The sequence below is a fragment of the Lithobates pipiens genome, unplaced genomic scaffold, assembly GCF_037356315.1.
Source record: "Lithobates pipiens isolate NorthernLeopardFrog02 unplaced genomic scaffold, aLitPip1_a1.2 Scaffold_19, whole genome shotgun sequence".
Lineage (NCBI taxonomy): Eukaryota > Metazoa > Chordata > Amphibia > Anura > Ranidae > Lithobates > Lithobates pipiens.
The window spans coordinates 324,052,904-324,124,992 of NW_027507764.1; positions in this window are offsets into that span (position 1 = coordinate 324,052,904).

Below are 72,089 nucleotides of genomic sequence, written 5' to 3' on the forward strand. Positions count from 1 at the left end.
TTTTGCAACAGTATTTTTTTTTAAGAGAAAATAAAAACAGGGCAGTTCCTTTGAGTAATAGTAAATATTCTCCAATGAATGCCTAAATTGATGAAATAGCTGCCATTTTCATTATCTACCACATTCGTTTTCAAACTTAATGGAAATTACCCATTTGTAGTGACCCAAATTCACTCTTCATCAGTGCTAGAGAACATATTAGAAAAATGCAGGTCAAATTAGGATTTATAACTATTGGGATTAATGACAACAACAGATCTATAGAGCATTCAGCACAAAAATTAACCAGGCACCATAAACGTGTAGTTTTGAGGCTATTCATATATAATTCTATGTGGTTGGTGTGCTGGATGGTTTTTATATATAATGATAGTTTTCTGCAAGACATAATCATTTCCTTAACTATACAGAGATATAGACCTGAATGAGAATGAGATTACTGCATGTCACATATCATACTCACCATACCACAAATACAGTGCTGAGAATAATACACAGCTCATTGAATTCATTCTAACACACAATTAGTTCACTTTTTATAATGACATTTATCTTCAGTGAATGTGTGCTGCTATGGAGAGTAAGATGGCATAACAACACACTAACTTAAGATGTATGTTACCTCAAAATGTCATATTACTGATATGTGTCTGTGTTACTCTGTACTTGTATTAAAAAGTATCCTTTTTTGTTTACTTTGTGTACAATATCTGGTGATCCTGCAAGTCCCCCTGCTTTCCTAATTGAACCTGACCATGTTAGACATTTATGCACAACTGCCCTAGTGAGTTCAGCTTGCTTCTTGGCATTCTACTGCACAGCCTGCTTTTATTGTAATAGTCAGACTTGTGCCGACTCACCCATGCACAGCTCTTCACTGGGAAGATCAGTGAACTTATGTTTCTTTGCCTTCTGCTGAATGAAATGCCTCCCAACAATCTCCACCTCCATCTCTCTAAGCCCCTTATGCAACTGAGAACTGAGGTCAAGTAATCACTTATAAAAAATTGATGAAACTAATAATGGAGTCTTCAAGCACATATGTGAACTTCCTAGATACCACAATAACCATATGGTATAACAAACTGCACACTTTAATATACAGGAAATCCACTGATTACTTCTTATCTCCACAGTTACAACTTCAACTCCCAAAACACCAAAGAGCCATTGTGCATGATCAGGTCACTGTTCACCAACATGTTTACCCTGTCCCAGAAAACAGCAATAAACATATCAGAATACTAGCAGAATATTTCCACAAGAGAGGTTACATAAACAAAACCATTTGCACAAGTATAATAGATGCCTTAAAAACCCAAACAGAAAATCACTTACCATTAAAAGAGAAAATGTGTACCTTTGGTAAACACATACACTCTAGCACTAGAAGGGATACGAATGACAATCAAAGAGCTGTAACAGATTATAACAAAGATATCTACCAACAGCCTTCATTGCTGGTCTTTAGGAAAACTCCCACTTTCAGACATAAATCAATCAACAGAAAATGTCATTCTAACTACAGTGGCACAAACAAGGGTACACATCTTATAAACAACAAATTCTGAAACAGTGCAACCACAACAATCCATAAAACATGTCACACACAAAAAGAACCTTCAGTATAAATGTATCAAATAACAGAATCCCCAATAATGTGATGTATACCATTCAGTACAAGTGCAGCCAAGGCTGTTACTTTAGTAACAGGACAGAAATGACAAGAATATAAAATCTACAAAGCTACCATTGAAAGTGTGTACTGAAAAAGTAACTGTTAATACAAATAAAAAAAAAAAAAATCACAAACAGTTCAACTGTGTTGTTGCAAGTCCACTTATGTATGGGGTCACTAGAGAAGACTATGGACTAATATAATAAGGAACCATACCACAAAATATACATAAAATAAAACTTGACAGGATTTTCTTTTAGGTACAAAAATAAATAAATGTGTACATAAAAATAAACTTTGTGATACTATATTTGAAAAAGTACAAATATCACCAACATGGTAAAATAGAATAAAAGCAGAGAAGTAACATTGTGATCACTATAGCCCGCTATTCACAAATTTTACCCATCCAGCATCCATTAGCGATAATGAAATATTAGCATTGTAATTCTATATATCAAGCAACAATGCCTTAAGAGAGCTATGTTGTACATGTGGGTAGATGAGTGGGTGATGGAGAGGTGGTTTGCTCATGACATATTTTGTAGAAAAGATAACTCTTCTTTAGGATAAGTGGCATTTCCACAGCTAGAATTTATGGGAAAGAAAGAGAAAATAATATAAGTACATGCAATCAAAAAAACATCTTATGCATAGGGTAGAATATACATACAGTATATTTTTATTCTGATAGTTGTATGTGTATATTCCTATGTACAGAATATACTGTATGCCCATATACTGTATATAGGACAGATTTCCCACCATATATATGCTTTTACAAAAATACAATTATTCATATGTTCAATATCTTACAATATAAAAGTGTATATAATATACATATAAACACAAAACATGTGCACTTAGTGCAAAAGGAGGTAATGCAGCAGCCTATAGTACAGGCACAATTGAATTACAAAAATAATTACTTTAAAAGGTGCGCAAAACCAAAAGTGATTAATGCAAAAATACAGCATGTGTGTGAAAAAAAAAAAAAAAAAAAAAAAAACATGGTTTAACCCATATTAAACCATATTAAAAGCAATGTGCATCAAATAATAGGCAAAATAGCCCAGATTAGGGATTTTCTAGCACAATACTGTCCTAAACCCATCTCCTCAAAGCAGGCGGAAGCTCTGGAGACCCCACTATCTATGGAAGAATTAAAGCTAGCAATAAAACAAATGAAAGTTGGCAAAAGCCCAGGCCCGATGGCCTCTCCTTGTAATACTATAAGTGCTTTCTAGAGGAGCTTGCACCCAAGATGCTACAAACATTTAACTCCTTCTCAGACCCCCATACTTCCTTAGGCAGAATGTTAGAAGCCCATATAGTGGTGATCCCAAAAGATGGCAAAGACCCCTTCCAAGTGTCCAATTATAGACCAATTTCACTACTTAACGTGGATATAAAGCTTTATGCAAAGATGTTAGCAAATAGGTTATTCCCCCTGATTCCTGGCCTCATATTGCCGGACCAGGTGGGATTTGTTCCGGGGAGGGAGGCCAGGGATAATACGATCCACACTTTAAACCTACACCATCACCTTACCTCGACGGAGACCAGGGGGTTTCTTCTTTCCCTTGATGCAGAGAAGGCGTTCGACAGGGTGGCATGGGACTATATGCAGGAAGTCCTGAAGGGAATAGGCCTTCTGCTCCGCATGTTCGTGCACATTAACGCCCTATACACTATACCCTCTGCTAGGGTAAGGGCTAACGGCCTACTGTTGAGCGCCTTCTCTATTAGCAATGGTACCCGTCAGGGTTGCCCGCTATCCCCCTTGATCTTTGTTTTGTCCTTAGAACCCCTCTTGAATAGGCTACGAAGCAATGCCAAAACATCAAAGGAATCTTCTCTGAACATAGGGAGTTCAAAGTGGAGGCGTTTGCCGATGATATACTGCTATGCCTGCAAACGCCCCATCTCTCCCTGCCTAACCTGTTGAAAGACATAAAGCATTTTGGAGAGCTTTCAAATCTTAAAATTAATTATTCTAAATCTCATGCCCTAAACATAACATTGACCCCACAAGAAGTCTCCCACTGCCAAGAATCCTTCCCCTTCCACTGGAGGAGAGAAGCCATTACCTACCTCGGCATCCAAATCACCAGACCACTTCCAGACATGTTCAGTCAAAACTTTCTACCCTCCCTCACGAACAAAAATCCAAGCGGACCTGAAGGAATGGACTAACTTAAACATGCTGAAATGTAGCAATCACAGTGCAAATGAAAAAAAAGAGGACAACCTCAGACTAAATTTAGCTTAGCTTAGAAAGGTGAACTAGCCACTATATTTCAGACCTAACCTACCATGAAAGAAAACCCAAGGTTCAGTAGGGAATATTTTAACCAGGTTTTAGAAAAGGGGTATAACTAATAAAATTGATAAGCCCAGGTGGTCTTGTTGCCCCCAATCTATAATTCCAATTAGTTTTGACTTGTAAAATCCTCTTTTCAAATATTTTCAAATTCACCTCCTTTAGATGGGGGTGTACCCTGGCAAGAGCCAGGAACCTTAATGAGTCTACCTTATATTAATGATAGTGAGCAAAATGCCTTGGTTAATGTGCTTTTCAAAATTTGCATCTCTGTTTTTACTAACCTAAAAGGATCCACATCATCAGATCAATAAACAGACCCCACCTGTGGTCTCACAATTAACAAAATGCATGGCTTGAATCTATTTAGGTTTTCTTCTATTAATAACTTTACGTTAAGGGTATTTGCAACATCTGAAGGTACCCCAGGACACAGAACCCTTATTGAACGATTATTAAATAATTATTTAACTATTTGACAGATTATTTCCCTATTGCTACATTATTTAAAATTGGGGTTATCACCTCAGAAGGGCCCTTATAGTGGTTGTACTTAAGTATGGCATGTTTGTTATTTTTAACTAAAAATAGATGAGATTTTAGTATCACTTTAAGGCCCCTTTCACACAGAGCGGATCCGCTTGGTGGACTCCACTAGCTCAGGAGGAGATTGCTCTGTTGATCCCCACTGAGCTAGAAGATGACAGATATGGACCTGTCAGAGCTCCGCTATCCTCTAAGGGAGATCACATAACAGATATGCCTCTGTTCTCATCCAAACCCATTAGACTGCTGGATGGATGGCGAGCGTATCGCCATCTATCTGTTTTCAGCAGATTTTGTCAGATTGGATCGCAAGGGGGTGTCAGCGGACACATCTCCTCTGACATCTGCCTGCCCATACAAGTCAATAGGTGGCCCGCTCGGATCCACCTGAAACACAGATAGGTGGATCCAAGCATGCCTATCACGTGAAAGGGGCCTGTCAGTTGCTCATAGTTCTGTATCATGCCCCTTGCAGCAAATTTATTTTCTTTTGTACAAATACAAAAAAAAAACTATGTTATTTAAATAAAATACTTTGAAAGACTTAAAGAAAGAATTAAATTACTGAACATTTAGCAAATGCTCATTTTTTTTCTTTTTTAGTTAATTGGGACAGTCGAAAATGTAATTATTTTAAAAAAGGCACACTTTTATTTGCAGCATATTTTTATTGTGTGTTACACTGTTTTCATTTTGCACTGTTGTGGTGTTTAGTAAGCAAATTAAGAGCTTTAAATGATGACCCAAAGTATAATCTGTAAAAATAAACAGCCAGAAGCCACATACAGTAATCAGGATTTCAGTATATCATACAACAATTGCAAACCAGTTTTTTTGCAGAAATGTATTGCTTTACTTCATCAATTACAGTATCTCACAAAAGTGAGTACCCCTCACATTTTTGTAAATATTTTATTGTATCTTTTTATGTGACAACACTGAAGAAATTACACTTTGCTACTATGTAAAGTAGTAAGTGTATAACAGTGTAAATTTGCTGTCCCCTCAAAATAACTCAACACACAGCCATTAATGTCTAAACCGCTGGCAAAAAAAAGTGAGTACACCCCTGTCTGAATTGGGCCCAATTAGCCATTTGCCCTCCCCGATGTCATGTGACTCATTAGTGTTACAAGGTCTCAGGTGTGAATGGGGAGCAGGTATGTTAAATTTGGTGTTATCGCTCTCACGCTCCCATATCGGTCACTGGAGGTTCAACATGGCACCTCATGGCAAAGAACTCCCTGAGGATCTGAAAAATATATATGGTTGCTCTACATAAAGATGGCCTAGGCTATAAGAAGTTGTCTAAGACCCTGAAACCGAGCTGCAGCATGGTGGCCAAGACCATACAGGGGTTTAACAGGACAGGTTGAACTCAGAACAGGCCTCGCTATGGTCAACCAAGAAGCTGAGTGCACGCGCCCAGCGTCATATCCAGTGGTTGTCTTTTGGAGGGTCAGCCTATCAGTGCTCAGGCCATACGCCGCACACTGCATCAAATTGGTCAGCATGGCTGTCATCTCAGAAGGAGGCCTCTACTAAAGATGATGCACAAGAAAGCCCACAAACAGTTTGCTGAAGACAAGCAGACTACTGGAACCATGTCCTGTGGTCTGATGAGACCAATGTTGTGAATTCATGAAGAAATACATTTAATATTCGCTGGCAGAGATGAGGGATTTCAGTAGGCCTAAAAAAAAGGTGGATGAACTATAATGTTGATCTTATTGAACTGTGACCTCTTGGAGACCTTTAAAGCAAAGTACAAGATCTCACAGGTTTTTCCAAATGTTAAAAGGATTAGTTCTTTTTAAACTTTTACAAAACCTGTGTTGAAACAAGAGACTGAAACAATGGTATTTTCTGTCACCAAACAAAAAGCTGTTTACTTATTTTGTTGGTTAGAGTGAGAAGACCAAACTTGCATAAGTATTTATCAAATGGAAATAACCCTTAACTAGAAAACCCCATTATGCATAAGAAAAAAGACTGTTTGGACAATATACAACCATGCAAATAGCTGACACCTTATCCAACAAAACCTATTGAAGGACACAACTAAACCATTTAATCATTTATTGGAAGCTCAGAGTTCATCTCAAAACATGCTGTAAGATTCATATACCAGTATCATCCATATTTTTCTAAGCCATTCAAATTATACATAGGTCGCAACAGAGATATTATAATGTTAGTATCTAATGATCTAAAGAACTTTGTCATAAAGAAATTATATATGAAAGTGTGATTATAAATAGAAGTGTTTTAGCAACGAATTAGCATGATAAAAAACATATAATCGTGATTATAACTGTATAAGAACTATGTTTAGATAAACAAATATTGATTGGATACCCGAATTATACATGTATCCATATAGATAATAATTGTATGTGATATTGTTTGATATATATCTAACCTGTGTCCTTTAGAAATGGACTAAAGATTAACAGATATACATTGATATGCATATATATCACCATTTTATGCAAGTGATTTATCAAAATTATGTTAAGCTTATTTTATATATACTATCATTCCTGAACACTCGAGATATATTCGTTAGAACACATATAAACAACGCACGCATATTATAGAGATAAAAATATTAACTTAAAGAAATAAAACAGCAAACACATGTGAGACACCTGGTGGTTGAAGGTGCTATTACCTTAAAATCACGAGACAACTGGGAAAGGTGATCATTAAGTCTGCTTGCCAATAGGAAAGGGACACATACCCTCTGGTCAGAACTTAGTATAATTTTATGATATTTTTGTTTAAGAGGATATTTAAGAAAAGAAAGAAAAAAAAAGCTCAGAGGAGAGCTAAGGGAGAGCTCAGGGGGAAGCTTAGGGACCCCCCCCTTAGAAGAGACACTGGAAGACTCCCAGAGACTGACCCTCATGCACCATGCATGAATACATTTTTACATTCATGAAGATCCCTGCTCCTTGGAACTCGGAGGTAACACAAAGTAATTCCTCTGTAAAAGAATCCATGTTGAAGCCACGGCAGCCATCTTAACATTCCTGGTAACCAACACTCCACACTAATAGCCATATTGGAAATGGGTAAATATATGTTTATCATCTATTCTATGTTCTCTTAAATATTGATTTTTTTGAATATTCTATTATTGAAAATATTTCTCCCGAATCAATAACCGCCTTTTAGATTTTTCTCTAAATTTAATTTTTGCATAGATGCCAATTTTATTGACAAACAAATGTCTAATTTATTTCACATTGTTAACCACTTACTTACCTGCAGTATAGTAACGGTTGGACGTGTGAAATACAGACATTCTGTTTAATTGTCAATTATCAAAAGGTTATTGATTCTACCAAGAAGTGATAATGGTGATAATTGTGTCCAAGGTACTACTACGCCCAGTCTGAGGGTGTTTCTATTAATTGTCAAAATGATCAAGTAATGCAATCTGTATTTTAATATTTCATGTAAATATTTGTCTTTTGTCAACCAATAAATGTAACTATTTTGTATGATCACTCGTCTCCGTGAATACGTTTCACATATATAGACTGTGTCATATAGACTGATTCTGTATCTTAAAAATATCTTCGTTAAAAATTACTTAGTAAATATTGTGCGGGAAATTGTCCTTAAAAAGCACAACACCAAGATAAACTTATTTGGTTCAGATGGTGTCAAGCGTGTGTCGCAGAAACCAGGTGAGGAGTACAAAGACAAGTGTGTCTTGCCTACAGTCAAGCATGGTGGTGGGAGTGCCATGATCTGGGGATGCATGAGTGCTGCCAGCAATGGGGAGCTACTGTTCATTGAGAGAACCATGAATGCCAACATGTACTGTAATATAATGGAGCAGAGCATGATCCCCTCCCTTCGAGACTGGGCCACAGGTCAGTATTCCAAAATGATAATGGCCCCAAACACACCTCCAAGACTACCACTGCTTTGCTATAGAAGCTGGAAAGTAGAGGAGCACACAGTCTTTAACATCCACTAGCTCTGTGATATCGTCATGGAGGCGTGGAAGAGGACTCCAGTGGCAACCTGGGACACTCCGGTGACCTCCATGGCCAAGACGGTTAAGGCAGTGCTGGAAAAGAGTGGTGGCCACACAAAATATTGACACTTTGGGCCCAATTTTGAAATTTTTACTTATGGCTGTACTCACTTTTGTTACTAGTGGTTTAGACATCAATGACTGTGTGTTGATTTATTTTGAAGGGACAACATATTCACACTGTTATACAAGCTGTACACTCACTACTTTACAATGTAGCAAAGTGTAATTTCTTCATTATTGTCACACAAAAAGATATAATAAAATATTTACAAAAATGTGAGGGGTGTCCTCACTTTTGTGAGATACTGTATGTATCAATTTGATATTTTTTATCCTATGCACTGTAATGTTATTGCTTGTTTTACTAATACTGCTGTGAATGTACAATATGTAAAGTGCTATGTAAATGTCAGTTCTATATAAATATGAGTAAATAATAATAATTAAATAATAATAATAATAATAATAATAATAATAATAATAATAATAACAAAACAAATATCAAACACAGGTTTAGGCCTTTTGATTTGGAACTATTAATTAATAGCAAACTCGCACAATTTAAATGAATGATATGTTTACTCAACTTATTTACAGATAATGGATTACAGAAGTAGCAGTCTTGGGTTTAGTCCAATCCTCAGAAGGACCTGACCTATTGTCATCTCTCATACTACAGTTTGCTGTGTTTCAATGCTTGTGAAGGTATTTATTTAGTCTCAGAACCCCAAGAATCATTACCATCAGGCTGGTTATACTAACCAAAACAATGACGCAGAAGCTTGTCAGTGTTCTATAACTTTTACATTTAGGAGGGACGCCAAAAGCTCAATATAACAAAGTAGATCAGAAGACTGATCATCTGTTTCTTCATTAGTACAAGCTCATTAATGTACTATTCATCATTATTTTGATAGAGCTTATGTTTTTTTTTGTGTGTGAACCCAGACTGAGGCGGCGTACACGCGGGCGGACTGTCTGCCCAAACTAAGTTCGTCAGACAGTCCGCTCAAACTTTTGAATGAACGAACTTGCCCACACACGGCACTTTTTGAGCGGACTAATACGGCAGACTAAGTTCGTCGTACTAAGTCCGCGCAACTTTTGAAATGAACGGACTCGCCCACACACGCGGAGGAAAGTCCGCTCATTTAGAGCGCGTGTCAAGGTAGACGGGGCCCGCGAAGGAGACGTCGCGGGCCCCCCGCCGCCTGGAATGGACTTAAAGGGGAACCCCAACGCCGAAAAAAATCGGCGTGGGGGTCCCCCCAAAGTCCACAACAGACCCTTGTCCGAGCACGCTACCCGGCCGGCCAGGAAAGGGGGGCGAGCGAGCGCCCCCCCCCCCTCCTGAGCCGTACCAGGCCGCGTGCCCTCAACATGGGGGGGTGCCTTGGGGAAGGGGGGGCCGCGCGGCCCCCCCACCCCAAAGCACCTTGTCCCCATGTTGATGAGGACAAGGGCCTCTTCCCGACAACCCTGGCCGTTGGTTGTCGGGGTCTGCGGGCGGGGGGCTTATCGGAATCCGGGAGCCCCCTTTAATAAGGGGGCCCCCGGATACCGCCCCCCACCCTATGTGAATGAGTATGGGGTACAATGTACCCCTACCCATTCACCTGTGAAAAAAAGTAAAAAAAAACAACACAACACAGGGTTAAAATATTTTATTGCACAGCTCCGGGGGTCTTCCGTCTTCGGGGGTCTTCTCACCGTACTCCTCCGCTATCTTCTTGTAGCTCTTTTGCTAGTGGAGGAGTCCGGCTTTCTTCCTCCCCGCCGCCGGCCTCTTCTCCCGACTTCGGGGGTCTTGTCCCCCTCTTCAGTTCTTCTGCCGGGCCACCGCGCCTTCTTATAGCTCTTTTAGAGGCGGTGGCCCGGTCTTCTGTCGCCGCCTTCCATTCTTCTGCCGGGCCACCGCGCCTTCTTATAGCTCTTTTAGAGGCGGTGGCCCGGTCTTCTGTCGCCGCTGTCGCCGCCGTCGCCGCCTTCCGTTCTTCTTCTTCTTCTTCTTCTTCTCCAGGAGATGTTGACACGACGCTCTCTCCGGCCGGAATGCCAGAGCCGCGCTTCGCTGCCACTTATATAGTGACAATGGGGCGGTGTCACATGGTATATGTCACATGGGTTGGTCACATGGTGACCCCGCCCCCTTACGATGTCATAGTCCCCATGTGACATCAACCCATGTGACCAACCCATGTGACACCGCCCCATTGTCACTATATAAGTGGCCGCGCAGCGCGGCTCTGGCATTCCGGCCGGAGAGAGCGTCATGTCAACATCTCCTGGAGAAGAAGAAGAAGAAGAAGAAGAAGAAGAAGAAGAAGAAGAACGGAAGGCGGCGACGGCGGCGACAGCGGCGACAGAAGACCGGCTCTAAAAGAGCTATAAGAAGGCGCGGTGGCCCGGCAGAAGAACCGAAGAGGGGGACAAGACCCCCGAAGTCGGGAGAAGAGGCCGGCGGCGGGGAGGAAGAAAGCCGGACTCCTCCGCTAGCAAAAGAGCTACAAGAAGATAGCGGAGGAGTGCGGCGAGAAGACCCCCGAAGACGGAAGACCCCCGGAGCTGTGCAATAAAATATTTTAACCCTGTGTTGTGTTTTTTTTTGCACTTTTTTTCACAGGTGAATGGGTAGGGGTACATTGTACCCCATACTCATTCACATAGGGTGGGGGGCCGGTATCCGGGGGCCCCCTTATTAAAGGGGGCTCCCGGATTCCGATAAGCCCCCCGCCCGCAGACCCCGACAACCAACGGCCAGGGTTGTCGGGAAGAGGCCCTTGTCCTCATCAACATGGGGACAATGTGCTTTGGGGTGGGGGGGCCGCGCGGCCTCCCCTTCCCCAAGGCACCCCCCATGTTGAGGGCACGCGGCCTGGTACGGCTCAGGAGGAGGGGCGCGCTCGCTCGCCCCCCTTTCCTGGCCGGCCGGGTAGCGTGCTCGGACAAGGGTCTGTTGTGGACTTTGGGGGGACCCCCACGCCGATTTTTTTCGGCGTTGGGGTTCCCCTTTAAGTCCATACCAGGCGGCGGGGCCCGTGACGTCTCCTTCGCGGGCCCCGCCTACCTGGAGACGCGCTCGAAATGAGCGGACTTTTCTCCGGGCGGGAACAGTTCGCTCATTTCGAAAGTACAGCGGACTGGCACACACACGGGCGGACTGTCCGCTCAAACCAAGTTTCAGCGGACATTTTTACGGAAATTCCGTAAGACTTTGTTCGTCAGTCCGCTGAAACTGTCCGCTGAAGCCCACATACGAGCGGACTGTCCGCTGAAACACTGTTCAGCGGACAAAGTTGGGCGAACAGTCCGCCCGTGTGTACGCGGCCTAAGTGTATTGCATCAAACGCTATGAGCTATTTTACAGCTGATCTTTGAGTGGTAGATACCATTTTGTGAATGGAGCTCAAGGTGAGATATAATCAATGTTTGCTAGTTCATATACCTAAAATATGGTATATCATTATATTATCATCGAGGGTATTTGATGGAAAGGGTTTAAGGGGGAACAATATACTTGAGTTATACGGTATGTGTGTCTTTTTTTTATGAATATAATAATAAATGGATTTATAAAAAACTGCTGATCATTCATGCAGATATATTTTAAAGCATAACTCAATTTTTGTGGAGAAAAAAAAATTCCCCTCTGGGTGATCGATGTACATTGCAAGGATTATACCAACCTTTGTTGCAGATTCCTACCTTTTGTAATGCTGAAGAAATCCATGTGTATTTCTCTTTGCCTGTGTTCTGAGTAGGTCTAATGAGAGTGGTTTCATAATTAACTGTCAGGTGTGGAGCTGTCAGATGTGAGGGCACCAATGAGGAACTCTTCTTGGACTGCATCCCTTTAACGGGTTTCTATTGAAAGTATCTCTCAAAAATGTACATTTTTGTTGCAAGGGATGCCTGAAATCTGACCTTTACCTTAGGCAGACTTCTGGGAAAATTGGTGAGGCAATCACACAAGCGGGACATGATGTTTCTGGGGAGTGGTCAGTACACATTCTGTGTACAAAAAACTCCAGGTAGCCATATTGCAATGTATTCTTAGAAAATTTGATTGGCTGCAGATCGAAAAGGAAAGGTAATTTTTAATAACATTCAATTACAAAATGATTAGTGTCACAATCATATGTGTTATATTATTTCTTCTTTATTTGCTATTTTTTTCCCTACGAAAGTAGAGTTACCCTTTAAATGTTGTTTGTTCATAGCATTTTTCAAAAATATATGTTAAAAGAGAAGTAAGGGATTTTTTTTCAGTATCATACTTGAATAAATGATGGTTAACAATAAAACAAAGTAACAATACAGTATAACAGTAAGCCCTTCTACACACGGTTGGAAATTCAGACGGAAATGGTCAGATCGGATTATATTGTCGGAAAATCCGATCGTGTGTGGGCTCTATCAGACTTTTTCCGTCTGTAATTCTGACGGAAAACATTTGAGAGTAGGATCTCAAATTTTCCGACAACAAAATCCAATCAGACTTTTTTCGATCGTATGCAGAGAATTCCGATCGCACAAAGTGCCACGGATGCTCAGGTCAAAGTACGAGAGCAAATCTATTGGCTACTAGGCTGAACGTAGTCCCGTCGGAACGAACAAACGTCATCACGTTCCGAACGATCGGATTTTCCGACAACTTTGTCCAACCATGTGTATGCAACACCAGTTTCAGACAAAATCCATCAGAAAAAATCAGACAGATTTTGTGGTCGGAATTTCCAACCGTGTGTACAAGGGCTAAGACATACCATACCTGCAAAGAAAATACAAAAAACCATAGGAAAAATAAAAACATTTTCATGAAATCTGTGCCTAAAAAATATTTAAACAAAATCTATGCTTAAAAAATATATGACAAAGCACTCCTCCACCCCTGCCCCCATGCTTCAGGGTATATGCTCTTTTTTTTAACTGTGGTGGTGAAATCACCTCCGACAGCGCTGGAGTCATGGCTTTATGTATCGTGGGAGCAAACCCTGTTACTGTCAGAATAAATAAACCTGTGCCGCAGCTGAATAGCGTACCTGCTAAGCAAATGATGGTTAACAATAAAATAAAGTAACATTACAGTATAACAGTAAGCCCTTGTACACACGGTCGGAGATTCTGACAACCAAATCCGTCGGAATTCCGGAAGAGGTCTGGAAGTGATGTTGCATACACACTGTCGGACTAAGTTGTCGGAAAATCCGATTGTACATAACGTGATGACGTTATTTAGTTAGGACGGGACTACATTCAGGCTAGTAGCCAATAGCTTTAGTCTAGGAATTTGATCTGAGCATGCGTGGCACTTTGTCCGTCGGAGTAAGCTACACATGATCGCAGTATGTCCGATTGGAGCATTTTGTCGGAAAATTTTACCGGCAAGTTGGAAAAGTTGGTCCGTCGGATATTCTGACGGAAACAGTCCGATGCAGACCACACACAGTCGGAATATCTGACAAAACGGTCCGATAGGAAACATTCCGTCGGAATCTCCGACCGTGTGTACAAGGGCTAAGACATACCATACTTGCAAAACAAATACAACAAAACAGTAAAAATAAAACATTTTAAATAATTTGGAAGAACCAAAAGAGAGGAGGGATTTTTTCGGTGCAAAATATTCAGATTAAAGCAAGAGAGGAAAAAGAGCAATACATAAGAAATATAAAAACAAATATTGTATTTTCATGCGTTAAAAAATAACACATAACAATGTGTTACGTAGATATCCACATATACAAAAGTTACATATAGTGACTGGTCCATATAACAAACGGGTTGAAGTGCTTGTAATCGATTACCCCGACATGTTTCGCAATAGCTTCCTCAGGAGATATACAAGCTAATAACGAATAACATCAAAAACAGAAATTAGTTACAATCATTACATTGCTAATAAAGTACATGTATTGCACAATTTAGTTATATAACACATTAATATAACCTCCACGCCTGGAGCTTCTAAGAGACACTTACGATCCCTTCATATCCACTGCCCCATGCAAAAGCACCAGTCTCGATGTATAGGGGAGTGTGCAAGACCCTGTGTTCAACAGTTGGACAAACGGCACGAGAGGGCATAGACGGGAGCCAGTCTGGACAGTAAAAAAAGCACAAAGTACACTAACAGGATACAATATATAGTATATTATTATAAGAGCTGAATACATGAATTTTATTATTATAAATATCTTCTAACATGAAGAAAGGGCAGGGGGCCTCCATAAATAAAAATAATTATAATTATAAAATTTAAACCATATAGGTTATTTAAGGTATAGCAATGAGCCATATACGCACAGACTTATGTATAGGAAAAAGTGATATCATAATGAAATGAATTTTTGTCATTAATAATTACTGATGCAAAATGTAGTATATAGCTGGAACCATGGTGGTAAGCCAGTATGCTGTTGCAAAACTAAATGCGACTGGATTGAAATGTACCACTGCAACAGTGCACATTTGCACCCACAAGCTGAAAGCTCGTTCACTAGGTGCCTAAGAATATGTAAAAATAGTCCTAGTTAATGTCTCAAAAATAATAATGGAATAAGGTATTTGGCAAGTAATATCTATGAATTTAAACGTACTCTCAGTGTTCTGTGGCCTCTAGGACAAACACGGCGTCTCCACCAATAAATCCAGCTAAATAGAGCTAGCCTTATATGCTTACGTCCATCGAGCCGGCATCTGACATCACCGGCTCGATGCGGACACTAACAACAGCACTGTGCATGCCCAGGGGGAAGGGGGAAAGAATTGGACTACGTTACCCATAAGGCCACTATGATGGCAGTCAGCCTTACGCAATCCAGTGATTGCTAATCACTGGATGCTTGGAGAGCATCCGGCTGAGATGTAACAAGCCTATGTCATACAATCTGACCCCCGTTCAGTCCCCTTCATAAGGCAACCACTATAGCGCTGTCGTAACAACGGGCGTCCAGGTGGGAATATACCCAACTAGGAACGCCCTGGGTGTCCGTATGACCTCTTAAACAAGCGCCAGAATTAACCCCCTGAAGAACAGAGGAAAAAATGCACACAAACTAGGGCTGCAAAATGGGGTGGAAGGAGAGGCAGGCATCATATCTAGGGGCAATAGACCAACACCCCAAACATGGACTTAAATGGCTAAGATTTAAGGACAATATGCAAAGAACTCAAGGTGTGGCGGATTGAAATAAATAAGAATGTAATTCAAAACAGAATAAACTTAATTGAATTTAAATTAATTACATTTTAATAAATAAACAGAAAAAAAAAAAAAGAGGAGAGACCCACAATCACACTTCAACCCTCCCACACCCCCCAAAAACAATCAACTGCATCCGACCTACCTTCCCTCCCTCCTTTATCAACACTGCCTCCTCTCGAGGTCAATGGAACATGGTCTAAGGCCAGGAACAACATCAGGGTCAAAGGCATGATAAATGCCAACATATCTGCTGACAGCTGTAACCATCTTTTTATTTAATATTGGTTTAATGTGATCCCTCATACGAACAGAGAACGGCCTTTTGTTTTACCCACGTAGAATCACCCACAGAGGCATTGTACCAAGTAGACAACGCCTGGTGTGGAGCAGATCACGTGGGATTTGGACAAATGCCACTTACCATTGGGCAGCCTATATTTGGATAGATTCATCATATATGGGCACATATCACAATGTCTGCATGGATAAGTTCCAAATCTTTTCAAATTAGTAGTGGTTTCAGGATTAGAGAAGTGGCTACGAACTAAACTGTCCTTTAGTGATGGTGCTCGTCTATAGGTTATTTCAGGATGATTTTTGATGTATTTGTTGGCTATGGGATCTGCCAATAAAAGAGGCCAGAATCTATGCAGAATGTCCCTAAAAATGTTATGTTGATTGGAATATCTTGTTATTAATTTAACATTATTACTGCTTTCATGTGATTTAGACGAAAAAAATGAAGGTGTTCCTATTTTTGGCCTTCACTTTATTGTATGCTCTCTTTAGGCAGGTATGGCTGTATCCTCAGGCCTTAAGTCTATTCTATAATTCCCTGGCTGTTGTCCGATAATCGGTTTCCTGACTACAATTACGTTTTAATCTTAGGTATTGACTGTACGGAATGCTTTGTATTAACGGTTCAGGATGAAAACTTTTGGCATGCAATATTGTATTGCCTGCCATTGGTTTTCTAAAAAGTGAGGAGACAAGAGTACCATCCGAGTTGATTTTTATCTTTTGGTCCAGAAACTCTACTTCTTCTCTGCTATATTTCAACGTAAAATGAAGATTAAAGTCATTAATAAAGATCAAATGAAAAAATTGTTTAAGTTCATGTTCAGTTCCAGACCAAAAAATCAAAACGTTGTCTAAATATCTGTACCATGCTACAATACAGTCAAGAAATGGGGCCAGGTCATCACATGCAAAGGTGTCCTTTTCCCACCCCCCCCAGGTACAGGTTGGCATACGATGGGGCACATTTGGTCCCCATCGCAACCCCATGCACCTGGAGGTAGTGGGTCTGGTTAAACTGAAAGACATTATGTCTTAGAACGTAATCTAAAAGTTCAATCACAAATTCACTGTATTTAGTGAAGAGCGGACCTCTTTGGTTTAGATATGTTCGCACAACCTCAACCCCTATATGTCTAACTAAAAACTATTGAAGACATATCCTTACCACCTAACTCTTGGCTTGTATCAATTGATGTTGAATGCTTGTACAACGCAATCCCACATCACAAAGGGGTTGAGGTTGTGTGAACATATCTAAACCAAAGAGGTTTCAGCGTCTGGCCTTGCGGCAATTAGGTACAGCGCCATTGAGGCCCACCCCTCCCATGTTAAGGATGTATTCGTGGACACATAGGGGGTTTCTCCACAACAACAGTCGCCATAGGAATTTGTCTTATCTGCATGAAGGGAGGACAGATGAAAACATTCAGGGTGACTTCCTCTTCACTGTTATGCCCTGTACACGCGGTCGGACATTCCGACGGAAAATTACGATTGTGTGTGGGCTCCATCTGACTTTTCCCGTTGGAATTTCCAACACACAAAGTTTGAGATCAGGATCTAAAATTTTCCGACAACAAAATCCAATAGTTTAAATTCCAATCATGTGTAGACAATTCCGACGCACAAAGTGCCACGAACGCTCAGAATAGATTACGAGTTGAAAGCTATTGGCTACTGGCCTCTTTATAGTCCTGTCATACGTGTCCTACGTCACCTCATTCCGAACAATCAGATTTTCCGACAACTTTGTGCCACCAGGTGTATTCAAGACTGGAGTCATCTAGGTTAGTGGAAATGGGACTATGGTCTGAGACAACCATGTCATGTATGTACATAGCATGCACATAGCACAAAAAAAAAGATTGCACAAAAGCCCGTCTGGCACCAACAACCATGCCACGTTCAAAATCACTTAAAACCCCTTTCTTCCCCATTCTGATGCTCAGTTTGAACTTTAGCACATCATCTTCACCATATCTAGATGCTTAAATTAATTGAGTTGCTGCCATGTGATTAGCTTATTAGCAATTTGTGCTAACAAGCAATTGAACAGGGGTACCTAATAAAGTGAACGGTGAGTGTTTATTTGTGATTTGAAGGTCTCATTGGGGAATAATAGGAGAACAGTGACTAGGCTTCCCGAGTCATCACTGTCTACAGATACCAGGTCACAGGTAAATTTTTTATGGAGCAAGGTCAATACCCCTTCTTTATGGCCTAATGCTGCTAAACCGATCACCTGTCTAATACACAACTTCTGCATTTGAGGGAAATCAGCTGCCGACAAGTGTGTCTCATGTAGGAGGGCTATGTCCATTTTTAGCTTTTTTAGATGCCTCAGGACTTGCATCCATTTAGCAGGTGAGCATAACCCCTTAATATTCCATGAGACTACTTTCATAGAGCAACAAGTATAAAATGGCTTGGCTTCAAAATGAATCCGAAGTGTGGGCAGGGAGGGTATAGCTTGGTGTGTTTCAAATAGTCAAAGAATACAGCTATGTCTGGGCCACCAAATGGGCTAATAAGGAGTGGATATCCCATTTGTGGCTGGATCTCCTAGATCAAGTTCTCAGACTCCCTCTCACAGTCAGCTCAATGGGTAAGGCATGTAAATTTCAAAAGTCAAGTGAAAATCAAATTGTAGCATCACCACATATCAGCAAGTGTGGATAGCAAGTGGAGAAAAAGTCTCAAACCCAAACATAGTACGTGTCAAGGTAGCCTAGATGGAGCAGAATTATTGGAATATCTGGGCTTCTTAGGGGGTTCTTTTCTGGGCCTGTGCTGTTTCTTAGGACCAGGTGGGGACTTATCCAAGGCCACATCGGTACCATTGTGCAAAAGGTCAGGCAGCGACTGAAGAAAGGCTTCTGCTTCCACAGGTGAGGCAAACAAGGTATCGCCATGATTATTAGAGCGAGAACAATAATTATAGCAAAATAACTCCTCTTTAATTCGGTAACATTTTTTAACATACCATAGTGGAGATTTTTAAGTACCATAGTTTGTCGCCATTCCACAAGTGTGTGCAATTTTAAAGTATGACATGTTGGGTATATATTTACTTTGCATAACATCATCCTTCACATTAGACAAAAAATTGGCTTACTTTAATATTCAGTTTTTTTTATTCAGTGAAGTGTATTTTTTTAACAAAATTGCGTTTGAAAGACCGTTGCACAAATACCGTGTGACATAAAATATTGCAACAAATGCCATTTTATTCTCCAGAGTCTCTGAAAAAAAAAAAAAAAATATATATATATATATATATATATATATATGATTGTTTTTTTAAATAACAAACATGTTATACTTACCTCCTCTGTGCAAAGGTTTTGCACTTAGCGGCCCTAATTCTCCTCTTCTGGGGTCCCACAGAGGCGCTCCTGGCTCCTCCTCTTCTCAAGTGCCCCCATGGAGAGCTGCATTCCATGGGGGTACCTGTGCGGGTGCGCTCCTGAGTCCTGCTGCTGCGTCCATTGACATAGATAGCAGGACTCGGCCCTGCCCCCCAGCTCCCATGTCACTGAATTTGATTGACAGCAGCAGGAGCCTATGGCTCCTGCTGCTATCAATCTATCCAATAAGGACCCGTGACAGCAGCTGGAGCTGCTATGCTCATCACTGGAATGATCTAGTTTAGGTTAGCAAAAGGGGGGCTCGGGGGGGGGGGGGGGGGGGCTGCTGCAGCACAGAAGGTTTTTCACCTTAGTGAAAAACACTGAGCCTTTACAACCCCTTTAAGTGGTTAAGGATATAACTCAAATCAAAAATAGAAGACATTCTTTGTAAGAAAGCTATTAATAGAACTGTGTTTGGCAGTACATAACTGACACAGAGATTCTTCCTTTTGTGTTACCTATGCTTGGTCATGTGAAAGCACAGAATCCCCATCAGATAGCATGTCTCCCATCTCCGCTAATGTCATCTGCATAATATCATTTTAACTTTGCATAGTAAAGGGTGGAGTCTGGGAACTAGCCCTGGCTCACCCTGGAACTGCAACAACTTTTTTTCTGGAGAAGACTTTTTGTATTATTGATGTTAACTGCAAGCCTGTATATTCAAACTTTTTCAAGTTCAAATTAATTTTACTAGTTTTTAGTTGTTCTGTCTTCATTTTCTTTTAAGTTCCATCACAGCTTTAGCACAGGTGTTACATGTATGCTTGAAAAATAGCAGTATGAATGCAACTCAGTGATCTGAAGAAAATGCACAGAAAAAAAGTAGAAGGGGGGCATTGGATAAAAGAAAGGACTTGCATATCAAACATTTTAAATATTTTTGCTTTCTGTAATGAGATCTATCCATATGTTTATTTTGGTATGCTTAATTACCTTCTTACAATAACAATATAGAGCTACGCACACAAATCATTGTTTGCTGCTGTTTTAAATGAAGTTATTCTATTCCGTCGAAAATAGAATGTTTTGCAGAAACACAGTTCTATATTTGATCCAAACAGGTTTGGATAAATAAATAAGCAGATCTAGTCACATCAGGCCCCATGCCTTTGAAGGCTACTGCCTCTGCCAAAAGGGTCCACATCACCCAGGCAGTGACATGGGTACCCAAAAATGACCCTCCTTCTTCAGGGAAGAAGACAAAAGACCCAGGACTATTATGTGAAAACAAATTTAGGTAAGTAAAATATATATTTTTTATCCTAGGAGATTTCTTAGCTAAAATTGGAGATTTTTAAGATAAAATTGTGATTAGTAAGCGAGGTGATGGGCCAAATGTAGGGGATTAATTTAGCGCACCTTGATTGAATTGTATGTTATCATTTTAAACATTTGTTTTATCAATTCAATAACTTAACATAAAGTAAATATATAACTATTTGGTATATATGAAAACGTAGCTTGAACTTTGAACATAAGAACGTTTCTAATTTCAGTATTAGAAGTGAGCTAAACTACTATATAAAACTGACAACAGAGAACAATACCTGTCAGTAAAAGCAAATACACTTTCATAGGCCTTAAATACATCGAGACACATTCAAAAGTTGAAGGAGAAGAAAAATGTGCCAGGACTTTTATCAATTTTTGGATAACCAATTTGAAAGGCTTAGAGACTTACTTAGAAGTCATTTTTCTTTTTGGAGTGAAATGCAAATTGCATAATAAGAAAAATTATTATTTGTAATGTAACTTAAGAAACCATAAGAAATGTAATTTAGATTAGACTGAAATTATACATTAATAGCACTACGGGGAACAGATGTGGCATTCAACATACATTTTTAATTTTTCAATCTATTAAAGTTAAAGCATTCCCAGCATCCAACTAACTGCAGGGCTATTTGGTTTCCAGGTTGGGGTATTTTATGAGAATGCTGGAGTCATTACTACAGTGGAAAATATACAGACAGCAAATGATGGAAAATATTTTCCAAATGGAAGTTACCCTCATTTCTCTAATTGTAAAAGTTCACACTATTTTTTTTTTTAATGAAGAAAAAATATTAACATACCTGTAGATAATTTATTTGAATTGAGGTTTTAATTTTTTATAATTAAAACTATAGAGAAGTAATAAAAACCATATCAAACCTTACCCATTATTATGTTCTCCTCTCTTGTAAATGTTTTTAATTAGAAATGGAAAAATCTACTTCAAGTTCTTTATAACATCTAAATAATTAATCAGTTAAAAGTAATCTTTAGGCATGGCCCAAATGTACCATTAAAACGCCCGCTCCTCCACTAAAGAATTTCTCAATGCTATTATTATTATTTTTTTTTCTTTCTTCAAAAATTTGTCTCAAAGGACTTATTGAATTGCCCCATTATGTGGGCTTACCCTTGGATGTCAATTCAGCAACATGTGGGTAAGTGGAGAAAGACAGTGAGGGGGGGGGGGGGGGGTGACATTCTGTTCTCATTGCTATTAACACCATTTAGTATTTTTGGTGCAGCAGAGGCAGTATTGTCAGCCTACAATAGGAAGTTAGAAGCTCACTGGATTTCTGTCAGATTACAGCTATTTTTCTGTAGTTGCATGTGTTTAACCACTTCTTTACCAGTGTATAGTAATATGACACCAGCAGGAACATCTCCTTCCTCCGGGCGGGCGTCATTTGACATCCGCTCGTTCTCACCGCTCGATTGGGGATGAGGCATGTCACTCGGACACAGCCCATCTCCAAACAGGGTAAAGAGCGAATGAGAATGGCTCTTTACCACATGAGCGGCTGTGTCCAATCAAAGCCGGTCATGTTTGATGTATGTGTTCACGCTGGTCGTGCGCTCCCCTGGGCAGCACGGTGATCGAGGCGAGACTTGTCCTTCAGACAAAACTCATACCCAATCAGGGTAGAGAGCCAATGAAATTGGACCTGCTTGGACAAGCTCATAGAGTGGCTGACAGACATACAGTATATCTATTCTCCCAGTCTCATGAAGGTTGATGAGCTGCTCAAACATGCATTTTCTTTTTAATAACCTGCTTACCTGCTAACTCTTTCAAACCCAGCAACATACATCAGCTTTTATTTTGGTACTTCTGTACTCCGCCACAATCAGCTTCAATATTTGCCTGCTAACTCCTGAAAATACTGTTAAATAAGGATGAGTCGAACACCCCCCTGTTCGGTTCACACCTGTGTTACATCAGAAGGGAGCGGGGTCACCCATACGTCACTGGGGAACCCCATGGCTTCCCTCACCACCAGCATCATAGGGGGCCGGGTCAGGTGACGGGTGGCCCCGCCCTCCTAACATAAGAAACGTCAGCGCTGGGATCCCCGCAGTGTCTCCGCAGTGGACACAGAAGACGGATGCATGTATAGACAGCGCTGGACTGAGAGATCCCCCGTCGCTGGATCAGATCAGCCATCGCTGGACCCCGGAGAGATGATCATCCGTCGTTGGATAGTAAGAATGGCTTAGCACCGCTGAAATTTTTTTAAATTTATTTTTTTTAATAAAGGAATTTTTCAAAAGTGTGTTTGTCTTATTTAACCATTTTTACACTTTCTTTGTGAAATGGTAGGGGTACTTTTGTACCCCCTTACCATTTCAAACAGGGGGGGCGGGATCTGGGGTCCCCTTGTTAAAGGGGGCTTCCAGATTCTGATAAGCCCCCCCCGGAAGACCCCCACAACCACTGGCCAGGGTTGTGGGGATGAGGCCCTTGTCCACATCAATATGGGGACATGGTGCTTTGAGGGGTCACAGACCCCCAAAGCATCCTCCCAATGTTGAGGGCATGTGGCCTGGTACAGTTCAGGAGGGGGGGGGGCTCTCTCGTCCCCCCTCTTTTCCTGTGGCCTGCCAGGTTGCGTGCTCGGATAAAGGGTCTGGTATGGATTTTTAGGGGGACCCCCACGTCAAATTTTTTTTAAATTTGATGCGGGGTTCCCCTTAATATCCATACCAGACCTGAAGGGCCTGGTAATTGAATTTAGGGGAAACCCTACGCTTTTTATTTTTTAATTTTTTATCAATGAATGAATTGTCGGCTAATACAGAGAACACTCATTGAGTGTTCTCTGTATTACGGGAGCCGACAATGGAAAGTAATTTTAAAATACTTTTTTTCCTTGCGAAATGACACTTTGTGCAGGGACCGTTCTAAGCACGGGAAACATGCGCCCCTTCACAGGCATACTATAGACACCCCCCAGGTACGAAATTTAAAGGAATATTACACTTTTATTGTTTCATTTTAATCATTATTAAAATCACTGCTGCTGAAAAAACTGCCATTTTTTAAACTTTTTTTTGCATTGATCCATGTCCCCTGGGGCAGGACCCGGGTCCCCAAACACTTTTTAGGACAGTAACTTGCATATTAGCCTTTAAAATTAGCACTTTAGATTTCTCCCATAGACTTGTACAGGGTGTTCCAGCTTTTCGAATTTGCCACGAACAGCCCAAATTGTTCACTGTTCGCTGAACAGGCAATGTTCGAGTCGAACATGAGTTCAACTCGAACTCGAAGCTCATCCCTACTGTTAAATAAAACAGAGCTTGCACTTATTGCTTGCACCTCTGCATATTTCTGCAATTGCCTTATCTCTGTGATCTACAGTATATGACAGAATGTGCTAATAATGCTCTATATAACATATATGTCCCATCAGTCTTCAGTGAATAAACTTCATGACATCTTCAGTTTAAGTTGGTTATTAACCACTTGACCACTGGGCACTTAAACACCCTTAATAACCAGACCAATTTTCAGCTTTCGGTGCTCTCACATTTTGAATGACAATTACTCAGTCATGCAACACTGGACCTATATGAAATTTTTGTCCTTTTTTTTCACACACATGGAGCTTTCTTTTGGTGGTATTTAATCACCGCTCGTTTTTTATTTTTTGTTCTATAAAAGAAAAAATACAGAAAATTCTGTAAAAAATGAAGTTTTCTTTGTTTCTATTATAAAATTTAGCAGATTAGTAATTTTTTCTTCATAAATTTTGGCCAAAATTTATACTACTACATATCTTTGGTAAAAATAAGTACAAATTGGTAGAAATGATTTGGTCTTTGTGAAAGTTATAGAGTCCACAAGCTATGGTGCCAATATCTGAAAATTGATCACACCTGAAGTACTGACGGCCTATTTCAATTCTTGAGACCCTAACATGTCATAAAATTACAAATACCCCCCAAATGACCCCTTTTTGGAAAGAAGACATTCCAAGGTATTTAGTAAGAGGCATGATGAGTTTTTTGAAGTTGTCATTTTTTCCCACAATTCTTTGCAAAATCAAGTTTTTTTTTACTTTTTTTTTTTTTTTTTTTACACAAAATTGTCATATTATCAGTTGATTTCTCACACACAGCATATGCATACCACAAATTACACCCCAAAACACATTCTGCTATTACTCCCGAGTACGGCGATACCACATGTGTGAGACTTTTACACAGCATGGCCACATACAGAGGCCCAACATGCAGGGAGCGCCATCAGGCGTTCTGGAGCACCCAGGACAATTCTGACTTTTCTCTCCTACATGTAAAAATCATCATTTATTTGCTAGAAAATGACATAGAATCCCAAAACATTATATATCTTTTTTTAGCAAACACCCTGGAGAATACAATGGTGGTCGTTACAACTTTTTATCTCGCACGGTATTTGCGCAGCAATTTTTCGAATGCTTTTTTTTGGAAAAAAAAGTTTTGTGCTTAAAAAAAACACAGTAAAGTTAGCCCAATTTTTGCATAATGTGAAAGATGAAGTTACGCTGAGTAAATCGATACCTAACATGTCACTCTTCAAAATTGCACACGCTCGTGGAATGGCTCCAAACGTCGCTACTTAAAAATCCCCATAGGCGACAATTTAATTTTTTTTTACTGGTTACATGTTTTGAGTTACAGAGGAGGTCTAGGGCTAGAATTATTGCTCTCGCTCTAATGTTCGCAGCGATACCTCACATGTGTGGTTTGGACACCGTTTTCATTTGTGGGCGGGACTTACGTATGCATTCGCTTCTGCATGCGAGCACATGGGTCAGGGGCGCTTTAAAAAAAAAAAAAAATATTGTTCATTTTACTTTATTTTAGTTTGACTTTTTTTTCCCCAAAAATAAATTTTTTGATCACTTTTATTCCTTTTACATCCCTTGTAATAGGAATATGGCATGACAGGTCCTCTTTACAGTGAGAGATGGGGTCAATAAGACCCCACATCTCACCTCTAAGCTGGGAAGCCTGAAAAAAAAAAGATTCTGGCTTTGATCGTATTGGCGAGTTGGTAGAAGCATTGGAGGGCGGCGGGAGGGGGGATGTCTATGGCTGGGTATTGCAGGGTATCACCGACTATGGCTGGGTATGGCTGGGTATCTCAGAGTATGGCGTTGCAGAGCATTGCAGGATATTGACGGGTGTTGCAGAACATTGCAGAGTGTTGCAGAGTATTGGCGGGTGTTGCAGAGCATTGCAGGGTATTGGTGGGTGTTGCAGAGCATTGCGGAGTGTTGCAGGGTATTGGCGGGTGTTGCAGAGCATTGCAGAGTGTTGCAGGGTATTGACGGGTGTTGCAGGGTATTGGCGGGTGTTGCAGAGTGTTGCAGGGTATTGGCGGTGCTGCAGAGCATTGCAGAGTGTTGCAGGGTATTGGCAGGTGTTGCAGAGTGTTGCAGGGTATTGGCGGGTGTTGCAGAGTGTTGCAGGGTATTGGCGGGTGTTGCAGAGCGTTGCAGGGTGTTGCAGGGTATTGGCGGGTGTTGCAGAGCATTGCAGAGTGTTGCAGGGTATTGGTGGGTGTTGCAGAGCATTGCAGAGTGTTGCAGGGTATTGGCGGGTGTTGCAGAGCATTGCAGAGTGTTGCAGGGTATTGGTGAGTGTTGCAGGGTATTGGCGGGTGTTGCAGAGCGTTGCAGGGTGTTGCAGGGTATTGGCGGGTGTTGCAGAGCATTGCAGAGTGTTGCAGGGTATTGGTGGGTGTTGCAGAGCATTGCAGAGTGTTGCAGGGTATTGGCGGGTGTTGTAGAGCATTGCAGGGTATTGGTGGGTGTTGCAGGGTATTGGCGGGTGTTGCAGAGCATTGCAGAGTGTTGCAGAGTGTTTCAGGGTATTGGCGGGTGTTGCAGAGTGTTGCAGGGTATTGGCGGGTGTTGCAGAGCGTTGCAGGGTATTGGCGAGTGTTGCAGGGTATTGGCGGGTGTTGCAGAGCATTGCAGAGTGTTGCAGTGTTGCAGGGTATTGCAGAGTGTTGCAGGGTATTGCAGAGTAATGCAGAGTATTGCTCTGTAATGCAGAGTATTGCACAGTAATGCAGAGTATTGCACAGCACAGTATTGCAGAGTAATGCACAGTAATGCAGAGTAATACAGAGTATTGCAGAGTATTGGCAGGGAATTGAGGGGTTAAATTTTGGTGAGCAGCGATGTGGGCACTGCAGATGCAGCCCACATCGCTGCTGACACCGATCTCTTCCCCCTCCGCTGTTCCGATCGGTACAGAGAGGGGGAGGGAGGAACCGGCGTCATAACATGACGCCGGTTTGTTTACAAGTGATCACTCCGTCATTTGACAGAGCGATCACGTGGTAAACGGCCGCGATGAGCGGCCATTTACCGTGATCGGTGATGACCCGTCGGTCACGGATGCTCTCGAGTGCGCTCCCCAGGGGGCGCGTGAGAGCGGAATTCTGGGAGGTCGTCATATGACGGCCTCCCAGAGTTAAACAACCGCCCTGTAGCCGTCATTCGGCTATGGGCCGGTTGTTAAGTGGTTAAATACATTCAAATAGTATTCCTATAGGCGCACTGTTATCAGGGAGCATTTGGTGCATAAATATTCTGGAGAAATAAGAAGGAAATCCCTCTTCTGTTATCCATGCAGTAATTCTCCATGATATGCATTGGTATATCTGGTTACAGCGACCACACATACATTTTGAGTTGGTGCTTAAAGTTAATATTTGAATGGTACTTACTGTATTATTATTATTATTATTATTTTTGTGTATGTATCCTCCTGTAGGGGGTCCAGGCACACAAGGGTGCCCAGACAGCAAGGGAATCAGTGCAGCAGACAAGTGAGAGCCAATTACAGTACGATGCCCTGTGCAGCTTTCTGCAGCAGCTAAAAGTAAGCTTTTCACCCTCTCCCTCCTCTCAGCTGATGCAGGGAGAGACACATATTTAGGACATTGTTCCTGTAACTGCCCTCACCCCCCCTCACCACACTGATTCCTCTCTTTTTCCTTCCCACATCTCATTCCACCTGCTGTATACTCCCCTGTGTGCCCTGGCTCATTTCCCTTTCCTGCAGGCTTCCCTGCCCCGCTGGCTGCTGCAGGTAACATGAGGATGTTTAGGGCGGAGAGCAGTGAAAGGGGGCAGAAAATATGTCATTTACCAGCCTCTTCCTTTTCTGAATGGACACAGTGAGTGATCTGTACACACTCATACACATTCTTGGACTATATAACATATGCCTTGGCCTTTTTCCAATGTGGCAGATATACTGCAACTATAATCAGTAAGATCCAGCTGCTTGGACCTCTGCTGTTATTCCTGTATACCTGATGTCTCATAAGAGCGTTAAAGTGATACTAAGAGGCTCTTATTTTCCAATAAAATAAAGAAGAGGTTAATATTTTCCTGCTCTGTACTAGGATAATGCATAGAACAGCCCTTTATCTTTTGTTCTGGAGTCCCTTTCTGGCATTGTCCACTCCTCTTCTCCTGCATGTGCCTCCATAACAAACCGCTTGATATAGGGGCACATGTGCAGGCGCGCTCCTGAGTGGGGCTGTGTACCCCTGCTCCCTCCTGCTTCCGCTGCTCTCAGTCTGTCCTGTAACAGCAGGAAGGGAGACCAGCACTGCTAAAGATGGGCACAGCAATGGATCAAAAGAGAACTCCAGTAAGTATTTGGGGTAGGGGGACAGCAAGTGGAAGTTTCTTTTAACTTAATGCAGGTAATGGCATTGGGGTAAAAACTTTACCTTAGAATCAATTTAAAGTCTCATAAAATGTCCTTATATTTGGGAAGTTTATATCAGTAATATAGATATTTTTTTATATATACTGCATATATATATATATATTGTAACCTGGGGGACAGGTAGCAGGTATAAAGCTCCCTGGGATGAGCCGTTTCTCAGGCACAGATACCAAGTCCAGAAATTAAGTGACCAACAGTGCTGTGTTTATTTGTGATATATACAAGTCCTTATACAGGTGCTGTACAGTGCTCAAAAGAACAAAATAAAGGGCAAAGTAACAAAACACAAAACCTAGCCATGTCACGGCTCTAGCTATACCGTCTGCAGGCCCTCACTACCAGGCTGAACAAGACTACTGCTTGTCAGTCTCCACAAGAAAACGGCTTAAGAGGTTTTACCAACCTTACTTCTCTTCACAGACCAACTGTGTGTGAATGTCCCAGGCAGAGAGCAAAGGCTGTCTGCTCAGGTGAGCCTAAATTAGCCTGGGGAGGAGGACCAAGACCCGAACTGGATCACAGATTCCTGAACGTATATGAGAGGAGCCTGGGAGAGGTATAAACCCGAACAGGACTTTCCCAGGCTCTCTCTGGGATGCTCTGCTACATATCCTCCCCCCTTGTTTCAACCCCAGGGTTGGAACACCTGTGGCCCAACAGGAGTGCACACGGGACAGGGCATCTACATTTCCCATCTCTACACCTGGCCTTTGTTTTACGGTGAAGGAGTAATCCTGTAGAGCCAAAAACCACCTGTTCACCCGTCTATTAGTCTCCTTCTTTTGGGCCATCCACTTCAGGGGAGCATGGTCAGTTACTAACTCAAACTGGCGGCCTAACAAATAGTATCTGAGCGCATCCAGGCCCACTTTATGGCTAAACATTCCTTTTCAATGACTGCATACTTTTTCTCATGGTCATTGAGCTTTCTGCTTAGGTATACCACAGGGTGTTCTTCCCCATTGTGTACCTGCGATAGTACTTCCCCGATACCAACATCAGACGCATCCGTCTGAACCAAAAAATCTTTAGAGAAATGGGGGGAGTACAGTACTGGCTGTGCACAAAGAGCCTTCTTCAGGACCTGGAAAGACTCCTCTGCTAGTGAAGACCATTTCACCATTACAGAGTCTTTACCTTTCGTCAGGTCTGTCAGAGGGGCAGCTATAGTTGCAAAATTTGGAATAAACCTTCTATAATACCCCGCAATGCCAAGAAAGGCCCTGACCTGCTTCTTGTTTGCAGGACGTGGCCACTCCTGGATGGCTTCTATTTTACTCACTTGAGGTTTTATGACACCACGGCCAATAGTGTAGCCCAAATACTTGGCTTCCTCTAGACCAGTGATGGCGAACCCCGGCACTCTAGATGTTTTGGAACTACATTTCCCATGATGCTCAACTACACTGCAGAGTGCATGAGCATCATGGGAAATGTAGTTCCAAAACATCTGGGGTGCCAAGGTTCGCCATCACTGCTCTAGACCAATGGCACATTTTTTTGGATTTGCCGTAAAACCGTCTTTGAAGAGGGAATCAAGGACAGCCTGGACACGAGGCAAGTGAGACTCCCAGTCAGCGCTATATACCACTATGTCATCTAAATAGGCTGCTGCATATCGTCCGTGGGGTCTTAGGGTCCTGTCCATGGCCCTCTGAAATGTCGCGGGGGCATTTTGCAACCCAAAAGGCATTTTTTTATATTGAAATGAACGCTCCGGGGTCACAAATGCAATCTTCTCTTTGGCGCTATAAGTCAGGGGTATTTGCTAATACCCTTTTGTTAAGTCCAAAGTGGTAATATAGCGAGCTTTGCCAAGTTGGTCTATAAGTTTGTCTACTCTGGGCATTGGGTATGTGTCAAACTTTGTCACTGCATTAAGCTTCCTACAGAACCTCCAAGTGCCATCCGGTTTTGGGACTAACACAATGGGGCTAGACCAATCACTATTGGATTCCTCAATAACACCCAGTTCCAACATTCTTTTAACTTCATTGCTGATGTCTTTTCTCCTCGCTTCAGGGATTCTGTATGGTTTGAGCTTGATACGTACCCCAGGATCAGTAACAATATCATGTTGAACTGCTAAAGTCATGCCAGGTAACTCAGAAAATGTCTCCCTATTCCTTATCAGGAACTCTCTAGCTTCCTGTTTTTGGGAACATGACAAGGTATCAGGGATTGTGACCTCAGGGATCAGAGGGGACTCAGTGCCCTTAGGCATTACCGGGAGGGATCTCGCAGTTAACGCCAGTCTATCCTTCCAGGGCTTTAACAGGTTTACATGGTAAACCTGCTCGGGCTTCCTTTTTCCTGGTTGATACACCTTGTAGTTGACTTCCCCAGCTCTTTCAATTACTTCAAAGGGACCCTGCCACTTAGCTAGGAACTTCCTCTCAACAGTAGGAGCCAACACCAGGACCCTGTCACCAGGTGAGAAAACCCGGAGTTGGGCTCCCCTGTTGTATATTCTCTGTTGGGCTGCCTGGGCCTGCAGTAAGTGTTCTTTTACCATCAGCATGATTGCTGCAATCCTCTCTTGCATTTGAGCAATGTGCTCAATGACACATTTATGGGGTGTCTGCTCCCCCTCCCAAGTTTCTTTGGCTATGTCTAAAAGTCCCCGAGGGTGTCTCCCATAAAGCAACCCAAATGGAGAGTACCCCGTAGAGGACTGGGGAACCTCCCTGATGGCAAACATCAAGTATGGTATCAGGAAGTCCCAGTTTTTTCCATCCTTGTCAACAACCTTTTTTAACATGCTCTTTAACGTCTTATTGAAGTGTTCCACCAAGCCATCTGTTTGAGGATGGTACACTGAGGTTCGCAACTGTGTCACCTTAAACAACTTGCAGAGCTCCTTAGTTATTCGTGACATAAATGGGGTGCCCTGGTCTGTAAGGACTTCTTTAGGGATGCCCACCCGACTGAACACCATAAACAGCTCTTTGGCAATGTTTTTAGCAGACACGGTGCGTAAGGGAACCGCTTCAGGGTAACGAGTAGCATAATCCATGATTACCAGGATATGCTGATGACCCCGGGCAGACTTGGGGAGTGGACCCACAAGGTCCATGGCAATCCTCTCATAGGGCACTTCAATAATAGGTAATGGCACTAAAGGACTTCGGAAGTGGGGTAGTGGGGCTGACATATGACACACAGGACAGGATTGACAATAATTCTTAATATCTTTCTGTACCCTGGGCCAGTAAAACCTACGCAACACCCTTTCAGTCGTTTTTTCAACCCCTAGATGGCCTCCTAGCAAGTGCCCATGGGCAAATTCCAACACCACCCGTCTGTATGGCTTAGGGACCACCAACTGTTCAACCACTTCATCATTCATTTTACATACACGATACAGTAAATCCTCACTGCTGCTGAAATAAGGAAAACAGGGCCTGTCCCCTGGTTCGACAGGTACCTCATTAATCACTGTTACATTTTCCCAGGCCCGGGCAAGGGTCTGGTCTTTTCTTTGCTCCGTACCAAAATTTTCTTTGTGCACATTAAGGTCAGCAAACTCCAATGTAGGCCCGGATTCAGCAGACGGCTGTACAGCTCTACTGGTGGTGGGGACTTCCTCAGACTCTTCCAGTTCTCCTGCCATAAGCGACAGAGGAAAACACGGGGAGTCCTGAGAGGAATCCCCTGTAGCCACCTTGTCAGTAGTGGCCAGGGGTTCTGGGTCTGCCACTGAGTCAGGCACTGTGACCGGGTCGGGACGATCCCACAGTTCCCAAAACTTAGGGAAGTCCCTACCACTGATGGTCCTGTGCACCAAGTTGGGGACAAGTCCAACCTGATGGGTCACCGTACCTAAGTCAGTTTTAAACCGAACAGTGGTTATAGGGTACTCCTGGGTATCCCCATGTATACAGATCACAGCAATTTTTTTAGCATGACAATTCACAGATTCAATCATTTCAGCTGTCACCAAAGTCACTAGATTTCCAGAGTCCAGCAAGGCTGTAATAGGCTTATCATTAACAGTCATTTGGCACATTGGTTTTCCCATATTTGGCGCGGCAGCGCATGAAACAGCTGCAAACATAGACTGTCTTCTAATGGAAAAATCGCACTGCATCGGTTCATCTGTCAATGGACAATTTGCTGCAACATGTCCTAGTTCTTGGCAACTAAAACACCTGATGTTTCCCCAGTTTGGTTTGCTGACAGGCAATGGCTTTCCTTGTTTGGGACGCCAAACTTCAGTCCTGGCAACAAAATTCCTCCCCCCTATTTCCTTGTCATCTTTACCCCCCACTTCCCCTGGAACAGTCTTACCGGTTGCCTGGGGAGACCGTGGCTTTGGGTGGAAAGTCTGCGCAGTTGTAGGGGTGGTGACCAGGTTTTCTGCAGCAAAGTACCTTTCAACGAGTTCCACAAGGTTGTCCGCCGATTTGGGGTCTCCTTGACTCACCCACCTCTGCAGGGGAATCGGTAGTGACCTCAGGAACCGGTCCATGACCACACGCTCCACTATTTGTGGCCCAGACAGGGACTCTGGCTGTAGCCATTTCCTCACCAGGTGAATTAGGTCGAACATCTGCGATCTTGGGGGCTTCTCCCCTTGAAAGAACCAGCTGTGGACCCGCTGTGCTCGAACTGCCAAAGTGACACCAAGTCGTGCCAGGATTTCCCATTTGACCTCTTCATAGTCTCCCACTTCTGCTGATTCCAAATCATAGTAGGCCTTCTGCGATTCTCCAGAAAGCAAGGGAGCGACCAGTCCTGCCCACTGGGTTTTAGGCCAACCTTCCCTCTCAGCAGTCCGCTCAAACGTTAGCAAAAAGGCCTCTGGATCATCATCTGTAGTCATCTTAGAAAGAAAGCGACTCACATGGATGGCTGAGGGCTTGTCTCCAACATCAACTTTATCAGGTGACCACTGTGCTAGCGTCTCCACAACCTCCGTCAAGGTTTTCCTATCTGCTTTGGCATCAGTGGCTAGCTGTTCAAACAGCCTCTGCGATTGCTCCTGTGCGATAGCACTAGCTTGCTTTAGTGCAGCATTAGTTTGCTCCTGTACAGCCCTAATCTGTTGGAACAGCGCCTTGGTTTGCTCCTGTGCGATAGCATTTGTTTTCTGTTGTTCAGCGTTTGCTTGTTGTTGTGCAGCGGTGGAAATCATCAACTGTTTTAGGATTTCCTCCATGTTTAATCCCTCTAGGTACTGGCCTTTTAAGTAGTAACTTACTACAGCTGCCCGCATTCTCCACCATATGTAACCTGGGGGACAGGTAGCAGGTATAAAGCTCCCTGGGATGAGCCGTTTCTCAGGCACAGATACCAAGTCCAGAAATTAGGTGACCAACAATGCTGTGTTTATTTGTGATATATACAAGTCCTTATACAGGTGCTGTACAGTGCTCAAAAGAACAAAATAAAGGGCAAAGTAACAAAACACAAAACCTAGCCGTGTCACGGCTCTAGCTATACCGTCTGCAGGCCCTCACTACCAGGCTGAACAAGCCTACTGCTTGTCAGTCTCCACAAGAAAACGGCTTAAGAGGTTTTACCAACCTTACTTCTCTTCACAGACCAACTGTGTGTGAATGTCCCAGGCAGAGAGCAAAGGCTGTCTGCTCAGGTGAGCCTAAAGTAGCCTGGGGAGGAGGACCAAGACCCGAACTGGATCACAGATTCCTGAACGTATATGAGAGGAGCCTGGGAGAGGTATAAACCCGAACAGGACTTTCCCAGGCTCTCTCTGGGACGCTCTGCTACAATATATATATTATATATATTTTTGAAGCAATCAGCCATGTTAGAAGTCTCATACCATCACTATTAGCAATTCTCCTTGTAAAAAAAAAAAAAAAAGATTAACTAGAACATACTGTATGTGGCCAACTCTCTGGAAGCATTCAGGCAGCTGCAGATGAGGAGCAGCAATCTGATAGAACTTGCTGTCAATAACAGCTGGATGCTATATTGTGATCACAATGCCTGACAGAGGTCTTCCAGCCTCCACTTCCTTTTGCTGCCCTAGGATGTTATCAGACCAAATGTAGAGAGCTGCAAAAAAATGAAGAATGCAAACATGTAAAATATGTTGTTCTCTTTGGTAAAGAAAGTTAAATGATAACGAATTATAAAAAATGTGAATATAGATTTTTTGTGTGTTTAAGATCATTGTTCTTCTTTTTTTTCCATAAAGTTTTTTTTTTTTGAAAATAATAGAGAACACACATGTAGAGTATCACAGAAATACATAATACAAGTCAAATGACAATGGTTATGTTAACATCACAACTTATCGGTTATGAACTTCAAATTGTTAAATGTCATTAAATTAGAGAGCGAGAACCCTGTGTCTGTGGATGGATGTGTGGATTTTTAAACCTTGTAAGTAGAGTTGAGCAGACACCTGGATGTTCGGGTTCGATGGGTTCGGCCAAATTTCGGAAAAAAGTTTGAGTTTGGCACCCGAACTTGACCCCGAACCCGAACCCCATTGAAATCAATGGGGACCAAAACGGCTCTAAAAAAGTAATGGAAAGGGCTAGAGGGCTACAAATGGCAACACATTTTTGTTAAGAGCATGGCAAGTGCTCTGCAAACAAATGTGGATAGGGAAATAACTTAAAATAACATAAAATAAATAAAAATAAATATATATGCTGGAGGCCCCCTTCTCAGAAGAAGAGGTACAGGAAGTGATTAAGAACCTCAGAAACTCAACGGCATGATGCCACACATATGGTGGGAATGCCCCAGAATACGCCCTTTATGGAAAAAAATATTACATTTTATGGATAAGCTAGTGGGAAAATAAAATACTTTAAAATTTTAAAAATTAGAAATGATAATCTTGACCTAGGAGGAAGAGGTCCATATGGAGTAGGAGGTTGAGGTGGTGGTGGATGTGGTGGTGTAGGTGGAAGCGGCGGTGGAGGAGGACGAGGTAGCCAACACTGGTTCAAAAATACAACAATGGCTGGGTAAGGCTGGTGATGTGTCGAATTCTGTCCCCCGTCGGATAGTGCCCGCCCTGTACTGCACTTGCTCAGTATGTAGGACAAGGGGATTTTGAAAATCTCCGAAGATGAACGGCACTGCGTGGTGAGTCCAGGTTCAAGCCACACCATCCGAGGTTGAGGCTGAGCGAAGTAAGGCCATGCCCGAAGCATGGTGAGCGAAGCGTGGCGAGTGAAGCAAGCCTGTGAGGGGCCCTGTTACTATGTGCTATGTACAGTAGGTGCCGCCGATATTGTGTTTCAAGCGGGACAGTATCGCGCTGGTATCCTGGCGACAGGCTTCTCTAACCAGCGCGATACCGTTGCGCTGGCTGCAATAGGAAAATGTTATGTTATGGAAGAAGAAGCGGTGGCCCGGCAAGAAGAATCGAAGAGGGGGACAAGACCCCCGAAATCGTAAGAAGAGGGCGGTGGCGATGAATAAGAATGCCGGGCTCCTCCGCTAGCAAAAGAGCTAGCAGAAGATAGCGGAGGAGTCCGGCGAGAAGACCCCCGAAGACGGAAGACCCCCGGAGCTGTGCAATAAACTATTTTAACCCTTGTGTGTGTGTTTTTTTGTAAATTTTTTTCACAGGTGAATGGGTAGGGGTACATTGTACCCCATACTCATTCACATAGGGTGGGGGGCTGGGATCCGGGGGCCCCCTTATTAACCACTTAACAACCGCCCTATAGAAAAATGACGGCTACAGGGCGGTTTCTTATCTCTGGGAGGCCATCATATGACGTCCTCCCAGAATTCCGCTCTCGCGCGCCCCCTGGGGCTCGCACTCGAGAGCATCCATGACCACCGGGTCCACAGGACCCGGCGCATCACGGATCACGGTAAACGGCCGCTCATAGCGGCCGTTTACCACGTGATCGCTCCGTCAAATGACGGAGTGATCACTTGTAAACAAACCGGCGTCATGTTATGACGCCGGTTCCTCCCTCCCCCTCTCTGTACCGATCGGAACAGCGGAGGGGGAAGAGATCGGTGTCAGCAGCGATGTGGGCTGCATCTGCAGTGCCCACATCGCTGCTCACCGAAAATTAACCTCTCAATTCCCTGCCATTACTCTGCATTACCCTGCAATACCCTGCCATTACTCTGCATTACTCTGCAATACCATGCAACACTCTGCAATACTCTGCATTACTCTGCAATACTCTGCAATACTCTGCAATACCCTGCAATACTCTGCATTACACTGCATTACTCTGCATTACACTGCAATACTCTGCATTACACTGCAATACTCTGCAATACCCTGCAATACTCTGCATTACTCTGCAACACTCTGCAACACTCTGCAATACCCTGCAACACTCTGCAATACCCTGCAACACTCTGCAATACCCTGCAACACTCTGCAACACCCGCCAACACTCTGCAATGCTCTGCAACACCCGCCAATACCCTACAACACTCTGCAATGCTCTGCAACACTCTGCAATGCTCTGCAACACCCACAGATACCCTGCAACACTCTGCAATGCTCTGCAACACCCGCCAATACCCTGCAACACTCTGCAATGCTCTGCAACACCCACCAATACCCTGCAACACTCTGCAATGCTCTGCAACACCCGCCAATACCGTGCAACACTGCAATGCTCTGCAACACCCTCCAATATCCTGCAATGCTCTGCAACGCAATACTCTGCAACGCCATACTCTGAGATACCCAGCCATACCCAGCCATAGTCAGTAATACCCTGCAATACCCAGCCATAGACACCCCCCCCCCTCCCGCTGCCCTCCGGTGCTTCTACCGACTCGCCAATACGATCAAATCCAGAATCTTTTTTTTTTTTTTTTCCAGGCTTCCCAGCTTAGAGGTGAGAAAATTTATTTTTGGGGAAAAAAATGTCAAACTAAAATAAATAAAGTAAAATGAACAATAAATTTTATTTTTATTTTTTTAATGTTTACATGTCCCCATGTGCTCGCATGCAGAAGCGAACACATACGTAAGTCCCGCCCACATATGAAAACGGTGCTCAAACCACTTATGTGAGGTATCGCTGCGAACGTTAGAGCGAGAGCAATAATTCTAGCCCTAGACCTCCTCTGTAACTCAAAACATATAACCAGTAAAAAAAAATTAAATTGTCGCCTATGGGGATTTTTAAATAGCGACGTTTGGCGCCATTCCACGAGCCTGTGCAATTTTGAAGAGTGACATGTTAGGTGTCGATTTACTCAGTGTAGCTTCATCTTTCACATTATGCAAAAATTGGGTTTTTTTTTTTTAAGCACAAAACTGTTTTTTTTCCAAAAAAAAGCATTCGAAAAATTGCTGCGCAAATACCGTGCGAGATAAAAAGTTGCAACGACCACCATTGTATTCTCCAGGGTGTTTGCTAAAAAAACATATATAATGTTTTGGGATTCTATGTAATTTTCTAGAAAATAAATGATGATTTTTACATGTAGGAGAGAAATGTCAGAATTGTCCTGGGTGCTCCAGAACGCCTGATGGTGCTCCATGCATGTTGGGCCTCTGTATGTGGCCACACTGTGTAAAAGTCTCACACATGTGGTATCGCCGTACTCGGGAGTAATAGCAGAATGTGTTTGGGGGTGTAATTTGTGGTATGCATATGCTGTGTGAGAAATAAACTGATAATATGACAATTTTGTGAAAAAAAAAAGTTAAAAAAATCTTGATTTTGCAAAGAATTGTGGGAAAAAATGACAACTTCAAAAAACTCATCATGCCTCTTACTAAATACCTTGGAATGTCTTCTTTCCAAAAAGGGGTCATTTGGGGGGTATTTGTACTTTTCTGGCATGTTAGGGTCTCAAGAATTCATATAGGCCGTCAGTACTTCAGGTGTGATCAATTTTCAGATATTGGCGCCATAGCTTGTGGACTCTATAACTTTCACAAAGACCAAATAATATCCACCAATTTGTACTTATTTTTACCAAAGATATGTAGTAGTATAAATTTCGGCCAAAATTTATGAAGAAAAAATTACTAATCTGCTAAATTTTATAACAGAAACAAAGAAAAAATCATTTTTTTACAGAATTTTCTGTATTTTTTCTTTTATAGCACAAAAAATAAAAAACCCAGCGGTGATTAAATACCACCAAAAGAAAGCTCCATTTGTGTGAAAAAAAGGACAAAAATTTCATATAGGTCCAGTGTTGCATGACTGAGTAATTGTCATTCAAAATGTGGGAGCACGGAAAGCTGAAAATTGGTCTGGTTATTAAGGGTGTTTAAGTGCCCAGTGGTCAAGTGGTTAAAGGGGGCTCCCGGATTCCGATAAGCCCCCCGCCCGCAGACCCCAGCAACTAACGGACAGGGTTGTCAGGAAGAGGCCCTTGTCTTCATCAACATGGGGACAAGGTGCTTTGGGGTGGCGCCGCCCCCCCTTCCCCAAGGCGCTCGGTCATCCCCACCCCCTTTCCTGACCGGCCGGGCTGCGTGCTCGGATAGGGGTCTGGTATGGATTTTTGGGGGGACCCCACGCCGTTTTTCTTCGGCGAAGGGGATTCCCCTTAAAATCCCTACCGGACCTAAGGGCCTGGTATGCCCCGAGAAGGCATGCAGGCTTCATGAGTGAGGCGACATTATCGCCTCGCTCTAGCAGCTATAGGAAAATAACATTTTCCTATTGCAGCCAGCGCAACGGTATCGCGCTGGTTAGAGAAGCCTGTCGCCGGGAACCAGCGCGATACTGTCCCGCTTGAAACACAATATCGGCAGCACCTACAGCAAACTTGTCCACATTGGCTCTGGACAGGCGGCTGTGCTTGTCTGTGATAACACCCCCTGCCATGCTAAATACACGTTCAGATAATAAACTGGCTGCAGGACAGGCCAACACTTTCAAGGCGTAAAGGGCAAGCTCAGGCCATGTGCCCAATTTGGAGACCCAGAAATTGAAGGGGGCAGACTCGTCATTCAGTACGTGTAAGCATGTGCACACATACTGCTCCCCCATGTTGGTGAAATGCTGCCTCCTGCTAAGATGTTCCATCTCAGCTGGTGGTGCTGGTTCTTGTGGCATGCTGACAAAGTTTTTCCACATTTCGGCCATGCTAACCCTGCCTTCTGAGGTGCTGGCGGTGCCCCAGCTGTGTTGGCGACCTCTTCCTCCTCCTCTGCCTTCACCTTGTGCTTCCACCACCAGCAGCGCCTCTACCAGCGTGCGCTGGTACTCACGCATCTTATGATCACGCTCCAGTGAGGGAATTAAGGACGGTACATTGTCCTTGTAACGGGGATCCAGCAGGGTGGCCACCCAGTAATCAGCACCAGTTAGAATGTGGGCAACTCGGAGGTCATTGTGGACTCACTGCAGCATGTAATTGCTCATGTGTGCCAGGCTGCCTAGAGGCAACTAAAAGCTGTCCTCTGTGGGAGGTGTATCGTCTGTGTCCTCTGTATCCCCACAGCCACACACCAGTGATGGCCATGAGCTGGTCTGGGTGGCAACCTGCTGTGAACATGGTTCCTCTTCCTCCATCTCCTCCTCATCCTCCAGAACTGTGTCCTTGCTGCCGGACAATTTTGTACCTGGTGTTTGTAGGTGCAGGAACCCACCCTCATAGCCACTTGTGAATGACTGCCCTGAAAGCCTTGGGAATGATCCCTCTTCCTCCTCCTCCTCCTCCTGTGCCATATCCTCTTCCATCATCGCCCCAAAGTGTTTTTTCAAGGAGGCATAGAACTGGGATAGTAACGCTGAGAACGGCGTCATCGGCACTGGCCATGTTGGTGGAGTACTCAAAACAGCGCAACAAGGCACACAGGTCTCGCATGGAGGCCCAGTTATTGGTGGTGAAGTGGTGCTGTTCCACAGAGCAACTCGCACAATCTGGTCAGCATGTGCAAGGTGGAGTTCCCCCTTATGGGCACGTCACATATGAGGCGTGCGCGGGAAGGCCGAATTACGCTGCAGCGCTGACAGGCGAGCAGCAGCAGGGTGAGAACGCCGAAAGTGCGCACAGACAGCCTGCACTTTCTGCAGCAGCTCTGGCAAATCAGGGTAATTTTTAAGGAACCTCTGGACCACCAAGTTCAGCACATGCACCAGGCAAGGGATGTGTGTCAAACCAGCTAGGCCCAGAGCTGCTATGAGATTTTGCCCATTATCGCACACCACCAGGCTGGGCTTGAGGCTCACTACCACCGACCACTCATTGGTCTGTTGTTCCATGTCCCTCCACAACTCCTGCGCTGTGTGGGGTTTTTCCCCCATACAGGAAAGTTTTAAAACTGCCTGCTGTCATTTACCCCTGGCTGTGCTGAAGTTGGTGGTGAAGGTGTTACGCTGACCGGATGAGGAGGCGGTAGAGGATGAGGAAGCGGAGTAGGAGGAGTTAGCAACAGGAAGCAAACTGAAGCGCCCTGCAATCCTCAGTGGTGGAAGGACATGTGCCAAACTGCTATCTGCCTCAGGCACAGCCACCACTGCATTTACCCAGTGTGCTGTTAGAGAGATATAATGTCCCTGACCGTGTTTACTGGTCCACGCATCCGTAGTTAGGTGGACCTTGCCACAGATGGTGTTGCGCAGTGCACACCTGATTTTGTCCCCCACTTGGTTGTGCAGGGAAGGGATGGCTCGCCTAGAAATGTAGTGGTGGCTGGGCACGACGTACTGTAGGACAGCCAATGCCATCAGGCTTTTAAAACTCTGCATCTCCACCAGACGGAATGACAGCATTTCAAAGGCGAGGAATTTTGAAATGCTGGCATTCAGGGCCAGGAATCGCGGGTGGCTAGGGGGGTACTTCCTCTTCCGCTCCAGTGTTTGGGAGATAGAGAACTGAACGCTTCCACTGGACATTGTGGAGATGGTTGGTGACCCAGGTGGTAGGGTTGCTGGCAGATCCTCTGTTTGCGGGTTGGCAGGTGCCACTGTCACTACAGAGGTGGAGGAAGAGGCCAAGACTGCAGCAGAAGAGGAAGCAAGAGGAGCCAGAGACCTTTCTTGGTTTTTGAGGTGTCTACTCCACTGCAGCTCGTGCTTTGCACTTAGATGCCTGGTCATGCAAGTTGTGCTCAGGTTAAGAACGTTTATGCCTCGTTTCAGGCTCTGATTGCACAGCGTGCAAACCACTTGTGTCTTGTCATCAGCACATTGTCTGAAGAACTACCACACTAGGGAACTCCTTGGACCTGGCTTTGGTGTGCTCAGTCCCTTTCTGTGTTGGGCAGTAGCAGGGGTACTGTCTAGGGGACGGACGCTCCGCTTTTGCACCCTGCTCCCTCTTTGCGACCACCGCCTCTTCCTCCGAACTACACTGGTCACCTGCATGACGTTGATTCCATGTGGGGTCCAGGACCTCATCGTCCTCCACATCATCTTCCACCCAGTCTTCACCCCTGCCCTCCTTGTCTGCACAATTGTGAAAGCAGCAGCAGTTGGTACCTGTGTTTTGTCATCATCTGAGACGTGCTGCGATGGTCCTCCTTTGTACTCATCATGAAACAGTGGTTGGGCATCGGTGCACACAATCTCTTCCACTTCTGTGGCAGAGCTAGGTGGTTGGCCATGGGAAACCCTGCTTAACAGAGTCATCAAAAAGCAGAAGAGACTGCTGCATGATTTGGGGCTCAAACTGCTTGGCTGATTTGCAAGGGGGTAATATAAAGACTGATGGACATCGGCTGCAGGTGTCAACTCTGATATTTCATCAGGAGACTGGGTGGGAGACAATGTCAAGGAACAGTGCACTGTCAGCAACCCAATCTACTATCGCCTGTACTTGTCCTGGCCTCAACATTCGTACAGCCACATTAGGCCCAACCAAATATCGCTGCAGGCTCTGTCACCCACTCGCACCTGAGGGAGGTGTTTCACTTGTGCATGTAGCTGGCATAGATCGACCACACCCTCTCCCTGCAACAGGAGCTCCCCCAGCAGCACCACGACCAGAGCCACGTCCCTTCTTTGACGTTCTCTTCATAATTTTCAAATTTAGGATCTTGCCCTAAATGGGTGATTTTGCAATAGCAGAATACACCCAGAGTATGTAAACGGTGTATCTCAGAGCTACAGAAATGTTGAAAATGCTATTAAAAAAAAAATGTTTTTGCCCTATTTTTTATTTTATTTTTTGAATAGCACAATAGAAGAAAAATATATAAATTGTGTAACACACACCTCCACATATACAAAAAACACTGCAAAATATATATTTTTTTGCCCTAAATGGGTGTTTTTGGAAGAGCAGAATACACCTACAGTATGTACAGGGTGTATCTCACAGTAACATATGCAGTGCTGGTGCACTGAGATTGCACATAAAAGTTATATTTTCTCTGGCACTGGGCTCCTGGCAGTGTAAAAAGACTGTGCACTGCAACCCAACCAGGTACATTTATGTAGATCGCTGAGTTATTAGAATAGATTTCTGAATCTGGACTCCTAGATAATTCTCTCTCCCTCAAAGCAGCAACAGGAACCTTGCCCTACACTGTCTATCTTTTCTCTCAGTGCAGTGTAAAACACAACTAAATCAATGTAGATCGCTGACTAGTTAGAATAGATTTCAGAATCAGGACTCCTATCATGTAATTCTCTCCCTCACAGCAGAAGCAGCCAGGAACCTTTCCCTACACTGTCTAAAGAAGAGTGACGCGCTGTGCTGTGTGCCTCTAGCTTAAATAGAGGCTAGGTCACATGCTGCACTGGCCAATCACAGTCATGCCATTAGTAGGCATGGCTGTGATGGCTTCTAAGGGCACACCAGTTAAACGAATGTTGATTGGCTGCTGCAGGGCTTTTTAAAATGCGCCATTACGTTGCCGAACACCGGACCTGAACCCGAACATACAGTCAATTGTTCGGGACCCAAAAATCCAAAAGTCCGGTACGAACTTTACAGTTCGGGTTCACTCAACCCTACTTGTAAGTAAGATAGTAGTTATGGAGAGGATGGAAGTGTTTTGATTATGTTCGTGTATATCGAGAAAGATTCTGAGGGAGGGGAGAGTCCTAGATTGGGTTCATAGCACGGGTTCCTATGTATCTAGAAGGATGTTTGGGGGTCTGGCAGGAAGCGTGTATATAATAAGAAGGGGTAGTTATTTCTTTCTGGGGGGGTACAGGGGGGGATAGATAGGAGGGAGAGGGGGTGGGGGGAGGCAATAGGGTTTTTGTAGGTGGTGGTGGGGAACCGAGGGGGGGGGGGGTTGTTGTCCATCTCTCTCTCCCTCTGGTGGGGTAAGATAGGGGAATTAATAGGTTTTATGGGAATGTGACAGGCGAGGATAGTTCACTGTTTCTGATATACGTGGGTGACAGGGGGTACCTGAATTGAGTCTGGATTTATGCAGGTGTGGTAGAGTAATGTCAGATAGGGAGTGTATTGGCAGTAATGAGATCTTTGTAATCTGTTGTGTGGTAGTGCATCCAACAGGTCCATTAGGATGAGAATTTAGCAGGTGTGTCATGGGCGATGCTGATGAGGCATTCCATTTCAGCTAGCTTGAAGATTCTATTTAGCCATTCTTTGATTCATGGGGTATGTGAAGTGCCCCAATGTATAAGAATACATTGTTTCACCATGTTTACAATGTGCATGGCTAAAGATTTGAAGTAGTTGCTATTCGATAAGGTGGTAAAGTGCAGGAGAAATTGTGCTGGAGAGAGGTCAAGTGTGTAGGTAGTTACTTTCTTTATAATTTGGTGGACTTTGCCCCAGAAAGTATGGATGGTGGGACAGCTCCACCAAAATGTGTAGGAGGATCCCCTTTTCCTGTTTGCATCTCCAGCTTATGTCTGGGATGTGTGAGTTGAATTTGTGGATGAGGGAAGGGGTGCTGTATGTGTGTGATTGGACTTTGTAACCATTTTCCTGTGTGGAGACATTTACGGATCCCTTGTGTATACTCAGGTAGACTCGTTCCCATTCCTCCTGTGACAGAGATATGGAGAGATTGTTTTCCCCTGTTTTTCAGGCCAGGCCCGTGTTGGAGGGTACATCCATGAATAAAAGGAAATGCATAGTGGAGATTAAATGGTTTTGGGGGATTGCTGTGTGCATAATGTTTCAAAGGGTGATAGTGGTCTGGAGACCTTGCATTTTCTATACAATGAGCTTATGTAGGGTAGAAGTAATGTGTGATTCCAGTGGGAGATGTAGGTGCCAAAGATCTTTAAAGGGAGTTTTTCCTGGTGTAAAATTTTGCCTTGTAAGAAGAAATGGTGTATCTGGACATCTCTGTGTAGCCAGACGTCAGTCAGGAAGTTGTTATGTACTCCAGGGGGGAAATCAGGATTGAGACGTAGTGGGGTGAGGGGGCCCTGTGTAGAAGATAAGGAGGTTGATTTGCAAATGTTGTGGAAGTATTTGATTGTTGGGCCAATTAACCGGTTCCCGACCAGCGCATGCCGATGTACGTCGGCAGAATGGCACGGGCGGGCATATTGGCGTACAGGTACGTCCAATCTTCAATGCCGCCCTGCCATCACGAACGCGCGGCTGGCGGTGCGCTCGCGTACCGGTCGGGACCCCCGTGAGTCCGGTTGCTGGTCCCGTGGACTTGGGCATACCCGCGATTGTCTCACGGGACGGCTGAATGGAGAAAATGCCGTGTAAACAGCATTTCCCCATTCTGCCTAGCAACTAGTGACGCTGATTTCTGCTCCATGTGATTGGAGCAGAGATCAGTGTTCACTAAATGAAAGCCCAACCCCCCACAGTTAGTAACACACCACTAGGAACACTTAACCCCTACACTGCCACCCACTGGTTAACCCCTTCACTGCCAGTGTCATTTACACAGGAATCACTGCATTTATATAGCAGTGATTACTGTATAAATGACAATGGTCCCAAAAATGTGTCAAAAATGTCCGATGTGTCCGCCGCAATGTCACAGTCACAATAAAAATCGCTGATCGCCGCCATTACTAGTAAAAAAAAAAATAATAAAAAATTATTAATAAAATGCTTTTTTCCCTATTTTGTAAACGCTATAACTTTTGCGCAAACCAATCAATAATCGCTTATTGCAATTTTGTTTACCAAAAATATGTAGAGGAATATGTATCGGCCTAAACTGAGGGAAAAAAAATGTTTTTTTATATATTTTTGGGGATATTTATTATAACAAAAAGTAAAAAATAATGCGTTTTTTTCAAAATTGTCACTCTATTTTTGTTTATAGCGCAAAAAATAAAAACCGCAGGGGTGATCAAATACCACCAAAAGAAATCTCTATTTGTGGGAAAAAAAGGACGTCAATTTTGTTTGGGAGCCACGTCGCACGTCCGCGCAATTGTCAGTTAAAGCGACGCAGTGCCGAATCGCAAAAAGTGGTCTGGTCTTTGACCAGCAACATGGTCCGGTCTGTAAGTGGTTAAGGAGTGATACCGAGTTTCAGGTGGTATGTGTTTTGGGATGTTCCAGGGTAGTAAGTAGAGGTCAACCGATATGGGTTTTTTCTGGCGATACCGATATTTAGAAATCACGGCAGCCGATGGCCGATATATGATGCCTATTTTTTTGGGCCGATATGTTAGGCCAATTTTAATTATTTTTTTCCTTTCCCCCCCCCCCCCTTCATCTCATAAAATCTAACACCTTTCCCACTGGGGCATTTTTTCAGGTGCTTTTGGGCTAAAAATAGCACCTGTAAAGTGCCTGCAAAACGTCTCCCCTGCAGTCTTTGTGAAAAACAGAGTGCTTTCACACTGAGGCAATGCGCTGGCAGGATGTTAAAAAAAGACCTGCAAGCATATCACTCCTGCCCGTTGATATGAATTGGGACCGTGCATGCAATGTGATTTGGCAGCGGCGCCTCACGGGCCCATTTAACCTCTTCCTCGGCTGCTAGCTGGGTTATATGCGCCCCACTAGCAGCCAAATAGCACAGCTAAAATGACAGTAAAGCGCTGCTAAAACTAGCAGAGTTTTACTGTCAACACCTGCTTGCTCCAGTGTGAAAGCAGCCTTAATAAGTGATACAGAAAATTTCTTACCTTTAAACATTTATATTAAAATTAAATTAAATTACATTATTAAATTATATTAAAACAAACCTCCAATCAGTTTACCTTTATGTATAATTTAGATTAAAAAAAAAACGATATATTAAATAAAAACTAAAAAAAGGCTAACTTTACTGTTTTATTTTTTATTAATTTTTTTAAATCATTAGTGTATTTTTTTCCAAAAAAATTGCATTTGAAAGACCTCTTCGCAAATGCCGTGTGACATAAAATATTGCAACAACTGCTATTTTATTCCCTAGGATCTCTGCTATATATATATATATATATATATATATATATATATATATATATATATATATATATATATAATTTTGGGGGTTCCAAGTGATTTTCTGGCAGAAAATACAGGATTTTTACTTGTAAGCAATAAGTGTCAGAAAAGATTTAGTCTTTAAATGGTTAAACTGAGAACTCCTACACACAGAGCTCAGTTCATTCATAAGTGTAAACATTGTATCTCTTTGCTCTTTCCTTGGCAGACTGCCCAGAGAGGAGGAAAATCGCTTCACTGAAGACTCAGGCAACTTACATTGACTTCTATTACAGAAGTCATTTGCAAGTCGCGCTGTAGTTATAATCGGCCTTTTTATCAGCACAATCAGCCGATGCCGATTAATAAAAAAACAGCAAATATCGGCTGATATATCGATCGGCCTCAAGTAGTAAGTGGAGAGGGGAGTAGGTAAATGAGGCTTTGAGGGTAACCCAATCTTTGTATTTATGGTGTATGTTCCAATCTAGGATTCTGGAAAGGTGGCAGGCATTGTAATAATTTTTGAGGCCAGGGAACCCAGTGCCTCCTTTCTGCTTTGGTAGAGACAAGTGCTGATAGCTAATTCTTGGTCTACTGTTTCCCCAGAGGAATTTGGTGCATAAACTTTTGTAGTTACTGAAGAAGGTGGTGGGAATATGAATTGGGACAGTCTGTACTATAGAGAGTAAGCGTGGTAGGGCATTCATTTTTAATATGGCCGCTCTGCCGAACCATGAAAAGATGGGTTTATTCCAGCGCTTAAAGTGGAGTTCCGCCCCAAAAATTATTTTAGCATTTTCAGCTGCATTAAAAATGAATAATAACATTTGGAAAAAAAAAACAAATTTTACTTACCTCTTAATTCCTGTTGCTAGGAGGTCCCTCCTAATCTGCTTCCTTAATCACCTCGGCTCCTTACGTCACTTTCCTCAGCGCCCTCATTGCCGGAAGGAAGATCACCTCTCCCCCCGCCCTCTAGGCAATCATCTGGAACAGGTCACAGGTCCCAGATGATTGTGCGGCCTGTGGCAACAAGTGGCATGGCTTGTGCATGCGCAGTGGGTGTCTGGCTGTGAAGCCACACCCGGGCACCCACAGTTGCAATGCCGGCACTGCCGAGCAGAGGGGGAGACGATCTCCTGCATTGCTGGACCCTGGGACAGGTAAGTGTCCGATTATTAAAAGTCAGCAGCTGCAGTACTTTAAGCTGCTGACTTTATTTTATTTTATTTTTTTAAGCTGAACTTTGCTTTAAGATGGTAAGGTTTTGTAGTATTGGTAGATAGTTTTTGCTATAGAGGTTACAAAGGTTTCGGGGAGTTGGATTCCTAGATAGGTTCCTAGATAGGTTATTGCTTCTTCCTTCCACTGGAAGGGGGAGTTTCTTTGGCATTGAGTGACTATGTGTTTGGGTAAAGAGATGTCCAGGGTACAAGACTTGGAGAAGTTAATTTTGAGGTTAGAGATTGATCTAAAATGGCAGAATTCTGCCAGCAGGTTGTTGAGAAAGATGTGTGTTTCTGTAAGAAAGAGGAGTATATCATCGGCAAAGGCTGCCAGTTTGTATTCCTTGTCAGGTGTATGTATTCCTTTAATATTTGGGTTGGATTTGAGACTGCATAGGAAGGGTTCTAGGGTAAGTGTAAACAGCAGAGGGGAGAGGGGACATCATTGCCTCGTGCCGTTATGGATGGGGAAGGCATTTGACAGAAGGCCGTTGACTCGGATCCGGGCTATGGGGTTGTTGTATAGGGCCATTATGAGGCATAATAGGCGACTGCCCAAACCCATTAATCTAAGAACTGCGGGGGCGTGGCCTGGAACCGTTCCAAGATGGACGTGTAAGAACAGAGCTCCCGCTCCACGAGGTCCAGCCTTACCGATACACCGCAGCTCCGAGGGTCAGTTATGGTGAGAACAGCCCGTAGCAACTCCGCCACCCGCTCCCGATCCCCGCTGGGTCCCGAATCCGCGCAAGGCCGCCGCATCCCCGCGCTCTTCGGACCGCGGCCTAGAGACAGCACGCCAGCCTCTTTGCCACAGGCCTCTCAGTCGGATCCACCTCAGGGCACACGCGCTCCCAGCCGCAGCCCGCCCCGCTCAGGCGCCTGTAGATCTCTGGGAGCAGAGATGGAAGCTCCTAATCCCCCACCTGTCAGCATAGAGGATCTCCGCAGCGTAGCGGCGGACATTAAATCCACCCTGATGGCAGCAATCACTGATATGAGAGCTGACATGCACGCCATAGCCATCAGAGTGGAAGAGGTGGAGGAAGCACAATACCGCCATGACACTGCGCTGTGTCAAGTACAACAAGTGACTGAATCTCACTCTATTCATCTGAGAGAGATCAATCGCCACATGGAGGATCTTGACAATCGTGGGAGAAGACGAAATCTGAGGGTAAGAGGTATCCCAGAATCCATTGATCCCACTCAACTGTCGCAATCAGTCACGGCCATATTTAATGAGCTGCTGGAAAGACCCCTTGAAACACCAATCTCATTTGAGCGTCTCCACAGAGCCTTGCGCCCGCGTGGCAGAGACACTGATCCACCTAGAGATGCGGTTTGTTGCCTCATTGATTATCACCTCAAGGAGGAAATACTCCGTAAAGCGAGAAGTCGCAACCAGATATCCTTTCAAGGGGCCTCCATTAAAATATACCAGGATCTATCCAGCATTACTTTGCAGCGCAGACGAGAACTGAAACCTCTCCTAGAAGTTCTACGGGCCAGATCTATTGTCTATCGCTGGAAATTCCCCTTTTGCTTGTCCGCAACTCATCAAGGCCGTACAGCGAACCTGAAGGTACCAGAAGACATCGACCACTTTTGCGAGCTAATGGGCATACCACCGGTTGACCTGCCGGATTGGTATAGCGATTTCCGTCTACCCATACCCAGAAGAGCAACCTCTATGGATGGTATCCACGAGGAGGGCAACGCTAATGGCGGACGCAGGAGAACCCACCCGCCACTGCCTCACACTCCACCGAAGGATCTGAGTACACCAAGAAATGGCAGTCCCTTTGCCTCACCAGCACATCGCAGAGCACGTCTTCACTAACTGGACACTAAGCATCGCCTGATACAGGGAAGTACTCAATTTGTGTCACTTGCTTATTGATTCCCTCTACACATAACAGGGCTATACCGAACTGTTTTGACCCATATTTTCTCTCTGCCCTCAACCACATAAATGACATATACTGTGTCCTCCCCAGGTGGACTATGACTCAGTTTACCTCAGGAGTAACGACTTTGAGTTTCTCCCCCCTGTGGACATGTCCGTGCCCTAGAGGCCCGCTTTTGTTACAAAGACAGACATGCACTACTTCCCTTGAGTCCTGTAACTGGCCTCCCCTAGGCTCTGGCTAACATTGCTTAGTTTCAAGCAAATTATACACTAAGACGATTGAGTCACTAGTAATTAATTAACCCATCAGATGGATATCATTCAACCCGCACGAATTTGGGGTCTCTGGTTCATTCCTGACCAGATTCCCCTGTCAGTAACGTTTTTTTTGCTAACTGGGTTCTCCCATCTTTTCTGCTCTACCTCTTCTTTTTTTTCTGCTACTACTTCTGCTCTTCCTCTCCTGATTTCTACTTGCTTTCTACGCTCAAACCCTTCTGCTCTTCCTTCTTAAGCAAGATATTTGTAGGCACCCCAAGTCTCTGAGCCTCACTTGTCTATGCTGCCACATTAATAGAGGTAACAAAACCTAGGATGTACTACTATAGTTTGTTCTTGTTTTTCTTCTGTTGTGTTCTAGGTCTCGACTCGGTTGCTGGGAGGTGATACCTGCCCTTTCATTTAGACAGGTCCTCTTCATTGTGAAGTGCACCTCTCTACTCTATCCTGCAAAAACCTTCCACCTTCCGATTCGGCCCTCATTGAGGCTGACAGCCTAGTACTCCTGTTGTCATGTTTGACATGTCTCTTCACAGGTTTGCACACCCTTCAGGTGCAACTCAAAAGGTTAGAATTATTGTTTCAACATTTATATGCCTAGATTGTTCTGTTATGTACCCTAGTTTACAGGTATTTATATGGTTTCATGATTGGGCACATTATACCATTGCCCTTACTGGTTTGTGACATGCTCTTATTTTTTTTATTATATGACCTCCACTGCTCCTAGCTGTCACAGATGTCCTTCTTTAAGATCCCGTTTGAGCTATCTGACCCCCTTAAACAGGATCCTGGTAGATCCATATGATTGAATTGTAAGTTATACTACCATACTATGACCATACGCGTCCTATTAAACTGATGCCCCCACCCGGCAATAGATCCTCTCTATATTCCCCCTATACCCCCACCTTGTCCACTTAATCTCTCACCATGACCGTACCCTCGAAACATACTTCTCCCACAGCTAGCCTTGAGCACAACTCTCGGCTGGCTACTCATCAGACCAGTATTTCATCCCAATCCATAAACACCTTGACCTCACAGGAGCATGGAACTCACCCGTCTTGTAGGGCGTTTCCTACCACTCTCCCACGAAGCGATTTCGGTGGGAACCGCTGCCCTCATCGGTACCCCGGTAATACATAGTGGGGTTGCAGGCTAACCCCCACTTCCGTTTTCTCCCGCGCTTCCCATACCTGGGAAGGACTCCTTACCACTCTCCCTGTGCACCTCTTACCTCTCCTACTCTACTAATTCACCTCATCCTCTTTCCCCCCCCCCCCTCTTTTTTTTTTTTTTTTTTTTTGTGTGTTCGTCTCTGACTCCCCCCAACCCTGCCCCTTAGAAACAGCTTGCTACCCTCCCCGCAGGCATGGCGCCTCAGGCGAATAAGACACTAAACCAATCTTTGAAAGTACTAACACTTAACGCCAATGGGCTGAATACACCTGAAAAACGCTCGCAATTGTTCTCACTTTTACGCTGTAAAAATGCTGACGTGGTCTTCCTACAAGAAACCCACTTCAGCTCCAGAAACATTCCTAAATTAACTAACAATCTCTACCCTCACGGTTTTCATGCAACCTCCCCCACTTCTAAATCTAAAGGAGTCTCAATCCTCATTTCCCAACGAATCCCGGTGCAGATATCCGATACACTGATTGATGAGCAAGGCAGGTTCCTTTTCCTTAAAGGCCACATTGGAAATAGACCGATTACGCTAGCAAATGTATACAGCCCAAATTCTGGCCAAGTTCCTTTCTTTCGTGATGTTTCAAGTAAACTGATTTCCTTTCAAGCAGGAATCCTGATTTTTGGAGGAGACCTGAACGTCCCTCTTGACCCCTTGCTAGACACATCTTCTGGCAGCTCCCACCTACCCTATAGGGCACTCAAACAAATTAAGAAATGTCTATGGGAATTACTGCTACATGACTCCTGGCGAACCATTAACCCTACTGTAAAGGACTATACCTACTTTTCTACTCCCCACAACAAATACTCACGGCTAGACTACCTCTTCGTCACCCAACAAGACTTAGCATCTTTGTCGACAGCTACCATCGACCCGATGACCTTTTCTGACCATCACCCCGTCACTATGACACTCACATTTCCAGAAAAACTAGAACACTCATACATATGGAGACTCGACCCAACTATTCTCACAAACCCTGTATTTGAACAACAGATCCGAGACTGCCTCACGAATTACTTCGCAGAAAATGACACTCCTGACACATCCAAACTTACCCAATGGGAAGCCCACAAATGTGTGATTAGAGGCAAAATGATCTCCCTATCTGCCTCCCTCAAAAAAGAAAAAAAAAGCCAAACTTACGGCCTTATTCAAAAAATTAGCCAAACTAGAATCCTCCCATAAGCGCTCCCTAGCTCAAACAACCCTTCTAGAATTGACCGAAACACGCCAGCTCATACGAGATGAACTGAACAGTTCCATTAAGAAAAATTATGCACTCTCTCAAAAACTATTTTATGAGTTTGGCAACAAAAGCAGCCATCTCCTCGCACAAGCACTGCGCAAAAAAAGAGCCAACAACACAATTCACCATCTACAATCCCCTGTAGGTATCCAATTGACCCATAATAGAGACATAGCTACAGAATTTGAAAGATATTACTCCTCGCTGTATAACTTAAACGGTTCCGAACCCAACAAGCATCCAAATTCTCAACGAGCTTCCGCTATTAAATCGTTCCTGGAACTCTTTGCCCCGGATAAAATCTCTGCTGAGGTGGCCACCAATCTTGACTCGCCGATCACGAAACAAGAATGGAATGACGCCCTAAAACAATCAAAAGCAGGCAAAAGCCCAGGCCCGGACGGCCTCCCTACCACTTATTATAAAACCTTCTCAGAAATTTTAAAAACCCCATTTTTACGAGCATTCAACTCCATCTCCCCCTCTAGCCCTTTCACGCAAGGCATGCTAGAAGCCCACGTTGTAGTTATCCCTAAAGAAGACAAGGACCCCACCCTCTCATGTAACTACCGCCCGATTTCGCTTCTGAACGTAGATTTAAAAATATTCTCCAAAATATTAGCCAATAGATTGCTGCCCTGTCTCCCCTCTCTAATATCTTATGACCAAGTAGGCTTTGTCCCTGGTAGAGAGGCCAGGGATAATACACTTAAAGCCATTAATCTACACCAACTTATTTCCCGGACCAAACAGAAGAGCTTTTTCCTTTCGCTGGATGCAGAGAAGGCATTCGACAGGGTAGCATGGGACTATATGGAAGCAGTACTAGCAGCGATAGGTCTCGGACCACGTATGACAGAAATGATTCTCTCCCTATACACGAACCCAACAGCTAAGGTAAGAGTCAACCGTACCCTGTCGAATGCCTTCCACATCGGTAATGGAACGAGACAGGGTTGCCCTTTATCCCCCATTCTTTTTATTCTCACACTTGAGCCTCTTCTCAGGCAACTAACACTCAATACTAACATCCAGGGCATCCAGGCACCCACCAGGGAATACAAATACGCTGCTTTCGCAGATGACATTTTACTTTTCCTAACGAACCCAATCATCTCTCTCCCGAACCTTTTACAAACGTTTCAAAAGTTCCAAGACCTGTCCAATCTCAAAATCAACTTTTCGAAGTCCTTTGTCCTTAACATATCCCTCCCACAACACATTGTAGAACAATGCAAGACTAATTTCCCCTTCATATGGAAAAAGGAGACGATCACCTATTTAGGGATTCAACTTCCCACGCAACTCACAGACTTATATGCCAAAAATCACCTCCCCCTCCTATCCAAATTGGAATCTGACCTTAAATTATGGAATAAGTCCACAATCTCTTGGTTTGGTAGGGCCGCTGTTCTAAAAATGAATGCGTTACCTAGATTGTTGTATATCTTGCAAACTATCCCTATAAAGATCCCCCCCTCATACTTCCGAACATACAACAGCATCTGCTCTAAATTTCTCTGGGGTGGCCGCTCACCTAGAACAAAATTTCTCACGCTTACTCGTCCGAAACATCTCGGAGGCATCGGCCTTCCTAATCTCTCTAATTATAACATAGCAGTACATCTCACGAGAATTCTTGATTGGAACCTTCACTCGGCTCGAAAAGACTGGGTCAATTTGGAGGCCTCTTTTACTGACTTACATTTGAACACCCTTCCTTGGATACCCCTGAAACACATCCCAAGAGATATACTAGTACACCCATTGATTGGCCCGACCCTGCAATACTTCCACCAAACATGTCGAAAAACACCCATATCCTCGACCCCAGGCCCAATGACTCCAATAAAACTAAACCCTGACTTTCCCCCGGGCATGCACAACCGCTACTTGACTAAACACTGGCCGGAAAAGTGCCCCAGAGCACACCAACTGTACCGTCGAGGCAAACTCCTTTCAGCTCATCAATTATCTTTAACAGTTGAACGCCCACCCATTCCTCCATGGGACTATCTCCTCATGACACAATACCTTAAATCCACAGACAAAGATGCACAATACTCAAGGCCACTGACTTCTTTCGAAAGGCTATGTATGCAAAGAACGCCCCTGTCACGTACCTGGTGGAGGGAGCCCGGAGTGCAGGGAGCGGCCTCTCGTAAGCCTCTGGCTCGAGATCCCCTGAGAGTGGGAACAGGGGCTCTGGAGGGCAGAGGGCACAAGTGCCAAGTCCGTGTAGGTGGGCCTGGTCCAGGAACTGGCGTCAGACAGCAGTGGATAAAGACAGGTGGTTCTGGAGTGGCTGGAAGTCAGCAGCTGGCAGCAAGTAGGTGGGCACACGGGAACGGCTGGCAGGCAGGCAGCAGGCAGCAGCGGTCACAGAACACGGACTGGAACAGCAGGCAGAAGCGGGGTCAAACACAAGACGGGTCGTCAACGGGCTGGCAGCAGAAGTACCGAAGGAGGAGGCAGAAGAATAGTCAGGAGGTCCGGGGGTCAGGGCTGGCAGCAAACAGGATAATCAGGAACAAGCCGAGTAGATCAGAGACAGGAACGATCAGGTAATCAGAGGCAACTCTCAGGAACGCTGTAGACAGGACAGCAACGGGCCACTAGAATGAATCACTTAAGAAGCCCTCTGGGCGCCAAGAACGGTCGCACGGCGTGCCCGTTCGCACCCACGTCAAACCGTGCAACCGTCCGTGACCCCGCGCACCCGCGTGCGCACGTTCGCAACCTTGCGCACCCGCGTGCGCCCGATCGTACCTGCTCGCACCCGCGTGCGTCCGTTCGCGCTAACGCGCGCCCGGGAAGACCTATTAGCGCTCAACGGACCAACACTGTGGGTAAGTCTTCCATGGGCTGCTGGAACTCGGAACCGACCATGACAGCCCCAAACCCATCTTATCTCTTTCACCCACAATCTCTTATATGAAAACTTAAAAGCTAATGAAGGCAAAGCCTGTAAGCAATGGGAAAATGACCTAGCGATCCCGATCTCAGAAGAGAACTGGGGGAAGATCTTCCTGAACATCCACAAAGGCTCGAGAAATGTGTATGCACAGGAAAATGGATTTAAAATCCAGTCCAGATGGTATCGCACACCGATTATCCTTAACAAATTTAACCCGGCGGTCTCTGCTGCTTGCTGGCGTTGCCATCAGTCCAAAGGCACCCTGCTCCACATATGGTGGGAGTGCCCAGCCCTTCAGACGTTTTGGAAAACGGTTCATCAAACTATCTCCACTATCACCGGTTTTGACATCCCGTTCACACCAGCACAATTTCTCCTTCACCTCTCGACACTCCCTCATAAACAGTATCATAAGTCTCTAACGATGCATTTAATTAACGCGGCAAAGCAATGTATACCCCCGCACTGGAAATCCTTGACCACACCGTCAATCAAAGAATGGTTCGCCAGGATTCAGAAAATTGCAGACATGGAAAAACGTATTCACACTGCTCACGATACCCCTGCCAAATTTAGCAAACAATGGGCGGATTGGATATCCTTCCAAGCAACAACAGCATTTAACACCCTCAGTAACCCCACCACCTAGCTCTAATAGACCACTCAGGATTGAATAGACAATCCACCGAATACTGGTTTATTTGACCTCATCAGCAACATTTAAAATATATTGATATCCTTCTCTCTGCACCCACCCCATTTTCATAGAACGCCAGGTATTTGGTTCAGATTTGTACTCCCTTACGACTACCGAACATAAGAATCTGTCGGATAAGCACATTTGCAAGGGAGTCGGAGACGAACACCCTCCACCCTCCCCCCTGGTCCCCCTTTCCCCTTTATATTTATTTGTCCATTTGTTTTCTTTTTCTCCTCCCCCCCCTCCTCTTCTTTCCACCCCCCCCCCCCCTTCATCCCAACTGATCTGTCTTCTTACTACTCTCCCCCCCCTATACACCTTGCCAACATACTTACGCTCTATTTCACATGTTGAGCTTGCCACACGAGCCTTCCACGTAGCCATCTCCACTGACTACAAAACACTTTATCTCCCTAACTAGCTTTGCAGGACGCACACTCGAGGCCCTATACCAAGATTATCCACAATATGAGAGACAATCTGATTCTCGAGTCCACACCATTCAGTACTAGGAGGTGGGCTTATTGCTATGTGTGCGCATTGCTTCATTAATTGTACTCATATAAGACTGAACAATACTTTTGGTTTATGTACTCGTGTCACTTTTTCGCTTCTGTTGGCTTTTGTATTTACTGTTTGAATAAATAAAAGACACTTTCCGGAAAAAAAAAAAATAAAAAATCTAAGAACTGCTTCCATGTAGTCCCAGGCCACCCTGTCAAATGCCTTTGTCATGAACCTGGTGCTGGAGCCCAGAATGCAGGGAGCGGCCTCTCATAAGCCTCTGGCTCGAGAACCCCTGGTAGTGGAGACAGGGACTCAAGAGGACTTCAGAGGGCAAAAGTGCCTAATAGATGGCTGATGTGGGACTGGTCCGGACCTCTGAAGTAGCAGGAGAAAGGCAGGCAGGAACAGCAAGCTGGAACTGATGACTGGAACACCACACAGGATCTGCAGGCTGCAAAGTGGTGCACAGGAACCTGGCAGGAACACTGGAACAACGGAAGTATGGAGGTGCCTGAGCTTGGCAGGAACTCTGAAACAGCTGACAGTGAGGAGGTGTCCTGTAGTACAGCGGGAGGGCTGGATCGGCAGGTTGCAGGAAGGTGCTCAGAGGACAGGCAGTAACACAGGCAGAGTCAGATAGGCCAGATAAATAATAGCGGGCAGAGCAGGTACCAAACGGAGGCAGAAGGGTAGTCGAGGTATAGGCCGGGTCGGTAACAGGCGGGCAGCGATCAATCCAAAGGAAGAGGCAGAAGGGTAGTCAGACAGGCCGGGGTCAGAGGCAGGCAGGAACAGGCTGGGTAGACAGGAATTAAGTCACCTGGTAACAGGTAGCAGGGTCACAGGAAATGCTGTAGACTGGACAGCAAGGAGGCACAGTGACAGATTCCCTTAAATAGCCCTCTGGGCTCCAAAAACAGTCACATGGCGCATCTGTGTGCACCTGCACACCCGTGCGCGTCCGAGTGCGCCCGTTTGTGCCATCGTACACACCCGCGTGCCCCCGTTCACGCTATTGCGCACCCTCTTACGCCCGTTCATGCTAACGCGCACCCGTGTGCGCCGGTTATCTCTTAGGATAGGGATTCTGTTGGCAGGTCTTCCATATACCGCCGGATTACTGGGACGTGCTTCTTGACAGCCTTCTTGGTGTCAAGGGATAAAAAAAAGTGGCTTGATTGAAGGAGGTCAGGAGATGGTGCAAATTGATCACTTTAATCGTGTTATCCTTAGCCTCCCTTTCAGGGATAAAACCCACTTGATCATGTGAAATAATGGTGGAGGAGAGGGAGTAGACAGTTGGCTAGGATTTTGGTGAATATTTTGATGTCTACATTTAGTAGGGATATTGGTCTGTAGCTTGCCAAGTGGGTGGGGTATTTTCCTTCTTTGGATATAACTGAGATGTGTGCTTCAAGTAAACCCAGGGAGAGTGGAGTGGTTGCAGATATGGAGTTGAACTTTTTAAGAAATTGGGTCGATAACATTTTCGAGAAGGTTCTGTAGTAAATAGCCGATTTGCCTGGTTTCAGGTTTTTGAGAGCGTCTTCCCATTCTTATTTGGTGATCGTATGGTCTAGTTCCATTGAGGTATCTGAAGCAAGGGGTCTGGGGAAGTGTTTCTCCAGGGATTCCTGTATGTGCGTAGATCTAGGGGTGGGGGTGGGTGTTTGCGTTTCTGTAGTGGAGAGGTTATATAGATTTGCATAGAAGTCTTTGAACAATTGTGCTATGTCTGGGTTACTTTTTAACGTGTTACTCCAGGGGTTCTGTAGTTAGTGTACTGTTGTCTTGTTTTTTTTTCAAGCATAAAGCTTGTGCCAATAGGTGACCACATTTGTTGCTGTGTTCGTAGAGGAGTTTTTGGAGAGAGTGTATTTTGGCCTAGTTCCTCTAGTAGAAGTTTAAGTTTCTGTCAGTTCTTGGTGGGTGTGCTGGGCTAGGTTGCATTTGTGTGATCTTTCTAGTGTCTGTATTTTAGTAAAAAGATTACGAATTTGTTTCTGTTTATCTTGTTTTAGAGCTAAGGCGAGAGAAATTAGTCTTCCCCATATCACACATTAAGTGGAGGGTGGTAGGGTGGTGATCCGAGCTGGACATTGGTCTATTGTTGCTGTGGTTAGAAATGGCAAGTCAGATTAGCTAAGGAAAAGGTAGTCAAGACGTGAGTATTTGTTGTTGGGAGCTGAGAAGAATGTGTAATTTTTGTCGTGGAGATGTAAGGTTCTCCACGTGTCATGGGGAGAGTTCTTGGAGTGACAGTTTGATTTGTCATAGGGAGCTATATAGTAGGTGGGATGTACCAGTAGAGGTGTCTATGAGAGGGTCAAGAGGGATGTTAAAGTCTCCTATCAGAATACCTGTGTGGAAGGATGACAGTAGGCGGGTAATAGTTCAGAAGTATGGGACTTGGAATGTGTGGGGGCTGTATATGTGAGCTAGGGTGATAGGTTTGTCCCATATGTAGCCTTTAATGAGGATGTAGCACCCTTGTTCATCAGCCAAAATATTGGAGATTTGAAGGGGGAGATTTTTTGACACTAAGATGGATGTCATCTTGGTTTTGGATATGGGGGATGTGAAGTGATAAACATGGGGAAAGTGGTGTTTTTCTAATTTAGGTATGATTTTTGATTTGAAATGAGTCTCTTGTAGGAACATGATATCGGCCTTCATGAAGTACATGTTGGCTAAAATTGTGTGCTCTTTTCCGGTCATTGGGGCCTTTTGCTTTCAAAGACACTATCTTGAGTGATAAGGGTGCAGTTAAATTCCCGGATTGAGCCATTTCCGAGTGTGTTAAAAGTGGAAGGGATAAGAACAAGTGTAGATAGCAGATTAATTGGGTTAGTGGCCGCATTATGAGTAGGCGGAGGGGGCATGGAGGGGGTGAGAGATGGACAACTGTATGGGGGGAGGGGATTGGATGTAGTTAAGGTAAGGGGGATGCGGAGGTTAAGAGGGCACTAAGAAAAGGGTAGAATTGGGTGAGAGGTTGGGGAGGGGAGATGGGGTATAAGGAGAAAAAAAAGGGGGAGGGATAAAGCAGGGGGTTGAGAGAGCGAGAAGTTGTATGGGGTTGAGTCTGGAAGGTGAGGATAGACTGCTAGATCACCCTGAGGTATAGAGGTGTCTGGATAGGTCAACAAGAACTACCAGAGTTTGCTGGGTGGAGGATTGGTAGCTTATGGTCGTTAAATGGTTGGGGTCTCCAAAACCTATGAGGTTGGAGGTGATTATGTAGAGGTATTTAAGGAGCAAATTAAAAAATGTAGAATTTTAGAATTGTGGGGAGTTAATAGGTGAGAAGTATCTTCTAAGTGCGGGGTGAATTCATGGATGAGAGATGGAGGCCTGAGCGTTTATTGGTGGGGACCTAAGCATTGGGAAGAGGTGGTTTGTGGGTGTATTTGTGAGTTTTTGGGTTGTTATGGGAGAGGTAGATTGGGTAGGAAAAGGTATCTAATAAAGGGTTGATGATCTTGCATGGGTTGTGGAATTAGTCTATGTGGGGGTGGTGTAACATATTTGTATGCCCAATTAGAGATACGAATATTTAGATGGGTCAATACAAAATAGGGAGAAAGAGTAGGAGGGAGTAATCTTTAGCGTGTGTTTTACTTGGTTGGCAGGTTGAACAGGTGAACAGTAGGGATGAGCCGAACACCCACCGTTCGGTTCGCACCAGAACCTGCGAACGGACCGAAAGTTTGCACGAACGTTAGAACCCTATTAATTACAATGGATGCGAACGTTCGAAATCTAAAGTGCTAATTATAATGGCCAATGTGCATGTTATTATCCTAAAAAGGGTTTGGGGGCCCGGGACCTGCCCCAGGGGACATGTATCAATGCAAAAAGAAATTTTAAAAACTTACGTTTTTTCTGGAGCAGTCATTTTAATGATGCATAAAGTGAAAAAAAAAGTGAAATATTACTTTAAATATCGTACCTGGGGGGTGTCTAAAGTATGCCTGTGAAGTGGCATGTGTTTCCCATGTTTAAAACAGTCCCTGCACAAAATGACATTTGTAAAGGAAAAAAAGCCATTTATAACTGCTTGCGGCTATTAAAGCATTAATTAAGTAATTATTAAGTAATGTCATGTCCTGGCAATATGGAGGAAAATCTTTGAGAAAAATGGCATGGCTACCCCATCACCCCCCTACTGCAGCCCATTACCAGCCCCTTTCTGTCTTGTATGGATATTAAGGGGAACCCCCGCACCCAAAATATATTATGTTAATGTTAGGCAGATGCCTGTGTTGCACAAATGAACTACACATCACCAGCAACGAGGGGGTAGATTCAGGCGTATGCTGTGCAGGAGGCACACTACACTGACTGAATATTAGGCAGATGCCTGTGTTGCACAAATTAACTACACAACATCAGCAATGAGGGGGGTAGATTCAGGTGTATGCTGTGCAGGAGGCACACTACACCCACTGTAACAGCGCTAGGTTAGGAAGCAAAGCAAAGCTGACACTGTCCCTGCCTATCCTGCTCTCTCCCTGAACACTACACTCACTGTAACAGTGCTATCTAAAGAAGTAAAGCACAGCTGACACTGTCCCTGCCTATCCTTCTCTCTATGAACGCCGCAACACGCTACACAAGGCCGCCACGCTGGCGGTCTTATATAGTGTGGGAAGTGTATTAAACCCCCTGAGATATAATTGGCCACAGGCATCCAACCTGTGGCCAAGTATGGCTCTCCTCGCTGCCGGCGCTGTGATTGGCCAAGCATGCAGGGTCACAGTGCATGCTTGGCCAATCATCAGCCAGCAATGCACTGCAACTGGCGCAGTGCATTGTGGGCTGTTCGTATTACACGAATTTGATGCGAACAGCCCTCAAAGTTCTGTTTTCAACGAACGGTCGATGCTCGATTCGAACATGGGTTTGAAACGAACACCGGGCTCATCCCTAGTGAACAGATTGAAGGATGCCCTATGTGACACTAAAATCAAAACAATATTAACCCTTTCATGACTAAGCCTATTTTTGGAATTTGGTGTTTACAAGTTAAAATCCATATTTTTTCCTAGAAAATTACTTGGAACCCCCAAACATTATATATATATTTTTAGCAGAGACTCTAGAGAATAAAATGGCGATTGTTGCAATATTTTATGTCACACGGTATTTGCGCAGTGGTGTTTTAAACGCAACTTTTTGGGAAAAGGGACACTTTCATGAATAAAAAAAAAAAAAAAAACAGTAAAATTAGCCCAATTTTTTTGCGTAATGTGAAAGATAATGTTACGCCGAGTAAATAGATACCAAACATGTCACACTTTATAATTGCGTGCACTTGTAGATTGACGACAAAGTACGGTACCTAAAAATCTCAATAGGCGACGCTTTAAATTTTTTTTACGGTTACCAGGTTAGCGTTACAGAGGAGGTCTAGTGCTAGAATTATTGCTCTCGCTCTGACGATCGCGGTGATACCTCACATGTGTGATTTGAACACCGTTTACATACGAGCGAGCTCGCGGGGACGGCGGGCGCTTTAAAAAATGTTTTTATGTTTTTATTTAAAATGACTAAATTGTTTAAAAAAAAAAAAAAAAAATTGATCACTTTTATTGCTGTCACAAGGAATGTAAACATCCCTTGTGACAGTAATAGGTGGTGACAGGTCCTCTTTATGGAGGGATCGGGGGTCTAAAAGACCCCCCACCCCTCCTTTACACTTCAATGTATTCAGATCGCTGAAAACGGCGATTCTGAATACCGGATATTTTTTTTAAACCGGTGCCATTGGCAGCCGAGTAAACGGGAAGTGACGTCATGACGTCGCTTCCGTGTTTACGATGAGGAGACTGGAACGAAGCCGGTTACGGCTTCGTTCCAGTTCCTCCGCAGCAGCCGGAGGCGTCGGATCACTGATCGGTGCTCCCGATCGAGTGGGAGCACCGGTAACAGCGGCGAGAGGCGGCGGGAGGGGGGGACGTCCCCTCCCGCTCCTCCGGCATAACAGCCGAGCGGCTTTTAGCCGCATCGGTTGTTATGCCTGGATAGCCAATCGCCCGCTGCAAAAAACGGTACCGGGATGACAGGTACGGGCATCATCCCGGTATAACCCCCGGAAGCCGAGTACGCATATCTGCGTACGCTCGGCGGGAAAGGGTTAATACAAGCGATGTGGCTTTAACAGTTGTTACATCCCAACTCAAAGGTGTATGGGGGGCCCTGAGAGGAATCCGATGGTAGCAAGATTTTTCTTCCATATGTAGAGGGATTTGCTGCAGCTTAAATTCTTTGCTTAACCACTTGACCACTGGGCACTTAAACACCTTTAATAACCAGACCAATTTTCAGCTTTCGGTGCTCTCACATTTTGAATGACAATTACTCAGTCATGCAACACTGTACCAATATGAAATTTTTTGTTCCAATAATTTTTAATAAAGTTATCTTTTTTCCATCAATAACAAGGGTTCACTTCTATACATATTTAGTTCACTTTCATAGTACAGTCGTGAATCTCAGATCCATGTGAACAAAGCCATAGGTATTCATATTATAACACACATCAACAAACAGGTAAATTATATATCAACCAACCTTCACCTGCCAGGACTATTCAATAAATATCAAACAATATTAACAAAAGCCTTTGTGGTTTACCATAAAAAATTGTCGTGAGTTGGAAATCTGTAAGCCAGATCTGAGTTGTAGGAGTCAGGTAATAGTGAGCGCTTGCTGTTTTAGACGCTCCCTAAAGTCCACTTTCACCCATTCGAAATCCAAACTATGGGAGCAAAGTGGCCCTGTTCGTAAAAGATAGAGTAAAAGAAGAAAAGAAACAAAGGAGAAAAGAAAAGAAAAAAAAAAAAAGTAGAGCAGAAGAAGAAGGGAAAAGAAAAAGGAGTAAAAAAGAGAGAGAGTATATAGACGATCCCCACGCTCCAGCCCACTAACCCCCCCCCCCCCTCACGGTGACTGAAGATATTTAACCCAGGGATTCCATGTCTTATCAAATCGGTTTTGTTGGTCTCGGAGAATACTAGTCAATTTTTCATTAATCATGATCCAGGAAATTTTATTTTTGACAAGCGCCAGGTTTATTTGAGGGGTTTTCCATGCACGCGCTATGGCAATCCTAGCTGCCAAAAAAATGTAAGAAATAAGGGATCTGAGGTGTTTAGACAGGTTACTTGAGAGGTCAGAAAATAGCGCTGTTTTAACATTTTTAGGTATATTCACTCCGGTCACCGAGTACACCAAGTTAAAAATTCTTATCCAGAATCTATTGACTTTTGGACAGGACCACCATATGTGGAACATTGTTCCCTCTTGACCGCACCCTCTGAAGCAGAGGGGCGAAGCCTCTGGGTATATTTTGGCTATCCGCGCTGGCACCAGATACCAACGCAACAGTACTTTATAACCAGCCTCCACAAGGGAGGTGTTCAAGATTCCCCTGTGCACCCCGGCCAACCACTTGGACCAAACATCCCCATCAATCGTCTCCCCCAAGTCCACTTCCCAAGCTGTTTGATAAGGGAGCTTAGAGTTTCGGACTGTTAGCAAGGCGTACAACTCTGAGATGCTTCCCCGTGCCCCAGGTGCTTTGAGGCATTTATTTTCATAAAGTGTTCTAGCGGTGATATCTCCCTGACTTTGGCCAAGTGATTGAGTATAGTGAATAATTTGAGAGAATCGAAATGTCTCCGTCAAAGGCATTTCAAGGGTGTCCCGAAAATAAGAAAGTTTTTTGATGCCTCTATGGTCTATAAAATGTGCTATCCTGAACAGGCCTTTATTGGTCCACCAAGAAAACTGTTGCGGGTGCTGCCCTGGGGGAAAGTGCGGGTTACCAAAAATAGGAGCCACTGGGATATGTGGTGACCGTAAAGGGTATATTTTGCACATCCTATCCCATAAGTCCAAAGAGTGGGAGAGGGAAGTGCTCAGGATGACCCTACGCTCTCTAGGAGGTAACCACATTAAAAGATCCATGGGGAGGGGAGAACACGCCTGAGCCTCTAAATTAACCCAGTCCGGTCGGTAGGTGATAGAGTAGATGTCCAATATGAAATTTTTGTCCTTCTTTTCACACAAATAGAACTTTCTTTTGGTGGTATTTAATGGACCCAGGGTTTTTTTTTTTTTTTTTGGTGCTATAAATGAAAAAAGACCGAAAATTCTGTAAAAAAATGAATTTTTCTTTGTTTCTGTTATAAAATTTAGCAAAGTTAGCAAATTTATACTACTACATATCTTTGGTAAAAATAAGTACAAATTGGTGGATATTATTTGGTCTTTGTGAACGTTATAGAGTCCACAAGCTATGGTGGCAATATATCTGAAAATTGATCACACCTGAAGGACTGACGGCCTATCTCATTTCTTGAGACCCTAAGCCCTTGTACACATGGTCGGAGATTCCGACGGAATGTTTCCTATCGGACCATTTTGTCGGATGTTCCGACTGTGTGTGGTCTGCATCGGACTGTTTCCGTTGGAATATCCAACGGACCAAGTTTTCCAACTTGCCGATAAAATTTTCTGACACAATGCTCCTATCGGACATACTCCGATCATGTGTAGCCTACTCCGACAGACAAAGTGCCACGCATGCTCAGATCAAATTCCTAGACCAAAGCTATTGGCTACTAGCCTGAACATAGTCCCATCGTAACGAAATAACGTCATCACGTTATGTACAATCGGATTTTCCGACAACTTAGTCTGACCCTGTGTATGCAACATCACTTCCGTACCTCTTCCGGAATTAATCCGTCGGAATTACTCTGATGGATTTGGTTGTCAGAATCTCCGACCGTGTGTACAAGGGCTTAGATGCCAGAAAAGTACAAATAGCCCCCAAATGACCCCTTTTTGGAAAGAAGACATTCCAAGGTATTTAGTAAGAGGCATAATGAGTTTTTTTAAGTCATTTTTTCCTACAATTCTTTGCAAAATCAAGATTTTTTTTCTTTTTTTTTTTTCACAAAATTGTCATATTATCAGGTTATTTCTCACACACAGTATATGCATACTACAAATTACACCCCAAAATACATTCTGCTATTACTCCCCAGTATCGCAATACCACATGTGTGAGACTTTTACACAGCCTGGCCACATACAGAGGCCCAACATGCAGGGAGCACCATCAGGCGTTCTAGAGCACACAGGCCAATTCTGTCATTTCTATCCTACATGTAAAAACCATAATTTATTTGCTAGAAAATTACATAGAACCCCAAAACATTATATATATATATATTTATTTATATATATATATATATATAAAAAAACAACAGCAGGTATACTTTAAAACGGCCTATCATATACCTCTCTGCGCCAAACTAAGACCTTCATACACCTCCCAAAATTATATATATATACTCACGTATATGAGCCCCCTTAAACAGTGAACGCACACACGTAAATAAAAGAGTATATATATATATATATATACATATATATATATACATACACATATACACTTCCTTTCAAGCGGATACCTGCATATGTAATAAATGCTAGAACCACACTATACTTGATAGTAACTGCTGAGTATATTAAACCCAGCAGAGCGGACAATAGTAGCAGCCATTAAAAATTTTATAATAAAAATATATAAAAAAAGTTATACGAACAATTCATCAATATATACGAGAATATCAGTATAAAAACAGCGCTTATTTTTATAACAAAAAGTCCTTTGTAGAAGTCGTAATAAACAAAAAAATCACTAGACAGTTCCAAAATGTGCAGATAAAGTGCCTATAGTTATCTAATCAGCGCTGTAAGGTGATCAAAGGTGCTGCCAAACTTTCTTCCACCATAAACCGGGAGTGCTTCACCACATGCGATGCGTACCCCCCTCGGGGGTTAAACTCACCAGACACTGCTGATAAGATAAGCCTTAAGGAGTGATCACTTCAATGGATATAGTAATATTCATATATATCCCCCTTTAGCGTTGCAGTCACAAGTAGTCCTCCAAGTATATCATAGAAATGAAACAGAATGTATACATAGCATAATACTGTTTTCTTTTTTAAAAAGTTTGACACATATCAGCAAAGTCACCCACTTCAATATATGCGTACATTAACAAAGAGTAACATCAGCGTTAAAATCATGTACTTCACCGAATTATCGATTCCAGAACCATTCACCAGTGTTCCCCTGTATGCACTGGGTATCACTTCCTGGTCCGTGGTTAGCGGTGGAGCGCACACCTCACTTCCGGTAGCGTCGTGTAGGCCACGCCCTGACGCGTTTCGTCACTTCCGACTTCAACCGAGGGCGTGGCTACACTACGCAACCGGCCAATATATGTACAGCCCTCCCTCTCTCCGCAAGCCAATCAGACAACCCCGCAATGTCCAGCCCACACGACGCTGCACATCGTCATGGAGACCGGACGTAAGCAGCCTGATAATAAAATGCGGGGAGGAACTATAGCCATAAGCAAAAACGATCGCCGCATACGTCGCGATCTGTTAATTGCAGAGGCAAGTCAAACATTACGAACATTATAACCTGAGCAGCACATAACACAAATATCCCTGAAAATATAAAATTACAATTAAAAAATATCCTCAATTTATAAACAACTATAAAACTCACAGTAAACAAGGATAACATAGGAAGAGGATAAAAAAGGACATAAAGTCATCAATTAATCCCTATATGTGTATATAGTTTACAGACAGGAACTTTCTATACACATAAAGGTTTCTAGATTATCTCTCTAAAAAAACGGCTCTCTCAGAGCCAGAATAATATATATGTTTTATGTATCATCAAAAATATATGTATATGTATATACAACAATTACTGCATATGTAACAAAACTGCATCACATATCATCCTGAGACCAACGTCCCAGTAAAAAATGGAATCCTAATTGCATTATAAGGAGCCGTCATCCCCAGGGTCTTTATTATCACTATGGGGTGCCATCTTAAGGGGCTTCATACTAATTAAACTCCTTTCAACACCAAAGAAAAAATCGCAGACAAAATCGTAAATGGAAAAGGAAACATAAAAACTAAAAATATTTAAAATAATCAACATATTAAAACTGTTGAGAGTATTCCAAATATATTAAAAACTACTATGAATATTACACATTTCCTTCTAACAGAGGTGATCATTCTATGCTACTCCCAATCCCCATAATCACCAGCCCTTATCCAAAAATTGAATGTTGCATAATGTGTCAGTCATGGGGTAAATACAGTAGCAAGACACCAGTCGATGTCAGAAAACCTCTCTATGTATATCATAATAGTCTATAAGAGTGGGTGTGGGTAAATCAAGACACTTTATGGAGGTAATGTCGCAGTACATGCAATACCCTTCATATCATAGATGTCTTTATTATTCAATTCGTTGTATCGAATACCCTCCCAGCCCACTACATAATATTAAAAAAATTACATTAAAATATTATAACATTAAAAAAGCAGGCTCAATCAAAGATTTAATAGTCACTGATAAAACAATTAATATCTAGGTCGACATTTAACCCCTTTGGTGTTAGAGTGTCAACCAAATATATCCATTCCGTTTCGCGTTTGGATAACTCTCGTACAAGGTTAGACCCTCTCCAGGAGGGTTTCATATGCTCTACTCCCCAAAATTTGAGTCCCGATGGATCTTGATTATGGTAAATCTAAAAATGTAGGGACACATTATGGTCCTTAAAACCCAATTTAATGTTAGCCACATGTTCCGCTATTCTTATCCTTAAGAGTCTTTTAGTGCGGCCTATATATATCAAACCGCATGGGCATTGTAAAGCGTACACAACATACGATGTATTGCAGGTAATAAACCCTTTGATTGTGAATTCTTTATTGTTACCAATTGTAGACTCTTAAGGATAAGAATAGCGGAACATGTGGCTAACATTAAATTGGGTTTTAAGGACCATAATGTGTCCCTACATTTTAGGATTTACCATAATCAAGATCCATCGGGACTCAAATTTTGGGGAGTAGAGCATATGAAACCCTCCTGGAGAGGGTCTAACCTTGTACGAGAGTTATCCAAACGCGAAACGGAATGGATATATTTGGTTGACACTCTAACACCAAAGGGGTTAAATGTCGACCTAGATATTAATTGTTTTATCAGTGACTATTAAATCTTTGATTGAGCCTGCTTTTTTAATGTTATAATATTTTAATGTAATTTTTTTAATATTATGTAGTGGGCTGGGAGGGTATTCGATACAACGAATTGAATAATAAAGACATCTATGATATGAAGGGTATTGCATGTACTGCGACATTACCTCCATAAAGTGTCTTGATTTACCCACACCCACTCTTATAGACTATTATGATATACATAGAGAGGTTTTCTGACATCGACTGGTGTCTTGCCACTGTATTTACCCCATGACTGACACATTATGCAATATTCAATTTTTGGATAAAGGCTGGTGATTATGGGGATTGGGAGTAGCATAGAATGATCACCTCTGTTAGAAGGAAATGTGTAATATTCATAGTAGTTTTTAATATATTTGGAATACTCTCAACAGTTTTAATATGTTGATTATTTTAAATATTTTTAGTTTTTATGTTTCCTTTTCCGTTTACGATTTTGTCTGCGATTTTTTCTTTGGTGTTGAAAGGAGTTTAATTAGTATGAAGCCCCTTAAGATGGCACCCCATAGTGATAATAAAGACCCTGGGGATGACGGCTCCTTATAATGCAATTAGGATTCCATTTTTTACTGGGACGTTGGTCTCAGGATGATATGTGATGCAGTTTTGTTACATATGCAGTAATTGTTGTATATACATATACATATATTTTTGATGATACATAAAACATATATATTATTCTGGCTCTGAGAGAGCCGTTTTTTTAGAGAGATAATCTAGAAACCTTTATGTGTATAGAAAGTTCCTGTCTGTAAACTATATACACATATAGGGATTAATTGATGACTTTATGTCCTTTTTTATCCTCTTCCTATGTTATCCTTGTTTACTGTGAGTTTTATAGTTGTTTATAAATTGAGGATATTTTTTAATTGTAATTTTATATTTTCAGGGATATTTGTGTTATGTGCTGCTCAGGTTATAATGTTCGTAATGTTTGACTTGCCTCTGCAATTAACAGATCGCGACGTATGCGGCGATCGTTTTTGCTTATGGCTATAGTTCCTCCCCGCATTTTATTATCAGGCTGCTTACGTCCGGTCTCCATGACGATGTGCAGCGTCGTGTGGGCTGGACATTGCGGGGTTGTCTGATTGGCTTGCGGAGAGAGGGAGGGCTGTACATATATTGGCCGGTTGCGTCGTGTAGCCACGCCCTCGGTTGAAGTCGGAAGTGACGAAACACGTCAGGGCATGGCCTACACGATGCTACCGGAAGTGAGGTGTGCGCTCCACCGCTAACCACGGACCAGGAAGTGATACCCAGTGCATACAGGGGAACACTGGTGAATGGTTCTGGAATCGATAATTCGGTGAAGTACACGATTTTAACGCTGATGTTACTCTTTGTTAATGTACGCATATATTGAAGTGGGTGACTTTGCTGATATGTGTCAAACTTTTAAAAAAATAAAACAGTATTATGCTATGTATACATTCTGTTTCATTTCTATGATATACTTGGAGGACTACTTGTGACTGCAACGCTAAAGGGGGATATATATGAATATTACTATATCCATTGAAGTGATCACTCCTTAAGGCTTATCTTATCAGCAGTGTCTGGTGAGTTTAACCCCCGAGGGGGGTACGCATCGCATGTGGTGAAGCACTCCCGGTTTATGGTGGAAGAAAGTTTGGCAGCACCTTTGATCACCTTACAGCGCTGATTAGATCACTATAGGCACTTTATCTGCACATTTTGGAACTGTCTAGTGATTTTTTTGTTTATTACGACTTCTACAAAGGACTTTTTGTTATAAAAATAAGCGCTGTTTTTATACTGATATTCTCGTATATATTGATGAATTGTTCGTATAACTTTTTATATATATATATATATATATATATATATATATATATATATATATTTTTTTTAGCAAAGACCCTAGAGAATGCAATGGTGGTCATTGCAACTTTTTATCACGCACAGAATTTGCGCAGCAATTTTTCAAACGCTTTTTTTTGGAAAAAAAAACTGTTTTGTGCTTAAAAAAAAGAAAACAGTAAAGTTAGCCCAATGTTTTTGCAAAATGTGAAAGATGAAGTTACGCTGAGTAAATAGATACCTAACATGTCACTCTTCAAAATTGCACACGCTCGTGGAATGGCGCCAAACATTGCTACTTAAAAATTCCCATAGGCAACGCTTGAATTTTTTTTACTGGTTACATGTTTTGAGTTACAGAGGAGCTCTAGGGTCAAAATTATTGCTCTCTCGCTAACGTTCGCAGCAATACCTCACATGTATGGTTTGAACACCGTTTTCATATGTGGGCGGGACTTACATATGCGTTCGCTTCTGCATGCGAGCACATGGGGACAGGGGCGCTTTAAATGTTTTTATTTTTTTTTATTGTTCATTTTACTTTATTTATTTTAATTTGACATTTTTTTCCCCAAAAAATAATTTTTTTTATCACTTTTATTTCTATTAAAAGGAATGTAAACATCCCTTGTAATAGAAATATGGCATGACAGGTCCTCTTTACAGTGAGATATGGGGTCAATAAGACCCTGCATCTCACCTCTAGGCTGGGAAGCCTGAAATAAAAATAGTATTGGCAGGGTATTGCAGAGTATTGGCAGGGTATTGCAGAGTTTTGGCAGGGTATTGCAGGTTATTGCAAAGTATTGCAGAGTATTGGCAGGGTATTGCAGAGTATTGGCAGGGTATTGGGTATTGCAGAGTATTGCAGGGTATTTCAGAGTATTGGCAGGGTATTGCAGAGTATTGGCAGGGTATTGGGTATTGCAGAGTATTGCAGAGTATAGCAAGGTATTGCAGGGTATTGGCAGGGTATTGGGCATTGCAGAGTATTGCAGAGTATTGCAGGGTATTGGGTATTGCCGAGTATTGACAGTGTATTGGGTATTGTAGAGTATTGCAGGGTATTGCAGAGTATTGGCAGGGAATTGAGGGGTTCATTTTCGATGAGCAGCGATGTGGGCACTGCAGATGCAGCCCACAGCTCTGCTGACACCGATCTCTTCCCCCTCCGCTGTACCGATCGGTACAGTGAGAGGAGGGAGGAACCAGCCTCAAACATGATGCCTGTTTGTTTACAAGTGATCGCTCCGTCATTTGATGGAGCAATCACGTGGTAAACGGCCGCAATGAGCATCATAACGAATGTTCGTAATTGTCATGAAAAGTTAACGAACCTAACAAAAATTCATATTTTGTACGAATCC